The sequence below is a fragment of the Phalangium opilio genome, unplaced genomic scaffold (assembly GCF_054372755.1).
Source record: "Phalangium opilio isolate 3A_F unplaced genomic scaffold, DU_Popi_V2 ptg000073l_1, whole genome shotgun sequence".
Taxonomy (NCBI): Eukaryota; Metazoa; Arthropoda; class Arachnida; order Opiliones; family Phalangiidae; genus Phalangium; species Phalangium opilio.
The window spans coordinates 951,243-1,023,331 of NW_028324183.1; the positions used below are offsets into that span (position 1 = coordinate 951,243).

A 72,089-nucleotide genomic window follows, 5' to 3' on the forward strand; every position below is an offset into this window, starting at 1 on the left:
AACTGATTTATAATTTTTAAATGTAAAGAGAAGGGAATTACGGCCCCGCTTGCCGTAAAATCGCAGGTATAATCGCCCGCGGGTATTTTGATTTTTGTGACACTAGTCTTAGTAAATAGATACATTAGTGAGTCATGAACGCGATAATTTACAAATGTGTCATCAGTTGTTTTGAAATGCGTAAAATTACGCTCTAAGGGTTTAGTCGATAGAAACGTCCCACCAACGTATTCAGCTTCTAAATTTAATATATCACGCAATTCCTTTGGGAAGAGCATTTCAATTTTTGCCGGACAATAGACTCTAAAATAACGTTCTGCTCCTTGCTTAATAACGCTAAATTCGGCCTGATGTAATCTTAAAGGGTCAAAATTGCGCGCATTTATTTGGAGGTTTTCGGCAATATCATCATAAATCTTATAATCATCTGTCGATCTAAACTCGCCTGACACTTTAAAAAAGAAATAAAGCCAGGGTTCTTCCCAGGGGGTATAGCGCTTTATGGTTCTATTGACTCGATATTCTATGTATGCATTGTCTTTGTCTATAGTATATTCTTCTACCGTCATGCTCAAGGGCCCTAGTTGGTGTCTTCCGGAGTAATATCTATCGGGGTCAGCGCCAAGCAATTTAGCTACTTGGGGAGAAAATTTAATTTCCACCCATTCCGGTGTTTTGAAATTATACACGATAGCATACCCCCTATTATCTACTGTGTGGTATGTTACTTGAATTTTTTTAAATACTAATTTTTCTAAAGTGTTGGCTACGGCTCGATAAAGCCCTTCGGCGTTTTTCTCTGGCGTTTTACGGGCTTTAAAAGTTTGAGGTAAGAACAATACTGTGTAATTGTCATAATCTTCAGGGTTAATAGGCTTAGGCTCTTCGGGAATAATCGGTTCAGGCTTTTTTTTCGACGGATCAACCGGCTGCGGAAACAAGGGTTTTTCATCAACCGGTGGTGGGGAGGGGGTCGGTAATATGGGTAGCTCAAAAGTAGAGGATGTTGTAGAGTCTGGAGATTTTGAGAGGTCAGGCTTGGATGGGTCGGGTTTTGATAGGTCGGGTTTCGGTAAGTCGGGTTTCGGTAAGTCAGGTTTTGAGGGGTCTGGAAATATATATATTTCCTCAACCTCCGTTGGCGAGGGGGTCGGCGTCAGTGGTTCGAAGGTAGAGGGTTTCGGAGCCTCTGGTGCTGGAATTTTAGGGGGGTCCGGAGCTGGTATTTTGGGGGGATCCGGAGCTGGTATTTTGGGGGGATCCGCAGCTGGTATTTTGGGGGGATCCGGAGCTGGTATTTTGGGGGGGTCCGGAGCTGGTATTTTAGGGGGATCCGGAGCTGGAATTTTAGGGGGATCCGGAACTGGTATTTTGGGGGGGTCCGGAGCTGGTATTTTGGGGGGATCCGGAGCTGGTATTTTAGGGGGATCCGGAGCTGGTATTTTGGGGGATCCGGAGCTGGTATTTTAGGGGGGTCCGGAGCTGGTATTTTAGGGGGATCCGGAGCTGGTATTTTAGGGGGATCCGGAGCTGGAAGCTTCGGTAGTTCAGGCTTGGGTGGCTGCGGTTTGGGCTTTGGCTTTGGCTTTGGTAACTCGGGCTTAGGTGGTTTGGGCTTTGGATAGTAGGGTTTCGGTAAGTCAGGTTTAGGAGGGTTTTGTTTTGGAAAAGTTATTTTGGGTGGAGGGGTTATTTTAGCTGGCTGTGGTTGTACAAGTACTACGGGTTCAGTCGTAGCAACGGGTATCGGAAGAAAAGGCGTAGTTCGCGGTAAAATAGGTATAGATGGCGGTACAGGCCTATATTCCGGCTGAGGCTTTTTTCTTATTGGCGGAACTTCGTAGTTTGTTTTACGTTTAATGGCGGCCTTGGGAATGTACTTGTAATCAAATTTTTTTTTAAAACTATCTCCAACATTATCAATTTCGATTTCCACGTAATTATTAGTGTAATTTAAACTTATATTTTTAGCATGCTTTGATACAGGATATTTGGATATATAGGGAACATCTTCGTAATTATTCTCTTTAAATTAAAATAGCGTGGCCAAGGGGGAATCAGCTGGTATTTTGAACCGTATGTTTTCCTCTCCTAAAACTTGCAAGTAAACGGGAAAGTTTGTATCTAACTGTTTTCCTAGGGCCCCGTCTTTATATTTATTCACTAATTTAAAAGATAATTTGCCTTTTAAATACGGATGACTGTTTACATCATCATTTAACAGCTCGACAAAATTTTGGGGCAGTTCGTACTCTTTGGTCTTGGTATAACGATTGACTGGTATCTCTATTTTTTGATATTCAACAGGCTCTCGAATAGCCGCATATTTGTCACTATTTGGATCATTTACGACCTGAATTTCAAACTTGTTAAACTCTTCGCTTATATTCACCCAATGATTTGGAAATATGATTTCCGCCAACCCAACTTCATAATCACTAGTCAAGTTAAGGGGCTGATGCAAATAATTTTTAAAACTTGACTGAGTATTGTTTGGATATATATCTAGACACGTATTAGACGCTAGAGTTAAAAAAAGGCGTCATTCATGACTGACGCTTGTTTACCAACTAACACTGATCTCTTAGGCTAACGTTATTTTATACATAAAAAAGATTGCCAATGGCTCGATGGCTGACCCAGGATTTGAACCTGTCACCATTTTAGGTATCACCATAGTAAACCCTGCCTTAAACCATTGAGCCATTGGCAATCTTGAAAAACACTCAGTTTATTTTCATCAAAACAACAAAATTGTTAAGCCTTTAAAGTCGCTATCCTTGAAACATCTACGTGAATAGTTAATTAAACCGCATCCAATAAAATATTTTCCTCAAAACAAGGAAAGTTTTAAGCCGTCATCCTTGAACCATCTACGTCAATAGTTAATTAAACCGCATCCAATAAAATATTTTCCTCAAAACAAGGAAGGTTTTAAGTCGTCATCCTTGAACCATCTACGTCAATAGTTAATTAAACCGCATCCAATAAAATAGATTAAAGATTGGCGGTCGGTAAAAAATAAATTTATCGAAAGCATTGCCTAGAGAACTCTTCTAATATTAAATTTGACCCCGATATTTTAGTATATAAGAACCGTGTTTTAAAGAGAGAGTTATCAGTTGTTTAACTAGACGCTTATCCATAAAACTACTCAGTACCAGTACGAAGATGTCTTTACCCGCCGATCGTGGACTCACACAGCTTTTGCTGTGTGAGAAGAGACCAAATTCGATTGTTCCATCTGGCTCTTCTCAGGAATAGTCTGGGAAGAGACCAAATTCGATTCATTAGAACCCGACTTGTCGGGTTCTAAGTTGGCTATCAAGTAAGATTTTCGGAATCATTTATAACAAAAATTTAGTTTTTCATAATTAAATAAAACATTATCGATTATAGTATGGAAAAAGAAAGTAGCCCTGATCCAATTGATAGCCAAGAATCAACCTTCATTGCGGTGTCATATGCGTCCATACAACGGACTACCGCAATGAAGGAAAATCGAGTTTAAGTTAAATCCTGCTACTTCTTCCGCTGGATACATTTTGGACACAAGAAGTAACGAAAAAACAACTAAGCCTCGGTCCATGATCTTCGAGAACCAATGGAGGACTTTACTTAAAATATCTTTCTCTAACAATCCTCGATTACCCTGCCTGTCTTTCATCAAAATTCATCCGGCATCGTTTATCTTAAGCCACTTGACGTCAGCCATCAGAATGCATGAAGAAAGCTAGTGGCGCTAATTACGATTTAAAGAGCGGCTTTCAGTTAAGATTTCGACTAAAATATCAAGTTTTGAAAATCAAAATGTCACTTTGAACAAGATGCTTTTACACTAGAGATAAGAACAATTACCTTCAAAATTACGATTTAAAAAGTGGTTTCATTAGCGGTAAAAGTGGCGGTAAATATTTTTGTTTTTTTAATTTAGAATTTAGTATGTAACATGGGAACAAACCACAACTCAAAGAAAAGAAGTATTGACCTTCTTAATGACAAACAATGGCAATATCTTTGTTTATATTTATATTCTTGTTATTCTCTATTTTATTATATATATTATTTGGTATTTGTTATTAAAAAATCTTTATTTGTATATTAGTCTTTGTTTCTCAGACATGGGTTTATGGCGGGAAATTCAAACAGGGATCTGTCAAAATAACACAAGTCTGGGTTGGTTTAGACTTGTTTGGGGGCATAGCATGGTGGAAGGCAGGAATACCCATAGCACGGTGGAAGGTAGGGAATATCAGGTAAGATTTCTCCATAAAATAACACAATCTAGGGTTGGCAGTTTGGTTGGAGTTGGGTAGTGGCGGCCATCTTGGGGTGGCGGCCATCTTGGATCTCTGCATATCTGGGTGGTTATCACTACTACTACCACGAAATCAAGGAAATCGATTTCAAATCAACCAAATCTACCAAATCATTCAAATCTTCAAATCCGTTTCAAATCTTTAAATCCGTTTCAAATCATCAAAATCTTCAAATCCGTTTCAAATCATCAAAATCTTCAAATCCGTTTCCAATCATCTAAATCTTCAAATCCATTTCAAATCATCAAAATCTTCAAATCCGTTTCAAAGCATCTAAATCTTCAAATCCGTTTCAAATCATCTAAATCTTCAAATCCGTTTCAAATCATCTAAATCTTCAAATCCATTTCAAATAAACCAAATCTTCAAATCCGTTTCAAGTAAACCAAATCTTCAAACCCGTTTCAAATAAACGAATCTTTGTTTCAATCAACATGGTCACCCTTTTCCAATTATGACGACCCTTACCACCCCCGGGGTTAATGGGTTCGCGGCACGCAAAGATTCAGTGACGTGTCGTAAAAATAAATATATCTCTGTATTTTTAACTTGCATACTTACATTGCTTTAGTCTGTTGAATTCATTTCATATACCAGTTTTCTGGGGTTTCGCATTATATATATACATATATATGCGCCCGTATATTGTGAGCGTTGGTGAGAGACATAGAACATGTGGCGACATCTATGTAGGCGTCTTATGTTCTTTTCTGTTTTTTATGTTTTGGTTTTAGTTTGGATTATAGAATATCAGAGTAGCGTCAACTCGTACTTAAAACGATTGATTAATTAACAATAACAGTGTGATCATGTCAAATGAGCAAGAGGACAAAGACAATGACATGTTTCAGCAAAAATTTAAAGAATTGCCTTTTCAATTGCGGAAGTGTTTGGAATTAACTGGATGTTCGGACAAAAACGCCTTGAAATCCATAACCAACTTAAAAGAAATCGACTCTTTTCTTTAGGCTTGCTAAACATGATGCAGAAATAGCGTATGGTCTTTTCGCGTGTGAACCTGAAAGTTTCGAGTTTTTGCCTGGCCATAAGAGTATTTTGCAATCTTTCATAAATGATTCAAAACACCCACTACATGCGAAAAAGAAAATGCGACCAAGTGAAGATAATAGTAGTGAAACTCTCGTCATGGATATTACTACTGAAAGTCATCCTAAAAAGCGCAAAACAACCGAGGTAGTGCCTTTATTCAGTGAAAAAAGCAAGCAAGTGATTAAAAACATGAGTAATTTGTGTGCTCGAATCGCGAAAGAACCACACTTGAAGAACCCTAAGGTAAACGAACAATTTACGCTTTGTATGGGAAAAATTTCACCAAAGATGATATGTCTGCCGTGTGGGAAATCGATAACACTGTCAATGTGTAATGGAAGTGCAGTTTTATCAAACTATACGAGACACGCAATGATATGCCAAAAATTAAAAGGGATAGGCCGGAGCAGTCCAATTCAGCAAAGAGTGGAATCATTTTTCAATATCGCTGGTTCGCGCGCGCAAGAAATTCCAGAATCGGAAAAGGAAGTCAATTTTGCGATGGACAGGGTCACGGAGTCTTCGGCTGAAGACACCAGGCCCGCGCATAATGGAATGGATACGCACGAACCTATTGCAGAGTAATTACCTTAAACACTTATCTCGACAATTACAGTGTAACTAAATTTTAAAATTTACGGCAACCATGTGCTTCATATAGCATTTAAAAAATCTTAATTACCAAATAATACTTTGGTTTAATTACAAGTTTTGCCGTTTGTAAATTGTTCTCAATGTGTATAAGCAATAAATATTACCGAAAATACTTTTCAATTCGTTTACTAATACTTAGATTTTTACATTATCTCAGGCTTGATGAAATACCGTCTCGCGCATCTAGCTCAAAATTTTACCCCAATAAATTGTCAAGAACCGAAAGAAATAAGCGCAAGCTTCACGACCCTGCCAGGGATTGTAAAATAATTCTTTCTTATCTTACCTCAAGTGATCAAGACAAAGTATTAAAGCTACTTCGGGAAAACAACTCCTTGTGAGAAGAACTGGATCGGTTGGACCTCCATTTAGGAGACACTTTCAACAGAAACAGTTCACTTCAAAAAGACGAGAATAGTGGAATTCAACCAATGTTACGAAGTCTATACGAAAATAGTGTACAAAACTCCCAAAAAAAATCACCAAGGCACTCGGATTCGGTCAAAAATTTTGCAAAATTGGTTTTCATTTGGTCTGGAAAGTTGTCTTATGAATTCGTGTCGACAAATTTGGGTTTAGCCTTGCCAAGCGTAAGACAGGTGGAAAGATATGTAGCATCCACAGACAAAGCTGAGGAGGGAAAAATTCGCTTAGATGGTTTAGAAAAACACCTTGAAAGGTTCGGGAAAAAGCCCTTTTTGGTTAACTTGTGTGAAGACGCGACTAGGTGTACCGCTAAGGTCTCATATGATTCCACTACGAACCAGTGTGTAGGATTTGTACCACCCTTAGACCATAATGGACTTCCTCTTATTTTCCTTTCGAAAGCTTTGACAAAGCGGGGTCTTTCATGCGCTCTAAAAAGAAGTCAGAGTTAGTTCACACAATTATGGTACAGAGCCTTACTAGGGGTACTCCTCCATACGCTTTGCTTATATTTGGAACTGACAATAAATACACCAAGGGTACAATCCAAACTCGTTGGAAACATTTAATTGATTTGCTTAAACAAAGGGAAATATTTGTAATGGCCGTGGGCTCCGACGGTGACCCTAAGTATCTTCAAGCAATGAGCGATAGTTTAAAGGCTAACAAAATCTTCAAACAAGTCAACCATTTAATAAAGAATGCTTTTAACAATTCTGGACAACCTTTTAAAGAGGAGATGCTGTGTTTCCAGGATTCAATACATGTAGGCGATAAATTTCGAACGAGACTACTTCAACACAGTATCCTACTTCCAATGGGACGCTTGAAATGCAGTAGAGGCTACTTGTCAATTTTGCTTGAAACTGAATCAAAATTTGAACATAAGTTGAGAGCAAGTGATTTCGAATTGAAAGATCGGCAAAATTTTGCCGCTGGCCAGAGAATTTGTTCCAATGCTGTGTTGAAATTTTGAAAAAGAACGTTGAATGTCTTGGAACTGCAGTTCATTTGCAAATGATGCAGTACAGTGTTGAGCCCTTCCTGGACAAAGAAATGGATCCCTCTGAGAGAATTCGAAAAGTCTGGTGCGCAGTTTATTTCTTTTTAGGATGGAAGCTTTGGCTTTCACGACAAAAGGAGTATTCGGTTCAAGAAAACTTCATTTCTCGAAATCTTCTTATATGTCTTGAAATTAATGCTCATTGCCTTCTAATGATGTCAATTTACTTGAAAAATTCAAACAAAAAAGAAGCCTTTTTGCCCACATTAGTCGGAAGCCAACAATGCGAAGGATTTTTTCAAGCTTGTCGTAGCATGACGAGTGTTTTTTCAAACGTCATAAATTTTTCTGTTCAGGAGCTTGTGTATCGCCTGAGACGACTCGATATACAAATTGAACTCTCAACCAGCACGGAAAACGTCACATTTAAATTTATTCGACACAAAAAGAAGCTTTGCACTGAAGAAAATAACATCAAGGAACTGCCGGACTTCGTAGATTTGTCAATGATAATTTCCGAAAGTCAAGTTCAGACGTTAGAGTCTCTACACAGTGTTGGTATTAAGGTCACCCTAGACGAGGTTATCTATTCCGAATTCGAATCTAATTCAGCTTCAGTTGACTATAAATCTGGCGATCTTATAGCATATGACAAAAGCTTTCATACTCTTACCGAAATCGAATCAAACGAGCGAGTTAACGAACCAGAATCTGAAGACCTAATTTTAATAAATGGCGTAAGCTCTACTCAAAGTGCCAATTTTGATGGCGACCTGTCTTCCAAAAGTCCTTTTGTGAAATACACATGAACACCAGACTGGTACTTTTCTGGCTTCCAACACCACCATCTTCTGTTCTTTGTCAATCCCACATTGACACCAGTCTGCACTTACAAAGGCTTCTAACACCACCATCCACTGGTCTTCCGTTTATTCCACATAGACACCAATCTGTATCATTGGCTTCTACTCCAATATCATCGTTTGGTTTTAGGATATACGCGGCGATCAGCTAGGGTTACGAGAAACGTCTAGCCTCCCTAAGATGGGATTGGCCACCAAAGGTTTTCGCAATTGCGCTTTTTCCTTACTATTATAATGGAAACGAATCGTAAATATACCCCAAAATTTGAAGAAAGCGGGCAAGAGGGGTACCCTTCACTTTAAACGTCAATATTAGCAAAGTTTGAGATGATAATAGGTATAACTTTATTTTAAACGATTTAACTATTATTTATGTTAGTTATTGAAGATTAAAATAATTAAAAATAATTATATTTATTTAAATATTAAAGATAAACCTCTCGTGCAAAGAGAGAGATTATCATTGCCTCCTATATCTACCAAGGCCCGTGCATGCGAAATATTTCCTTCATTGACTCCTATATCTATCAAAGCCCGTGCATTGTGATATATTTCATTCATCGCCTCCTATATCTATCAAGGCCCTGCATTGTGATATATTTCATTCATTGCCTCCTATATCTATCAAGGCCAGTGCATTGCGATATATTTTTCAAAACAACAACAAAAATGTGAAGCTCCTCTCAGAAACATAATAATTTCTTTTCTCTGTATATGAAATGAAAATATGGATAATATTGCGCTCCTTCTTTAATGGTATGAATCCTTGCCTGTCTATTAATATTTTACGTCTGAGTAATACGTTTTTAGCGAAGTCTAGAGAGGATAAACATAAGCGAGATTGTTTCGGAAAAAAATACTGCTTCCACTAATGGGTTTATACTCCTTGTTACTGTTGTATAGAGTAATCATGATAAAAGGTTAAAAAATTACGAGAGGATAGACCTTTTTTATCCTCTTGTTTTATTCTTAATAAGAATATAAAACATTTATTTTGTATAAAAAAATATTTTTTGGTGCTGAGATTGCTTTAGAAAAATCCAAACGGTTAGGCATTGGTAAAAAAGTCATGTTTAAGCTATTTTCAGAGATGATAATTGTTTTACATGTTTTAAATAAAACTGAAGCTTCCACTCTTGTGTTTATGCTCCTTGTTTGTTTGACTGAAAACCATCTAGGTATAGATAACAGTCAGACCAAAAATTTCAAAAATATATTTTAAATCTAATCAGATACGCCCACCTAGTTGAAAATAGACCTTTTAAATTTGCGGGAGCCATTCTTGAGAAATTTTCTTTGCTTGTAGGTTGTCAATTTATCTACCAGTAAATATTTGTGTTTGGAAGTTGGATATTAAGCCAAATTAAATGGTTGTAAAGAGCCAGCAGATTTTTGCCGCTTCTTTTTGTGAGTATTTGATTTTTGTATGTAAAATGGAGGAAGATAATGTTGAGAGTAAGGATGAAATGCGGAAGCGCAAAGCGCGGGAAAGGATGAAGGCAAAAAGATCGACGTTTTCATTGGATACTTAAATTTATATAATCTTCTCGACACGGAGAGGTAATAATTTGGTTTTCCCAACTTGTTATTTAATCAGTTTATAATCAAGTCAGTTACTAGTACAAATCCCCGAGAATGCCGAAGTTCGATGCTGCAAGTATTTCATTGAAGAGTTTCGGAACCAGCCATATACTTATGATGTTAGACAACAAGATTTCAAAAACCAAAATAAGATAGACAATAGATGGACCACAATTGCTGAAATGTTCAGTTTATCTGTTAAACCTTGGTACCATTATTTGCATAGCGCGGCTCCTGTGGATCCCCTACAAGTTGACTTTCCTTAAGAACTCCATTTTTGGCTTGGCGAAGCGAGAGGCACTTGTGGGCGGGATTTATACGTGCATGTATGAATCCCGCCCACTAGCCTTTGCTAAGCCAAAACCGGCGCTCAGGAGGAAAGTCCCCATGTAGGGGATCCACAGGAGCCGCGCTATGCTTTAAAGTTTAAATCAATCGAAACCTTAATTACCGGTATAATAGCTATTTTTATAATATTGAACAATCATTACCGAAGCCATTGTTGCAACTATTCGCCTGTAAAATGAGATATTATTCCTGACTTTAAATTAAGGGCCATTTTCAATCAACGTTTTCCAAGAATTTGGCTTTCTTATTATTATTATTATTATTATTATTATTATTATTATTATTATTATTATTATTATTATTATTATTATTATTATTATTATTATTATTATTATTATTATTATTATTATTATTATTATTATTATTATTATTATTATTATTATTGGTAGCACTTTCGACTTGTTTTGCATGCATTATAAAGATATTCGATAAATAAATATAACATATGTTGATATCTATTATACAATTTTGAAATAACAAACTATTATGTAACAAAGTAAACTATTTTAACAAAGTATGTAGTTATGTCTCGGCACTATTGCCATTTTTTTCTTTTCATTGTACTGCACTGTATGTAACTTGTATAAGCCCTATGTGTATATTCTCGTGAACCCTCGCGGTTTTTTGTATACACAATAAACAATCTTTTCATTTCATTTCATTATTATTATATATGTTTTTCACTCGCGATGACATACATAGTTCTATTATGAAACTCCCTAACAAAAAGTCAACCGGTACTGATGGAATACCCGCCTTTATTTTAAAAGGTTGCGGTGACCTTTTACTAGAACCACTTATTCATATATTTAATTTATCTGTCACTAACCAGACATTCCCTACCATTTGGAAAGAAGCGGCGGTTACCCCTGTCTTTAAGTCTGGCGCAGCATGCGACGTTAAAAATTATCGTCCCATATCTCTATTGTCTACACTAGCCAAACTATTTGACATGTTAGTACATACCAAAGTACAAAAGTGGTTTAAAGCCTTTCCTAATGATTGTCAGCATGGTTTCGTTCCGGGGAGGAGTGTTGACACGAACCATGCGGCTTTCATGGACTACGTGGCACCGGAAGTCGAGAGTCGTGGACAAGTCGATGTTATTTATCTTGTCTTGGCCAAGGCCTTTGATCGTGTTTCCCATTCATACTTAATAGATAAACTGCGCATATTAGGTGTTGGTGATGAACTTATTGGTTGGTTTCGTTCCTACTTACATCAGAGAATAAACCGTATTAAGTGTAATGGTATACTTACCTCCGTTAAATACACGGTAAATTGCGGGGTTCCACAGGGTTCATCTCTTGGCCCATTGTTATTTAATTTATACGTATATGATTTGCAATATTTAATTAAACACTCAAAATTAATAGCGTTTGCGGATGACCATAAGGTCTGTAAAATAATTAATTCTTATGATGACTGCGCGAGACTCCAAGCTGATTTAAACGTAATATCGGCGTGGTGCGACAAGAACAATGTTGAATTAGAAACTTGTCCGAAAACCATCTACAATTTGCGTTTCCGCTTTTGACTGAACATTACTTTAGACGCAAAGACTTTTTTTCTTATCAAAAAAGTCTTGATTGAAAACGGGCCTTCATGGCGTCGTAACGCTGTCGAGTTTTAAAGTTTTCGAATCGCAAATGTGCGTGCGAAACAAAGCGGACTCTAAAATGGCATTAATAACACTCCGTGATTGCTTCTCGTATATGCCATCATTTCAAAAAGTAATTATTCCAACTTGGCGTCGAGGGGCCAGCCGCTTAGCGTAATCAGTGAACAAGTCTGCACCCTCGCTTGTGCAAAAATTATGACGCGTAATCTTTAAAAGCCTATTCTTGACAGAGCTAGAGTTATAGCGCGTAATTCGTAATAGGTGGACCGGGAATCTGAGGGTGATTGGCTCCTCGTTTGGCGCTGTTAATCCAAGTCTGTTTCCATGATTAGAAATGAACGTTTTAAGAAACATTATTAAGGCTCTGTTTTGATTGGATAATGATAACAGCTAAATGAACAGTTTTCATTGGACTCTTCGGTCGATTCCGGAGGTAAAACTCGATTTGACTTCTCATGGTGAGGACACGCTATAGAATCGATGATTTTGTGACTCTAAATCGGAGCATTAATTTGCTGTTTGACAAGGGGCTTCTATTTGCTTAAAATATGGAAGAAGAGGTCTATAACGTAAGCGTATTCAGTTTCTCTGAAAAGGTAAGTTATCAATATCTGAAAACGGTTTAGTTGTGAATATTGTACAGATAGTGTTCGTTGTGACGTTAACTTGACGCTCTAAGATTGTCGAAATAGTGCATCGGAGTTTTTTGAGTTTGAAGAAATTGCGCATTGAGATTCCGTGTTCCAGACTATAGTTGTGAACTTTATGATAGCATATTAAATTTAATCCTCTTATTTGAATGGAATTGAAATTTGTAATATAAAATTTAATTGCGTAATAAATTTTCATTTCTTAGCCGCTTTGGGATTTACCTAAATACTCTCTCCACAGAATGGTTTATTACATATTTGAAAATAATAAACGTCTCCGGTAAAGTATGCCAGGTAACCGTTAACCAAGAGCAAACGGAAGTGGCGTACAATTCTCAGCTGTTAATAATTGCCTCGAATACGCTTCTGAGCAAAAACAAATTTAATCTTGCCCGTACACTCTAAGAAATTATCGTAAAATTTACCCCAAGTAAAACGATACCTAAAAATGCTACTAACAGGAGTTAAATTCACTGCTTTAACAAATTTAAGTCTATGATTAAATGGTGTCCTCCCATTGGATCGAATCCCATTCGACCGCATTCCCAATCGACCGATTTTATCTGAAATATGATTTTAAATCCCGCCGTTTGTGCGGTTTCTGCCTATTGGGATTTTTTATTAGGAATATTATTATTATTATTACTATTATTATTATTATTTATTTCATTTCATTTCATTTCATTATTACTTATAAGGCTATATAAGTAAATTTAGCGATAGGAACTTTCGTCTCACCGTGGCGCAGTGGAAGAGTATCGGACTACCGTGCGACAGTCCTTGGATTGATTCCTCGAAAGAACAAGTAAACTACGTAATAATGGTTTCATGCAATTGATTATTAATTTCATTTGAACTTAATTGCAGTTACGTTAGACAATGTGGGAAACTATAATGTAATAAAAAATACTATTGCAATAATGGCCTTTGGGTATTTGAAATATTTTGCGTAAATTTTATTAAAATTACGCTAATATTTTAGAGGGTTAAGGTTAGGTCAGGGATAGGTTTATTTTATTAAGACGGAATGCACAACGTGCTTAGTGAATGGCCAGGAGTTTTGTGAGCTTAGTGTTTGGTTAAAACCTGTTCGTGTTATAATATCTATGAAGACTTTTACTCAATTTTAACTCACTTTTAATTTTCTTGGGTATTCCCCGTTTTTTTCCAGTTGCAAGCCCTATGTCTTGTGTAACTTCCATTCGGTCTAATGGGACATTCGGGCCAATGGGCCAGCAGCGATTAAATGATATTAATTATTATCGAATAATTGGCATTAAATTAACGGTTTGTTGCTTATGAAATTTAAGGTTACGTCTTCTCGAAAATATACAGTTATCACGCACTGATTATTTATAATTGTTATGTTTTCAACTATACTAATTTAAAACACATTATTATTTATTTATTATTATTTATTGATTTATTAACAAAAACAATAACTTTAATGTTCGCTTTAGGGAATGGGTTTATTTGCTGGTCACTACTAGTTCTAGCCTGTATTATTCGGCTTGGTAGTTTTAATAGGTGGCGTTACAAAATGATATGGTTTTATAGGTTTGGCGGGAAAGTTGAATGATATATAAAATGACATATAGGTAAAACACAACATCTCCCTTTTCTTTTGAAAAGGTTCGAAACTTATTTCTAGAGTTAGTTACATTTCGTCGATAAGGCGTTTCGGCGCGGTGTGATGTGGGCGAAGGTTGTATCGAGGTGTAGGGGGTATGTTGTCGACGATTGGAGTGTTTCGTGGTTGGGTGATCTCAGGATCATCGTCGGCCAGAATAAGTCCGTGAAGCGGTAGGGGTTTAAAGAAAGATGCGTGCCTTGTAACTGACTGGCCATTTCTTTCGGCCGTGATCATTGATCCATTCTGGGCGGTGATGGCATACGGTACGGGATCAAAGTAAGGTGCCATTTTGTGGGTGCGAATAGCTTTTAACAAAACGAGATCATCTACCTTGAATGAATGGGTTCGCACATGTTTCTGGTTATCGTGACGAATCTTCATTTTCGCTTTGGCTCTACTATCAGTTTCTTTTACCGTGTTCGCTGGTGGCGAAGGAATGGGACTGAGAGACGGTAGTTTGGTTTTTAGTTGACGACCGAACAAAAGGTCGGCAGGTGGTACTCCGGTCGTACTGTGGGGAGTATTAAGGTAATTTGATAGAAAACGGTGGAGTTCGTCTTGCCAATCTATTCCTGCGACATCCGCAGCACGTATGGTTTTATTAAGCGACGCCATAAATCTTTCTGCGGTACCATTGGCTTGCGGCCAATATGGCGTGATTTTACGATGGCGGGCTCCGATCGTTGATAGGTATTCCGCAAACTGATGAGAATTGAAGGGAGGTCCGTTATCGGTTTTGATGACATCGGGTATTCCGAAGATCGAGAAGACTCGAGTCATTATCTTGATGTTGGCGTCTGCTGATGTGGACGCTACAATTTCGGCTAAGGGGTAACGCGACTGTTCATCCATAAAGACTAGTAGGTACGTTCCTTTGAAAGGACCAAGATGATCGAGCGCGATGTGGGACCATTCTTTGTCTGGGAGGTTTGATGGAATCCATTGGGCATTGCCCGCGTGGGTTCGAATCCCATCTCCGTCGCCAATGTTATGTTTTCAACTATACTAAGTTAAAACACATGGTGATTTATTAACAAAAACAATAACTTTAATGTTCGCTTTAGGGAATGGGTTTATTTGCTGGTCACTACTAGTTCTAGCCTGTATTATTCGGCTTGGTAGTTTTAATAGGTGGCGTTACAAAATGATATGGTTTTATAGGTTTGGCGGGAAAGTTGAATGATATATAAAATGACATATAGGTAAAACACAACAATAATGGCTGTGTTGCTGTTATTTATTATAGTTGTCTTTGACCCTTAAATCGGTTGTTGTAATCGGTTTTTAGCTACGAGTGTGAAAGACATTTCAGATAATGATCCGCAAGTGTGTATGTTTGTGGATTGTGTGTGGAGACTGGATAGACGAAAAGACCTTTTTAGCTAGGCGTGGTAATAACTTAAAGTACCCTAACTGTTGGGTAATCTCGAATATTACCTTAGCGAAAGAAATAACGCGACTAATGTATTACATTAGCTCATCCGAAGCTAACACGCCCTCCCCACCCCAACCACGCGTAGCTAATACGGGAATTGTATTTGCGTGACTTGTCTTCATAACGGTTCCTATTTTACCCTCACTTGTAAAAACATCTCTACGTTATCTCTATGGGTAAATTTAGTGTTTCTCACCAAAAAGGTTTCATTTTATGGATTCTAAATTCACCCTTAGCAAAATTGATTTTCGATGAAATTTGGTCAAAGTTCGTAGTGGCGGTACTCCTGCTTGGTTTTGCTCTTGGTGTTGTAAAAAACGCTTTCCTAATTGAGTTTATATTTTAAGGTACATACCCGTGAATGATAGTTATACAGATTCCATGAAGGTTTGTCACTATAAATATAACATTTTAGCCCTAAGTTTGAAGTAAGTGCCCCACCCTCGGTTTCATTGTGTACTATTCAAGTTGCCAGGCAAGCCTAATCCAGAGGGCCATAAGGGCCAACACTATTTTACAAATTTATCAAGGGTGTCTACAAATGCCTACAGTAGTAAAACTACTATTGTAGTCGTTTTCTGTTTATTTTAAATACAGTCCCGTTTTCAACACTTTCCTGCCTTTTATTATAAATATATGTATGCTCTGAATATGCTCAAGATTGTCAGAAGGTCCAGAGGAAATTAATATTTAACTATCATTGATAATTTATCCCTCCTACGATATTATTGGGAATAGCCCCTATAGGGGTTGGAATTTTACCAAATATGTTTATTTCAGTTAATTATGGCTAAAATTAAATCTAATTTGGTACGTATAATTTAATTCGCCGATACTCAATTTTTTATTACAAATAATTCTTAATGGCGGCAAATTGAGTTGTGTCTACAAGATTTAATTATGAAATAAAATTTTACCAAAATGATCTTATTTAACTTAATTATCCAAGAAATTAAACATAATTGGGTACCTTATGTGGAATTAATGCGCTGTTCAATTTAAACGCAATTTAAAAGTTAATTACGAGTAGTAATCATACTTAAGCTGAGGAAGGCAACAAGACTTTCGTAATCTTGTCTGCCAGGGTAAGAATTTTACCAAAATGTGAATATTTAAATTAATTAAGTATTGGAGTATTATGCTATTTGATTCAAATTAAACACTATTGAAAATAAATTGCGGCCAATTAATCTTACGCTTAGGGTGCCTTCAAAATATTGCTAAAGGAAACCTCGCCCATATGGGTTTGAATGTTACCGAAATGCGATTATTTAGCATAACTATTAAAGTAATGAAATCGAATTTGATTATATGAATGTGGTGTTCTATTTAAACGCAGTTTAGTGTTAATTGCGAGCAATTATTCTCAAATGTAAGGTGCCTACAACTTTTGATTTTTATATAACCTGTGTGCCTAAAACATTTGAATTTTACATAACCTGGGTGTCTACAAATTTTGAATTTTACATAACCTGGTTGCCTTCAAGACACTGTTTTAACAAAACGCTTTCATTTAACTTAATTTTGGATGGAATTCAATCTTAGTTGGTACACATACATTTGAGATTGCGCTGTATAATATAAACGCGACTTAAAGATAATTCGGAGCAATTATTCTCAAATATATGGTACCTAAAACTTCTGAATTTTACATAACCTGGGTGCCAACAAGACACTCTTTTACCAAAACGCTTTCATTCAACTTAATTTACGTAATAATTTTTGTAAGTTTGTTAATAGTTTTGATGTTATTTTATCAATTTAAAACAACTGCACTCTTCCGTTTTGAACCATTAAATTATTAAATAACAAAAGAGTTTAAGATGGTTTAATGGGTTATATTGGAGAAATTTGATCACATTAAAATTTATTAAATATGACGCAAAACCATAGGACTAGGGCGCTAACTAAGGGTGTATTAGCAGGAGATTGGTTCAGAAAGAAAGGGCCACTTTGGGTACAAGATTGTTCAAGGTTCACTTGCCATTTTTAGCCACATCGTAGTTTACGATGAGGCTCTTAGTATGACCCGAGCTGTAGATGTGGCCGGAGTTGTCGCTTTCGTTATCGTTAGATTTTAGCTTAAAAGGAACTCGATAGTACCTCAACCCACCCATAGGGGTAACTGAGCTCGGTTAGAGATTTTATTTTAATTAAAAAATTTTTGGATGCAGCCGGGATTCGAACCCGGGTCACTCGCGCCGTAGCAAGGCACTGTACCATCAAGGCTTGAGATAACTAGCGAGTTTGCTTCCTTTAATTTATCTCTAAAGGGTCGGGAATGAGGGAGGGCCCTATTTATTTGTGGGGTCGGATATTTGTGTATTTTTATCGTTTAGTTTTATCTCTAAAATGTCGGGGTGATGTGGGGTGGGGTACCTCTTAATCTGTGGGGTCGGATACTTTTGAATTTTTATCTGTGGGGTCGGATACTTATGAATTTGTATGTTTGGGGTTTTTATATTTATTTTCTTTTTATTTATGTGCTAATTAAATAGATAACGATTTTCCCAGTTTCCTACCGCGCTCCTCATGTGTTTCGTTCTCGTTCGGTAGCTATCGCCATCTATGTTATGTTTGACTGGAACGTTTTGCGGTTAATTCAAATGTGGGTTTAGATAGAGCAAACATAGTGTTAAATTAGCGTTATGCGTTTGATCATTTAAGCATCGCTAAAGGTTATTCGAGGGGATAATCACTAAAATGGGTTATCACTATAGCAAAACTTTCTGGCCCTTCTGGGCATAAGTCCTTGTTAGAAAATTATAAGATGCGATAAGTGTGCATCGGCATAAGTCTATGTTGTAAACTTATCGAGGGGATTATCACAAAAACTATCTGTTCTTCAATTCGCCGGAATATTAGAATTACAGCATAAGTAAATTTTTACGGTTATAATTTTATCACTGTTTAGAGTAGGGAATCGAGGGGCTCTGATTTTATGCACGGTAAATAATTTAAGCATTGAAAGCATTGAAAGCGCTATTCACTCATTAGGGTAGGGTATAGAGGGGCTATTCACTCTTACGATGTGGCTACTATTACGAGCCCTTAGGCCGTCTTGTTACTCTTGGCGAGGAGAGTTAGTGTTTCGTTCTCGCCTTGGATTTTCCGTAATAAATAGCTCTTAAAAGAAGTAGGCCTAACTGTGATGTTCAGCCTTATGATCGGAGACTTTGTCTTGTGGATTTAAATAGCGAACTGCTATTTTACCACAAATATTAAGCAGTTGAAGCTAAATAATTGGTTTAATATTCTAAAGAAAGACACCCTTGGAGCTCGCTGCTTTTGCGTTGCTGCCATTTAAAGGGAATATCAATAAACTAAAACCTTGCGCAGTTTATATTTTCGTTTCTGGGGTTATTTTACACTGCACATTTTAAATGGCTAAGAGTTATTCGACAAATTCTAGTCAGCTTCCTAAAAATTTGCCCCCCGAGATACCCATATTATCGGGTGAATTGAAAAGTTCAAAATCTTTGGCATATAAAACTTGTGTGTGTAAAGTGACTACCAAAGATAAAGCCTTAGTTATCTTAACTTTGTAAAACTCAAAAGTTCTAGGCATCATTTATTTGAGAATAATTGCTCAGAATTAGCTTTAAATGTATATGTACCGACTTAGATTGAATTCAATCCAAAATTAAGTTAAATGAAAGCGTTTTGGTAAAATAGTGTCTTGTAGGCAACCAGGTTATGTAAAATTCAAAAGCTGTAGACACCCAGGTTATGTTAAATTCAAAAGTTGTAGGCACCTTATATTTGAGAATAATTGCTCGCAATTAACACTAAACTGCGTTTAAATAGAACACCACATTCATATAATCAAATTTGATTTCATTACTTTAATAGTTATGTTAAATATTCACAATTTCGAAAAATTCTTACCCTGGCAGACAACCCGTACGGAAATTCTCTATATGTTTTCTATAGAAGCGTATAGAACCCTATTGAACATTATAAAAGTTCTATAAGCTCAATTTTCTCTATAGGATTTTCCATAAAGTTTTTAAAGGGCAGGTTCTAAGTAGTTTTCGTGTTCTCGGTTAAATGGAAATTTTATGGGATTTTGAAAAAGTTTCAAAAGGGTAGTTTCTAAGTAGTTTTCGTGTTCTCGGTTATATGGAAATTTTATGGGATTTTGATAAAGGTTGTAAAGGGTAGTTTCTAAGTAGTTTTCGTGTTCTCGGTTATATGGAAATTTTATGATATTTTGATAAAGGTTGTAAAGGGTAGTTTCTAAGTAGTTTTCTTGTTCTCGGTTACATGGACATTTTATGGTATTTTGATAAAGGTTGTAAAGGGTAGTTTCTAAGTAGTTTTCGTGTTCTCGGTTATATGGAAATTTTATGGGATTTTGATAAAGGTTGTAAAGGGTAGTTTCTAAGTAGTTTTCGTGTTCTCGGTTATATGGAAATTTTATGGGATTTTGATAAAAGTTGTAAAGGGTAGTTTCTAAGTGGTTTACGTGTTCTCGATTATATGGAAATGCTATGGGATGTTGATAAAGGTTGTAAAGGGTAGTTTCAAAGTAGTTTCCGCGTTCTCGATTATATGGAAATGCTATGGCATGTTGATAAAAATTTATAAAGTGTAGGTTCCAAGTAGTCTTTTTGTTGTTGACTACATCGAAATTTTATTATATTATGATAACGTTTTCAGAATAATGCTGTGGGTTCATAATCGAACTAATATCCACTTTTGGAAACTACCGAATATAATTAAAAAATTAAGTTTCCTACTTTTCTGACTCAATATATATATAAGATGGAACTGATTTTTTAACCAATATGAAGTTATACAATAATTGAACTTTATTAAATTTCAATTTGAGTGCACTTTTACAACTGTGTTAAATAAACCACCACATATGCCTACCTAGTCACATTCTATCATATTTGGGAAATTAGCTACGTACATTTTCCCATTATAATCTAAAACAATTAGCTTTTCAACAATTAAATCCTTCACAGAATAGGCTATTATTTTCTTTGAAAGCTTAACCTTTTGACAAATTTTACCTAAAGTGCGTGATGCGTGGCCATTTTTCTTAAGTACTTTCTTAGCAAGAATGAAATGCTCTTTATCGCAGAAACATGTCTCTTTATCACTATCACAGCCACATTGTTTAATACTAACAAAACTATCAATGAAACCGTACTCTCCATCCTTAAATTGAATTCCACAATTGTTTCTGTTAGACGTACACTTTGTTGAAAAGGTTAGTCCACCTATTGTCATTTTATCATAACTAAATATTAACGCAGAGGATGAAATATCCCTATTTCTGTCAGACTCGATGGCTAGAATCTGCTTTTTATTTAATTTGCACCTCCTAGGAAGTGAATGGGCAAAAGTATTGCTTTCAATTTTAGTTATTTTCTTAAGATAGGGGTAACCTCTTAGAAGATCAAGTAAATAATCTTCTAAACATCGGCTGTTTGCGAATGCGTTTTCAGAGAGCTGCCTCATTCTTCTAAGAATTATATACTTTTCAGCTATTTGAATAGGAACTTTCTGGGTTCCATGAAAGAGTGCCATTAATTTCCCATTCATGTTTTCAAATTGGAAACATGAAACTAACCAGAGAGGTCCCCAATTTTTTTGCAGTGTCTGGTAAATGTAATAGCAGGTGTATATTGTACGTCATATGTTCTCGCCCATATAACTTCTCGAATTTCTTAACAAAAAGCTCTAAATAATAACTTGCTTCATCCACCATATCTAATGTTAATTCACTTGACAGTAAAATATTTACGGCTAGTACCAAGTTAAGCCAGTGATTATAAAATTTTTCCGGCAAATGGCCTCTCAAAACATGTGGGGAATAAAAGAGTAGCCAAGACCGCCACTCATTTGCCTTCCATTGTTTTCTTTCAGTAATAGATTTTGGCAATCGGCTGATTTCATTGGGTGGCTTTAGAGTTTGAAGTGTGTTATCTAAAGCTTCAATATTTCTACCAATATAGTAATGCTCCTTGTGACTGGAAGTATCAAACCATAAACTAGCAATAGCTTTCACAACTCCTTGGCATACACAGTGCATGTAATCAACCGAAAAACCCTTCACAATATCAAAATATGAAAGTAACATTAAAATTGAAAAACCCTTTACTCCGTTAACTCGCGTTTTATTTTGAATTGAGTCTTTGGCGTCTCTTGCCATTTGTTGAGCATCTCTACTTGCCACATTCCGTTTAAATTCGTAAATTCGGCTTTGGCCATTTCCTTTTTTAACGGATGTTCCTTCATGAAGGCACCAATTGCATCCATATTTACCATTGAATTGAGTTGTGTTTTGCAATGTACAACGTGCTACAGAATCACAACAACAAGCGCCTGGAAACACTTTCACCGTTATTCTTGTTTCATTGTGATTATAAATAAAACCAAACTTCGATAACCTATTCATTTCGTCTACAAATGGCTTAAGAAAACAGTTCATCTCTGGTTTTTCACAACCGAACCAAAGAGCAGCGAGTTGAACCGTATTATTGTCTAATTCGTTTACAGTGTATAGCAATGGCCAAATGGAGTAGCCTGATGAATGGAAAACTGGTACACCATCAGTGTTCCACGTGACTGACAAATCGTACTTCCCCATTGGTAAACTCTTATAAGCGCTTCCTAGGTTAAACGCTGGTTCTCTATTAGTTTTCATAGTTTCTGCACCTCTATCACGCTCTTGAAGTAGTGTTTGTATTTGATCCTCAATAGAAAAAACTAAAAAATAATTTCCGTTTTCCAAAGCTGATTCCACGCAGTTATAAATGTCACAGTGTTTGCAGAAGGCACTTGTTAGTCCAATATAGGAGTTACACTCTTTATTTTTGCAATATAAGTGGAACGTGTAGTTTGATTTTGCTGCCTCAAAATGTTTATAGAATAAGAAAAGGGTACGAGGAATCTTTGACTTTTCTGGCAAGAAAAATGAGAGCAGTTTCAGAAGGGAGGCAGTAGATTCTTTACAAAGCTTGAAACGAACTATGTGGGCCATAACTAATATCAGGAATTGTTTTAAATTAACTGCAGCATCGGGATATATTTCTTCATCCTTAAAGGAAAAAAATAAATTAATAAATAAATAAATTAATTAAAAAACAAATTAATAAATATATTAAATTAATTAAAATAACAAATTAATAAATATATTAAATTAAATAAAAAAACAAATTAATAAATATATTAAATTAATTAAAAAAACAAATTAATAAATATATTAAATTAATTAAAAAAACAAATTAATAAATATATTAAATTAATTAAAAAAACAAATTAATAAATATATTAAATTAATTAAAAAAACAAATTAATAAATATATTAAATTAATTAAAAAAACAAATTAATAAATATATTAAATTAATTAAAAAAACAAATTAATAAATATATTCAATTAATTAAAAGAACAAATTAATAAATATATTCAATTAATTAATAAACAAAATTACTTACCAGCTCTGTAGAAACAATGGATGCGTCGTTTTCTTCCAAATTTTCGAAAGACAAAATCTATTATGGATATGTTTTCATTAGCTTAAATCCATTCTTGATAATAAGGTATATAATACAAAAGTATATAACAACTCACGTCATCATTTGTTTCTGCGTTCGAGTTAACGCTTTGTTCTTCCCAAGACGAAGTTGAATTTGATCGCCCAGAATGAACTGATGATGTGCCAGAGGACATATTAGAACTAAAATCATCATCATTCGGTCTGTCCTTAATTGTTTGGCTTAACATTTCATTTTCACTACCCATTGACAAAAAGGTACCATCCGTATCGCTAATCCGTCTTTTTTTTGCTTCATTTTCCGTAAAAAACTTTGTTTCACTATCCTCATCAGAACTCGATAAAATATCTTCACCCGTGTTTGTTGGCCCTGTTGTTCCAGAAAGATTTAACACGGGTTCCACATCATTTTCAATAAAAGTGTTTTTTTGACGACGTATTCTATACTCTGTCCGCCTAGGAATTCCAGATTTCTCTTCACTGTTCCATAAATATCTTTTATAAGGCATGACTATATCTGATTTCTATGCCTTGGTTGACTAACTCAACTAGTAGAATAATAGATTAAAAAACAGACAAGGCCTAGTGGCACATTGCCTTTAGATATCAACTCGCAAATCTCGTATATAATCTTGAAGGATATAACTAACCAAGCTCTAGTAGCTTACCTGTACTGAACTGATAATAAATAAATAAATAAATAACCTGTTCCTGCCTGAGCTCGATTCACAAAACACCCCTGAACCGCATGGCTACCACATATTTAGCGTATTTCCCAAGAAAATATTTCCCAACTAAATCTCCAAATTTCCCGGATTTCGAAAAAAAGGGAGTTTTTCATCGAATCAACGGCTTAGTTCGCGGAGCAGACGGCTTAACTCGTTACCTCATGACTGGCACTGGCAGCCATGTTTACAGTACTTCCCCTAAAAAAAGGACTACATAGATAATGAGAAGTTTTGCGTCCAACATCGAATACGATACAGCCTCCATGCCACGTCTATAACGGCTTTCGGCGCGCGCAACCAAGTAGAACGAGAAAAAGTAGAACTACGATGTAAAGGGAAAAAGATGGGGGGAGGCGTAACCGGTGGGTTTTTTGGTATTTGAATACGTTCTTGAAAGGGAGAAAGGTGAACAAAGCGTACGACGACTACCATTCGGAGACTCTGAGTGGACGATTGGACGTTTAGCGGTTTAGTTTACTGTATTGTTTCTGGCGGCTCTGGCCCATTTAGCATTTGTGTTTCGTCTTTCTGATTTTGGATCTTAATTCAAGGTATGTTTTAATTTTTGTATTATTTTCGTTTACAGTATAGTTCATTATTGCAATAAGTAATCCTTTGTAAAAGCCGAAAGGGGTTAATATCTCTTGTCTTTGCAATTTTAAATTAATACGCGTTTAAGATTAGTTTTACATGCCTTATTTATTATTCTTAAGGCAAATTTTTATCAAGATATTGATCTCAGGCTTATTTCGATTATTTAATAAAATTAGTGTTCCTATCTCGGTTCCTATAGAGCTATATCAGAAACCTTAGTGTGACGTCACCCATACTATTTGCCCATAGAAGCAAAACGGTACCAAGTATGGCCACCCACTCTCAAAGCTAAGCCCGTGACGTTATACCTACGCACTGACGTCACAACTGAGATAGCTATATAGGTACGGTATTTCCCCCTTATAGCTTAATACACTCAAAGTGGGGAGCTGCCACTACTCTATATCGTCATCCCCTACCAACGGCCATGGAGAAAAAGGCGTGCTGTATTCTTTGTATAAAAAGCATTCCCCCCATGTAGGGGATACACAGTTCTATAGATATTCAAGCTAGGAGAGTTTTCTTAGCACGTGTTTCAAAAATTCCCCACAAAGTTGAAAATGAGAAACACGCGGGGGGGGGAGCCAGAAGGTGGCAGCTAGGGATTTTCGATATAAAGCTGCATTTTATCAAGGAGGATGTATTTAGAGGTTCGATTTCTGTTGTTTCAATATTACCATGGATAAAGAATGCGCGTGAGGTTGAAATTTGTTTTCACGCTATAGGATCGGCAACTCCCTATCTCGAACGACAGCTTATTCTGTATATACTCTGTTACAACATCGGTTGTCAGCACGCGCAAAGCTTGGTCTCAATTTAACGTAGCTTTGTACGTGCTGTTGTAACAGAGTATATAGAGAATAAGCTGTCGCTCTCGATAGGGAGTTGCCGATCCTATAGCGTGAAAACAAATTTCCGCACGCGCATTCTTTATCCATGATATTATTGCATATTCCTCTTCACCCTCCCTTTGAATTTTTTGTTGTTCCTAAATTGTTACTGAGGCGTTATTAAGGCTATGAGTAATTTTAGATAAACAATAAAAGTCAAAGAAAAACGACATAAGATATGAAATAATTATTGCCTATACCCTTTTAATTATCATATTTTTGAAATTAAAAACCTTACTCAAAGACAATTTTTGACAATACCTTGCTTAGAACCATGTCAAGAAATAAAAAAGCTCAACAATACGCGCTAGTGAAATGGGTGAATGAAGATATTTGGGATGTTTTGAACGGTGATTTGTGTTTTAAATCCAACAAATCCTTGCGAAAAGAAATAGCAGAAAACCCTACAAATTACATTGGCCGAACCTTTGACTTCTTTTGGGAAGAAGGGAAGCCAGTTTCTCCTGGCTTACTCCTTGGATATGGCAAGTCTTTTTATATACAATCAAAGAGTATACTTTCAAGTCTAACCTGCTAATAAATATTTGATGGATTTCTAGGTAATCAGGACGACATGGAGGCACAAAGGACCTGCATGTACGAGGACAACTGCCGGCGCAATGGGGGAGACATCCAAGCTGAAGATATGAACGTTGTAGATTCGATATCTGGCCCGTCAACGGTACTTAAAATTTTAAAATAGGACCTTTGCCAGATATATATTTAAAAATATTTGTTTCTAACATACAGGGTAATCCCAAAGCAAGCCAACAAAATGAACTAATGGAAATTGTAAGTGGAGCCTTGGAAAATAGTACTGCACTTGTAGCCACGAATACTGCATATGTAGCCATGGAGAAAGACACAGTTAAAGACTGTGATAAATGCCCCAGGTATAAAAGGAAATACGCACAATTAAAATTAGAGTTGAAGGAATTAAAGGAAGAATTTGAAAGAAAGGACCGAAAGCTAGCGAAGACTGTAAATAAATTAGAAAAATACAAGGGTATGTATTGCATATCTTTTTCCATGGTCTGTGATGTAAAAGTCGTGATTCTAACCTGTTAAAAATTTAAAATATTGTAGAAAAAGTTTTGGCCCAATCGAAAGTGAACGCAACCACAGTTCAAAACTTAATTGAAAATGATCTCGAATCTACAAAAATGGTAATATAAATGAATTCTAATTTTAAGTATATAGTGCGCTAGGTAATAACTTAGTTTCGTTAGTTTGTAGCTCTCAATCAAAAACTAAATTCAGGACAACTTTGTCTGTAAACCATCTTCTTTTTGAATTGATATTATATACGTAGATAAGAGAACGATGATGTCATAATATAACAATTATTTTATATAGAAAGCTGAGATAGCACCAAACATTTTTGTGGACAAGTCAGAACTTTCGTTGCTGCTACGAATGAGCAGGACTGGTACAATTTTTGCTAGGGGACTATTTCTAATGCTTTTTAAGCAAGATGAATACATAAATTCCTCCATTACTGGAAGATCCAGCAATGCCCATAAAGGCATTGCCCCGAAGAAGCAATTAGATTCTAATAGAATCTCTGCGATCATAGGTAAGCTGCTCTACAAAGTTAATGTCACTCTCGAAAATGGCTTCAACTAAACTAAACTAAAAACATTTTAAATATCAGGTTTAACCCTAAAAAAGTTTCAAACCGCAACTAGCCGCCAGATCAAGGAGTCTCTTGCTAATAAAATAAAGGAATTAAACGAAGAATATAATAAGCTAATCGTTTAGGTTTACAATGATTTTTAAACAATAAATTGGGTTTTAATAAAGTATTTTCTGTGCCTAATTGCGTAAGTCATTCTATAAAGAATCTTATAAAAATAACATACAGAGCCTATAAAAATAACATACAGAGCCCATAAAAGTAACATACACAACCCATAAAAATAACATACACAACCCATAAAAATAACATACACAACCCATAAAAATAATATCCACAACCCATAAAAATTACATACAAAACCCATAAAAATTACATACAAAACCCATAAAAATTACATACAAAACCCTTAAAAATAACATACAAAACCCTTAAAAATAACATACAAAACCCTTAAAAATAACATACAACACGCATAAAAAGTACATACAAAACCCATAAAAATTACATACAAAACCCATAAAAATAACATACAAAACCCTTAAAAATAACATACAAAACCCTTAAAAATAACATACAAAACCCATAAAAATAACATACCCAACCCATAAAAATAACATACCCAACCCATAAAAATAACATACCCAACCCATAAAAGTAACATACCCAACCCATTAAAATAACATACCCAACCCATAAAAATAACATACATAAAGACATAAGAACAACCTAAAAATCCTATATTAATAAAATAAAAACAAATCTATAAAACTACCCTAAATACTTCACAAAAATTCTATAAAATATTTCTATAGAAAATTGGCCCAAAACTATATAAAAAAGCTATAGGGACTCTATAAAGAATTTCAATAAAAACAACTTAAACGTGATATGGGGTAGCTCTACGAAAGTTCTTTAGAAAATTTCCGTACGGGAAGATTACAAAAGTCTTGTTGCCTTCCTCAGCTTAAGTATGATTACAACTCGTAACTAACTTTTAAATTGCATTTAAATTGAACACCGCAATCATTCCACATAAGGTACCCAATTATGTTTAATTTCTTGGATAATTAAGTTAAATAATATCATTTTGGTAAAATTTTATTTCATAATTAAATCTTGTAGACACAACTCAATTTGCCGCCATTAAGAATTATTTGTAATAAAAAATTGAGTATCGGCGAATTAAATTATACGTACCAAATTAGATTTAATTTTAGCCATAATTAACTGAAATAAACATATTTGGTAAAATTCCAACCCCTATAGGTGCTATTCCCAATAATATCGTAGGAGGGATAAATTATCAATGATAGTTAAATATTAATTTCCTCAGGACCTTCTGACAATCTTGAGCATATTCAGGCAGGAAAGTGTTGAAAACGGGACTGTATTTAAAATAAACAGAAAACGACTACAATAGTAGTTTTACTACTGTAGGCATTTGTAGACACCCTTGGTAAATTTGTAAAATAGCGTTGGCCCAGATAAGAGAGGAAAATTTGAAAATGTGCGCATCTCCCGCTGCGCAGGCTGTTTTTAACTTCTGGCAAATCTCGCTAGGAGAATATGTAACCAGAGCGCGCTATTGACGTCGAAATTGTAACAAGCAACGCCTTGACTAAAAAACTTAGCGCTCAAATATTGCACTTACGCGTGAATTGAAAAATAATATTCTCACTTCACTGATCGATTAAGCTTTAAAAAGGGCTTGAAGGGTTGAAGAGAGAACTTGAAAGCGATGTCCACCGACTGCACTAGAACACTCTAAGCGCACTCTGGGCCAGTTTTCGTCCGTCACTGGGAACACGAGTGAAACACTGGCCCAGAGTCGCGTCGCGTTTTCCACTTATCTCAAAAACTGCCAGAGAATGGTTCTTTCTTGCTCTGAAAAATTCGACCGAGTGACGGTGCTCAAATGTTTTTACGTTCTTTTATATTAGTTAGGTTTCTTTCACTCTAAACTAAATATAATGGCTGGTTCTTTCGAGTGTTTATTAAGAATGAGAAACAACAACCGCGTTGTTCGGGTGCCATATTTGTTCTACGGTTTATTGTAGCCCAGCGTTGCCAGATAAAAGTTGCCAAATTATCTTACCAAAGCCTAAAAATTATCGATTTTCAACCAAAATTATCGTGCGCTCTGAGCGCCTCCAAAATAGCGGTAAAACCTATGCGGGTCGCAGGGCCGGAAATATGAAAAATTTCTTATAGGACACGCGTCCAATGACGCCCTGTTTGACTTGAAAATTTATAGGACATTGTCCACTAGAGTGTGCAAAATAGTGTCGCATCACCATAGTCAAGCTATCAAAACATCCAAAAATTTATTGGTCAAACTGTCCAGTGAACCCCTTAGTTTTTAAAAAAATTATGGGACATTTCATATTTTTATTGGACAATGTCCAGTGTCCAGCGCTTATTTTCGGCCCGCAGCGGGTGTTCTGATTCACAAGATAGGGTAATAACGTCTCAACCTTTTTTTCATTTCACTGGATAATTTTAAAGCGAATGAGTTCAACTTGTTTCATGCTTCCAATAAGGGCCAGCTACAAACTGTTTTTCTCATATGCATTTCCAGAAAGCGGAGCTGACAGCATTGCCAATCAGTTACGAATTTTCAATGCGTGAAAATTGGTCCATAACATGGACAGTGCCATTCATGTACGCCCATCAAAGATTACTGTCTGCCAAACATGTGACGTTCAACGCTGCTCCAGTCGGAGCCTTCAACGATTTAAAAACTATTTCCATAGGTGTAAGTATAGAGTGTACGACGTAAATAACCGTAATTTTACAAATTTTTCCGTTAAATTACGTAAATTACCACGGTAATAAGCCTGTTATAATATAAAATACCATAAATTACGGTTATTTTTTTATTCCATAATTTTAATCGCTAACTTACAGGTAATTTTGCTAGGTGTGGTTATGTAACCCCACCTTGCTTTGCACTGATGTGTTTGTTTGTGTGTTTGTGGCCGGGGTACGCCAGGAACAAGTGTGGCTAGATACCGATTAAGCAAAGAATTTCGATAAAAAAATTACATTGGGGCATTTGTTTGCGTTTGCAGCAGTTTATCTGACTTCGGACGGACGTAAAACTAATTAGTCGGGACCCCTGCTCCAACTCTTGGGAGTATTGGTAAACAACATTGGTATCGCGGCAACCCTACAATTTGGTTTAATTTGATGTACAGCTGTAGCGACGCCCATTTGTTGAAATCGTTTCAAATTAAAAGGTTTTCTATTTACTACGGTTTCTGCCTTTCTGGGGTTAACGCGGGGAGAAGGATAGGGAATGCGGGCAAGGTAGCTAGAGTGAGAGATTCATTTTTAGGCGGAAAGGGCACTATGTGTGAAAGTTGGGTAGACGAAAAGACCTTTTCAGCTATGTGTGGTAAGACACATCATTTAGTTTGTGGGCTGCTATTGTGGTCCAAGACTTTTGGTGTAAAATGATTACACCGTGATTTTGAAATCGTTCCCTACATGTAAGCTATGACCAAACGTAACGTAACAATAAGAGTTACGAAATGTCAAACTACTCCAAGCAATCAGATTTAGTCGTCGAGGCACGAGTTTCAATTCGGGAAAACATTATCCTTCAGTTCCAAATTATTTGCTTCTGGAATGGAGTGTATATAAAATATGTAGAATTTGGTCTTCGTGTAAATCAGTAGAATCAGAAGTGGTATGATACTAGAAGTATTGAGCTAACCAAATTCTTCACTCGGCATTAGTGAAAAGACTTGATAAAACACAAATGGTTGGCCCTCTAGTGGCGGTTTCAGAATTTTTCCCTCCAAAACGTGAGACGCTCGCGGTGGTAGACGGCCGAACTAGATTCAAGGAGCCGGGTCCGTGTTCTGCGGCTTTAGGTTGAGGGGAAGGAGGTAGGAAATGTTTTTGGAACTCGACCAATTTTTCTCTCTCTAGTTTTAGCGCGTGGGAAGCGGCATAAAATCCTCAAATTTGTTCACTAGTGCCAGGATCTATTACCAATGCTAGAGCCCTTCACTTCTAGTCTCATACCACTTCTGGTAGAATGTATATCTTTAAGTATGTGAAGCGTATTCAAAAACTCTGTTGTTAGTGCCGGTGATGTTAAGGTTAAGCCCTTTGCTTCAGAGCCATCTATTTATTTACAAAGTAATTCTTAAACTTTGCTTCTCTGAAAACATTTTTTTCAGATTTGGAGCGGGTTGCTTTGCGTCATGGGAGTCTTATCGATGATTGATATGATTTACAAGAGAGTCAAGGGAATTCCAGGATCAATGATGTCCGTCGCTGCTCAAAAACTCTTTCTTTATTTCGGAGCCATTTTGGGAAAAGGTCGAGTCTGCAGAGTCGAACAATTTATCGGGCCTGGCCGGGCTTTTCAAATTTTGGAAATTAAGGGGCAGTTAGTTACAAAATTTTAGAGCGCTCCTTGATTCCTATGTCAAGCAGAGCCGCGGTGGTCTAGTGTGACGTCACACAAGCAAATTGTTGGAGAGAGAAAAAACTTCGAATCGAGCGTGAGCCCCCCTTGCCTGTTCGCTCCGTCGCACGCGTAAACACAAAACACAAAAGATGCCGTATAAATCTATAAATTTTCCACGCCATCTATGGGGGACGCGCAAAGTTAAAATTATATCCAACCAAAAGAGAAAAAAACAAGACGACCCAAGGGCTCGTAATAGTAGCCCAATCGTACGAGTGAATAGCCCCTCCATACCCTACCCTAATGAGTGAATAACCCCTCTATACCTTACCCTAATGAGTGAATAACCCCTCTATACCTTACCCTAATGAGTGAATAACCCCTCTATACCTTACCCTAATGAGTGAATAGCTCTATCTCTTACAATTCTTAAATGATTTACCGTGCATTAAATCACTGTGAATAGCCCCTCGATGCCCTACCCTATACAGTGATAAAATTATTACCAGTATAATTACTTATGTCGTAATTGTAGTATTCCGGCGAATCGAAGAACAGATAGTTTCATGATTATCCCCTCGTTGAGTTTACAACATAGACTTATGCCGATGCACACTTATCGCTTCTTAAAAATTTCTAACATTACGTACTTAACGCTCAATTAATACACGTACAGAAAGTTTTAGTTTATGACATAGACTTGTGCCGACACATAATTTTCGCATCTTATAAATTTCTAACATGAACTTATGGCCAGAAGCGTTTAAAAGAGAAATAATTCGGTAAAACACCCAATAATTGTAAAATCCCGGTGCCTTAAGAACATTCTAAAAAGAACGTCAGTAAATACTTGCTTTTTTGCTTTCAAAATTTCCCTCGATTTCTTTGAATGTTGAAAGAGGGGAGCTGTCAAACTCTAATTGTCGACGGGTGAGAGGAATTTTTAAGGGAAAGTATATGGCTTAACCAATCTATCATAATCGCCATCCTTTCAAATACACGAACGAAAATATTACCTCACCACAAATCTCTCCCATTCACTCTCCCTTCAATGACGATCGAAAAATTTTATACTGTCTAAGGCAGTTCTCTTTCACGACGCCGCCACTACCTTCACCGCCAACAAGAGGCCAGGTCAAACTAAGACCCACATCGTAGATGTTCATCATACGAAGTGGCTAAAAACCCTAGAGGTGGGCATTTTCTATCCATTTTCCACAAATTAGTGGTTAAACGTTTATTTATAAACAAAGTTGTGGATATAATAAGATTTAACAAGCAAGTTCTGAGAACAACTTTCGAGTATCGATAAAGATAAGATGACATTGACAATGGAGAGAGAATGCCGAGTTCTAAAAAAACCGTCTTTAATACTTTAAAGCCACTATTAAACGCGGAATATCTAAGGTAGTGAAATACAACTTTTTCGAATTTCCCTGAAGTATGAATGCGGACCAGAAATTGCAAACACGTTTACTTTGATTTGCAAACCGCGAACGCGCTGTCCTTCGATGTAACAATGCACACAGACACACCCACACGTCCAACAAAGTTAAGTAAATGAACGGTGCCTTCAACCACTAAATCTTGTTCCTTTGGTTTGTGTCGGTGCAGGCTTCGATATTCCTTCGTCACTGGCGATTCGCTTCAGCGTTGGAGTTTATCTCTTGATAATTGTGGTTTTCGTCAATTTGTTCAACGGAGTCTTGAAAGCCAATTTCTCGTCTCAGAAGAGACAAAACATTAACGGAATACCGGATTTATTGAAAGTACCCGACGTCAAAGCAGAGCTGTGCTAATTAATTAGTTAGCTAATTGAATTTCTAATTAATTAGCAACATTTACTAATTGAAAATGGTTATTGAAATTTAATTACCTTAGTGCTAATTGAGAAGTAATTCTAATTAATTAGTATGAATCGGAGAGGTAATTATCTAATTAAAATTTAATTAGATTTAGGATTAACTAATTAGCCAATTGGATTTTCAATTGATCTTTTACGCCAATTTGTTGTAAAAAATCGAGGAATTAACTGATGATTCATCTATTTGAATAAGAAAAAACCTTATTATATCAATGAGGAAACCTTAGTGCTACTCTAAATTTTTCAGCTCCTCAAATATGAGAGAATACTAGTACTAGTAGAAAATTTCGTAGTTCGCAACTGCCCCATTTCGAAATTTCGACTGTTTTACCTACTCGAATTAAAAGCAGTGCGCATGTATTTACTACTCAGGAGTCCATTATAGGAACTGTGGCAAGAAAATGAAGAAATAAGACAAATTTTAACATGACGGAAGGCTCGAGGCTTGTCTCATTTTACGAGAATAATTCTTGGCTTCCGTACCCGTTTTTCAATGGCATTGAAAGATTAAACTTTGCATTACCAAAGTACTAAATCCATGGGCACTTTTAAACTTTTATGTTTATTTATGGTTTCTTTTTTACCTTAATTAGAAAATAGTAATTCTAATTAATTAGTTTGATAAATAAATGTCTAATTTCTAATTTAATTGAATTAGTTTCTATGTCTAATTGCAAATTGGCTATTTAATTAGTTCATAAATATTTCCCTAATTGCTAATTGGCTAATTAATTAGTTCAAAAATATTTCCCTAATTGCTAATTCTAATTCAATTAGTTGTCAGCTAATTAGCACAGCTCTGCACGGTCAAAGTTATCATTTCTGAGTTAATAGAAGAACGTGTTAAACAATCGGTGGAGATTTTTGAACACTTTAATCTCATTCCTAAAGTCCATTATTAAAATTTCAATTCTAACAGACTGACGATGAAAGGAAAACTCTGTGGCATCAGCGAGCGAAAGACAATGAGCTTAAACCGAGGGATTTACAGTCAGGAAAGCAAATATGGTTTGCAGATTTACCAACTTTACAGATGGGCTTGTTAACGCGCTTCGATGAGCCAAAGCTGAACCTATTGCATTTTCATCTTGGTTCGGCCAAGTACTTGCAACAACCGCTAGTGCTCCCAGTTAACAATGCAACAATGAATCCTAAAGCTCTGAAGAACATCAACCAAAGGTTCGTTAACTTTCTTAATGCACGAATAGTCTGCGTTTTCGTGCTACTTGAGTCTTCTTCCATAATTCTATGCCTTAACTGGCGTTCACGCGCATTGACTTATAACGCAGGAAAAATGCTAATTATTATACAACTACTCTCGAGCACATAATGGCGAGTTCAAGAGCTCCGTATCGCGTTACGTTATTGCTCGTGGAACCGATGCGTAGTTGAATGGCAATTTTTAGCAGTTCCACTTCCAACTGCCGATTGATCCCATAGACTATTTTCATAACACCGCTAAACCAATCAATTGCTCATTTGGTAATCCGCTGTCAACAAAGTCCAAGTGAGAAGCGTGCAAATCGCGAAACACGCTTTAAATGAGGGTTTTTGTTAAATGTTCATATCGCTACGTGCCCGTGAAATCCACCCGAATTCTTTTAATAGCTCGCGTATTTTATTCGAAATCGGTATAATTATCGTCAACTCTTCATAGTGTCACTTGAAATCTTTGGGGAACATCATTTTTCAAGTCCCGGCCCAAAGTGTCGTGTGTACCTTGAAACTATCAAATAAAGTCAGCGTTAATCACGCGGACAAATTTTGCAACCTGATTTAAGTTACTGAATTGAAAAATTAAAGTATTTCACCATTTGGTGATTGCAGATTGCGGTCTTTCGTGGAAACCGGCCAAATCACAGCATTTCACCGCGTGTTCGAGAGAGACTGGCACTTCGAATTGGAACGTCAACATTCGACGGCTGAGAATGAAGTACACGTACTCGGGTTCAAGGACATTGAAGCCAAGTTCAGATTGTGGGCGGCAATGCTTGGAGTCGCTTCTTTCGTCTTCACCGTCGAGCTACTGACAAGATTCCAGTTTCGAGAACCACTGCACATCATTAGGATTAAACGAGGATTGTTAGGAGTGTAATCCCTCGCAACGGAACTTTAAACCGGAAACTGATTTAAAACGATTTTGATCCGAACAAAAACATGGCTAAGAGTCGGTTCAGACTAGTATTTATTTGCACAAAGCATAGGTATCTTCATCGCTAAATCACGCATCAAAATTGTACACCACCCGTCAGCGAAGATTACAAATTTTAAGACATGGAGCGAGGCCGCATTCGACCGAATTCAGTTTAGCATACACAATAGCAGACGACGGTAACCGCGAACTAGCACAAAGACTACTTTTAGGGAGTGAATAAGCCTAATAGAGCTACACCGATTGAACGGCCAATCATGGCGAAACTCTGATGCCTCGCGACTTCTGGCAACTTTCAAACTTTTCCCTCATCCACTTTTGGTGATACTAAGCTAGGGCCTACTTCATTTATTGTCGTTTGCGGATGAAACCAAGTTTATTTAAATAAGTGACACTTGGTAATGACCATAAGCTCGCGTAACTATAATGACGAGTAAATACCTAACGCAATCATCGACAAATACTCAACTGACCAAAGCTCAAAGCAGTACACTGCAAAAAATAATGGTGCATTCTTACACCATATATGCTGTTTTTTTCGGTGCCAAAATTGACACCATTTAAGGTGTACTTCTACACCATTTTTATGATAAATTCACGCCTTTTACAAATATTATTTGCAAGTATGAACGAAATATTAGGCATTTATGCACCATTTGTAGTGCTTTTTAACATCTTTTTCAGGAAATCTTTTGAACTCTAATATTACTACTTAGTTTAATGGTGTTAAATGTAGGCAAAGTTACGTCACGTATATCACATTACTACACCAAATGAAGTGAAGGTGTTAAATATTTTTTCTATATTTAGCACCACGTTTAAGGTGTAAAACAAAGCCATTTCAAGTCTCTGTTCACTCCATTTAAAAGCCCTATTTACTCCATTTCAGAGCCCTATTTACTCCATTTCAAAGTCCTAGCTATTTACTCCATTTCAAAGCCCTATTTACTCCATTTCAAAGCCCTATTTACTCCATTTCAAGGCCCAAGCTATTTACTCCATTTCAAAGCGACTATTTACTCCATTTCCAAGCCCTATTTACTCCATTTCAAACCCCTATATACTGCATTTCAAACCCCTATTTACTCCATTTCAAACTCTATCTACTCCATTTCATACCCCTATTTACTCCATTTCAAACCCCTATTTACTCCATTTCAAGGCCCTATTTACTCCATTTCAAGGCCCTATTTACTCCATTTCAAAGCCCTATTTATTCCATTTCAAAGCCCTATTTACTCCATTTAAAAGCCATATTTAGTCCATTTCACACCTCAATTTACTCCATTTCACACCTCAATTTTCTCCATTTCAAACCCCAATTTACTCCATTTCAAACCCCAATTTACTCCATATCAAACCCCAATTTACTCCATTTCAAACCCCAATTTACTCCATTTCAAACCCATATTTACTCCATTTCAAACCCATATTTACACCATTTCAAACCCATATTTACACCGTTTCAACCCCTTATTTACACCGTTTCAAACCCTTATTTACTCCATTTCAAGTCCCCTTTTAACAATTTCAAGCCCCTGTTCACCCCCATTCCAAGTTGATTTTACTACGGCAATTAACAGATTGTCTTCCATTCGGCAATTTGACCGGTTTTGGCTTCGGTATATTATGATTAAAAGATCCCAATTCTCGGGAACACGAAGACTCTATAGCCGAGATAATCTTATTATCTAATGAAGATTGAGTGGTTAGGTAAAATGACCAATAATTCCATGTATTTTTTTAAATATTAAGCAAAATTTAGAGTTTAGAAGAACGAAATATTTTCAAATCGAAGAAATGTACCTTGATAAAGCGATTAGCAAATTGTTATATTTAAGTCATATGCATTATGTAACACTGTAATGAAGTTTGAACATAGAATGAGTACCCAAAATCTATTTTCTAACGTAACAGTTCCTCTAAAAACAACATTTCATTTTTAAAGGCTGTCACCGATAAAATGTTTATTATCATTGAAATGGTTCTTCAATTTTTAGCATTTATAGGATATGAATATATGCATACGCTTATTATCACGAGGTCAAATGCTTAATTTAGGAACCGTAGCTCTCAAAGACGCCTAAGCAAAACTAACCTATGCCTTTCCTAACCCTAATCTGATCTATAAAACAAGCAATATTTTGGAAAAGGAAGATGCTTATTCTTCAAAATCCTTAATAAATATAGCGTTATTGTTCAAGGACCTAAAGAAATGGAGCATTTTTTCGTATAGGCCCGCTTGTATGAAGCTAGATTCCCACTCCACGGAAAAGACGACGGAAACCCGGCAGAAAGGGCGTAAGTTGTGTTCTATTTTTTCGGTCGTGTTCGGCGTTACGCCGGTGTCTCAGCCAATGAAATTATCCCACTGACAACGTCATAAATTTCAACAGCGCACGCACTTGCGAGATCGATTGATAGCCGCCATTTTTTGTGGTTGACCAAGTCTTATCGAAAACATACCACCAAGAAATAAAAATTAAATTAACGGAAGTAAAAAGAGATAAGATGTTAATAAGGAAAAGTTTACTGAGGAAGCTAGAAAATATCCCTTCTAGTACGATCCAAGCGACAAGGGGACAAAGAGTGTGAAATAGATGTTGAGGAAACAACTCAAATCTGTCACGTGACCCAAAAATATCTACCGCCAAACTGAAAATTCAGTCGTAGTTTGAACGGTCTACCGCCGGACGCCAGCGTAAGTTAAAATTTTTACCGTTGGCTGTTTGATTTCCGCCGGTTTTTTTCGGTCGAGTGGGAATCTAGTTTAATGCCTAAGAAAGAAAGGTGTTGCTTTAAAAAGTAACATGTGCTCTTTATTAACACCGATCTGACTCCATTAGTTGTTACCCAAGAGAGATCATTTGGATAATTTTAACGGCATTAACTTATAGTCGTGTTAATTCGAGCTTGATATAATCATGAGTTAATAATATGTTAGCCCCCTATAAGTTACTCAGGCAATTCATTTTTATACTCCAGCGTTTTCTCCCGCGCCGCCGGCTTCCCAATTATATGCGACGCTCTGCGGCCGCCACGGGAACGAAAATCTTATTTACTCTTATTTACTCTACTTTCCGGTTTTTCCCCGGAAGTGCGTGTAGTGGAAGCTAGCCAATGATATCGGAGCTATTTAAGCAGCCGAATATTTCGCTCACTAGCCTCGGTTAAGAAAACAGTTAAGAGATCAGTGAATTGGATTTAGCTGTTGTATAATTTTCTCGTTTCAAGTCACAATAACAACTCTTATCTTTAGCATTCTTTATCAATATCGGCAATTGCATTGAGTTCGTGCATTTTTTTGTCTCAGTACTGACATAAACGCCATGATTTAATGTTAAATTGTTAAAACAAACATTCACGACTAAAAAACTCCCTTGGTGAAAAAGCAGCCGACGACTCGAGGTCGAGGAGCTATACGAGCGTGATTTTTTTTTTCGACAAGAGAGAGCGCAACATTCGGATGTTTTTCCCGCGCGGGCGAAATGAGAAGAAATTGCTGGATACATTACCCCTATGGAGCCTGAGTAACTTATAGGGAGCTAACATATTATTAACTCATGGTAGAAGTCAATATTGCTTGCTGTGAAACGGGAATGCTACGATTTGCCAACTGGGAACACCGTGACAAACGCACACAGACAGACACGTCCAGTGTAATACCTCTCCGTGACGTCGTCGTCACTCGGAGAGGAGAAATTCGTCTAAGAAAGAATTTGTAAATGTTTAAAAAATTGTAGTACACTTTTAAAGCTAAAATTTATTTATTATATTAAAAAGCAGAAATGGGCACAAATTGTAACCAAATAAATAGATAACAGACTCTTTTCGATAAAGTTTAAAAAACATTTCTTGTTAAAATTAGTCAGGTTTTCTTACATTTAAAGATACACACATAAAAATTCTTTTAAATTCTATATTCCTTTCCGTTTATTTGAAGATTAACCATAGTTCATTTGTCAATGATAAATAAATGTAGTGCATTCTTCAACTATAGCGACTATTAAGAAATGAACCAATTGCAAGGTTTAATATCTTAGCTAATTTAGATATGATTTAATGGATAAAGAAAATTTAATATAAAGTTCTCGAAAACGAGTGTTATGCCGTCGTAGGAGAAAACATCCAGATATTCAATAATAATTAACAGTACCTCTTCTAAATATAATTTTATCAAGAATTCATTCACGCTACTAAGAGTATAAGAATTTACATTTAGACGGTGATAATGACCTCTAGCATACTTTGTAAGGAAAAATCCACTACATAATTTATTCTGAGGTGACATTTTAATGTTAAATACTCGTAGAATTCTTTAGATTATTCAAAAAAATACCTAACATTCTCACATTGCATATACATCATGAAAATGAGCAGCTGAGTGTATTTACTAAGTGCGATGGCCGAAAACTTAGTTTCTTCGCATTAAATTCGGAAATTAAAAAAAACAGTTGGTATTACATCAGACTCACGAATTCTTTCGTCATTAACGAGCATAAACTTCCTTTATAAGCGGTGGCACCAAAAAAAGTGCTATCACGGAGATAATACGAGCATTACAATATTAAATAATGGGTCAAATTATATCTTATAGCGGTTTAAAATGAATAAATAAGTAAATTGACATTTCACGGTTTTTTTAATTATAAAGATATGCCCTTCGTTTTGCTAGTTGCGGCCCGAAATTTAGGCTCTACCTTATATGAACGAAAATACAAAGAGGCTAGCGTAACCATAAACGCAGGAGCCTAATTTTCGACAATTGAACGCAATTTAAACAAGTTGGGAAAACCAAAATATTACCTCTCCGAGTCAAGAGGAGGACTACTTACAAACTTATTTACCCCGATATAGAAATGTTTCTTTTTTTATGAACAAATACTGCTGTTAAAATTTATGAAATATTAAAGCAGTATACAAAGCATAGCAAATATACTGTAAATCAGACGACATTTTACATCCAATCAGGATATACTTGTACACATTAAAGTCATCTGATGGGGGAAAAACGGGAAATGAAGAGATAAAACTTTTTAGGGATATTACCTTTACGTGTTTGTAAAGGCCCAATTTTCTACTCCTCAACTGCATACCCTCTATGTTCAAAGCCATATTCATAACAGGGTTGCCATGTAAACACTATCCTCTCGTTTTACCTCAACGATTTTCTTAGTTTGTCAACATGACTGTTAACGTTTCTTAACACCAAAGCTTATTTGTGGCTACACACACTGAAAGTAAATGCGCATCATAAAAAGCATGAAAACACGAAGCTATAATCCGATTACGATCAGACCTTTCACTGATCTGGGCTGTGTTCAGCAGAGCTCACCAAAAAAGACAGCGGATTTTGGAAAAGGGTTTACCGGTGAGCTCTGTCGTTATAGCTTTTCTCCGGTCATCGGTGTTTTAAAAATGACGCTAGCGTAATAAAGCGTGCAAGGTACCAAGGCTTAACAAAAATTGTATGATAACATATTTATAGAGATAGCTAAGAACAACTTTTATTATTAAAAATAGAAACTAATTACAATTCTCGCGTGATCAACTGGTTTCACGCCAATCACATAGCTATAGTCCCATCAGAATCAGCAAGAGCTATTTGTATTAATTCCTCCATGTTTTTTTCGCCAAGCTGAGAACTACGTGTTTTACGTCACGTTGTCTAAAAACCCGACTATTTTCTTTGGTGACCGCGCTGGCTCAGTGCTGAGCACCGTGACGTCAAAAATCGAAACAAAATCCCGTTCTGTAGGACACTGCTAACAGCGCTGAGCTCTGCTGAACGCGGCAAAGATTTCCACCATGATTATAAAATCTAAGCCTGATTATTCAAAAGAGTATTTAACTTTCGGCTCACTCTGAACTGTTAAAGTCTCTGCATTACAGAAACGAAAACCAATTCCAAGCGTTTACTTTTTGGTTCACTAGGCCTATGGGCAAATCAAAGTTCATCTGACCAACATAGTAGCGTTCTTCTTGTTATCACTATAGAAAGGATTATGCTATAAACAGATGTAGTATAGCTTAAATAATATATAAACATCCATTTCAAATAATAATATAAAAAATATTCTTGGAATATAAAAATGAAACAGAGCTTTTTAGCTACAAAACCACTAAAGGCATCGAAATTACGAAAAATACTTCCACACATTCACTTTATATTATGAAAAAAGGGAATATTAAGGTTCTGTATGATTTCTTAACACATTAACACAAGGCTAACTGCTAACGCTGTGCACAAGTGTAACAACGGACGGACACACACAGACTAAAACATAGACTGCTTTTTAACTCTTTCCGTTTTAATTTTGAGTTGAGAAACAAGATTATCTTAAATATTAAAATAAATATAACTAATATTAAATATTTTCTTCGTTAGTTGTTCGCCTTATTGAGCGTTACATCGTGTTAATAAAGAACAATTAAACATTCTTGAGAGACTTGACTAATATTGGCGTTTCAAATGATGCATACGCCGGTTGCTTCGCCTTACTCAAATAGGTAGTATAGAAGGGTTTCGAATAGCAGCTATGGATAAGAACAGCGCAATTGCGTGAACCTTTGGTGGAAACCCCGCCATTGGGAGGCCGGACGTTTCTCGTAACTCTGGCCGATCGCCGCGTAATAACCTTAAGGATGATGATGGAGTAGAAACCAGGTGTGCAGACTGGTGTCCATGTGGGATGGACAAAAACAAAGACCAGAAGATGGTGGTGTAGAAGGCAGGTGTACAGACAGACTGGTGTCCATGTGGGATGGACAAAATAAGACTAGAAGATGGTGGTGTTAGAAGCCAGTAAGTGCAGACTGGTGTCTATGTGGGAAAGACAAAAACAAAGACCAGAAGATGGTGGTGTTAGAAGCCAGTAAGTACAGACTGTTGTCTATGTGGGATAGACAAAAACAACGCCCAGAAGATGGTGGTGTTAGAAGCCAATGAATACAAATTGGTGTTCATGTGGAATGGACAATTGACTTGTCAGATGGAGTAATTGTGGCCAGTTGAATTGTGGATAGCCTCAAGTTTTGAATTTTCCGGGAACTGTGAATGCGGTCCGGAAATAGCAAATACATTTGCGTTCGGTGCGCGCGTGATTGTCGACAATGCCCCCTCATGGGTGGGGGAGGCTGGAAACCAAGGCGGGACTTAATATTTTATCTTACTCTATGTTTTCAACTATCTCTTTTACCTTTTCGTTAAGCCTTGGTTTGGTTTTTGGAACTCACGAAATCATAAGTATAATACACTTGATTCGATTTAGAAACAATTATAGAACGAACGATTTTCACGAAGAGACAAGTATTCAAAATCCATTAAGTTAGGTTCAAAACCTTTAACTAACTTGTTAATGGCAATTAAAAACCATTCGCGAACCGTTTCAGCACCGCTGGCAGCCTCCATTTTCTGTTTACTTTGCTCGAGGTTTCTTTTCTCTATTCGGAATACGTCAATCGCGTCTGTATGACCTATCCCCACGGGATCCAATAGGAAAGAGCAGAGCAATGACGGGCATGAAAAGGGTGGGGCTAACTTGTCCACTAACACCGGCGTAAGAGTAGAAGCGTAAAATCTAGTGACTTAGGCATTCTTATAGTCAATTAATTCTTGGCGTAAGTCAATAACAACAGCCTGACACACACACACACATAGACATGGCGGTCGATTTTAGAACCTCTCCGTGACATACGTCACTCGGAGAGGTAAAAAATGTGAGTCCATCCTGACGTCACTCGGAGAGGTAAAAAATGTGAGTCCATCCTGAAACACTTTCAAAGCTTTACGTGGATGATTTTACGTCAAACTTCTTTCGCAATTTAAGAACCTGTAGTAGAAAAAGAAATTCATGTATTTAGTCCTGTTTACAACTATAAATTTAATCAAAACTTAAATAGTTATGTACCTATTTTTCATCAATCGTGCAAAGTCTCACTACATACAGTACCACTTCAAAGATGAAAACCAATGCTGCCAAAGTGTTTCCAACAACAAAGACTCGAAACACAGAACAGAGAAAGAGCAAGTCCATGGGTTCGTCCAATATTAAACTGTCCGACTCGAGCAGGTAATTTTCAGCTTTAAAATTATCATTAAAGAAATGTGTGGAGAGAAGACTAGTTTCAAAGATTCTTTCGATACTGTGGGCAAAAAAGGATTAAGTAATGAAAATATCGACGCTTAAATAGAGAATTGGCTACGCCAAATTACTATACGAGGAATACTATAACCGTCGTTGCTTCAATGCGTAACGTGTATTTGTAGGATACTCCAAAAATTAAAATTATTCACCTCGAACTATTGACTTCAAATAATTAAAATCTAAAATTATCGTGCTACTTAGGCTCACTATTTTGAGTCGTAAAAGTAACGTCGTAGAGATCCATGATTAAGTAACTCTTGAATACATGCGCAAGCCAATAACGAGCAATTATACGGTAAATTATACTACTTTAACCTAAGATGCCCTTTTGTATTTTTACGCGATAATATTAATGTTGCGAATACATTAAACACTGAGCCTCAGTAAGTTAGAACATTGAGACGTTGACTAAGACATGATGGGAGGTGGAGTAATTTTCGGAAATAGGTTCCGTAATGTAAAGCGCTAAAAGTAATTAATTATGAACTTAAATACACTACTATGAAGTAAAGTCTCATCGAAATCTCATTATTTCTATAAGGATAAAGATACTAGGGCTGTGCGAGCCTTCATTTTTGGTTTCGAGCCGAGCCTCGAGCCTCGCATTTTTCGGTTATCGAGCTTCGAGCCTTAAGCTGCATGTTAAAAATTTGGTTTCGAGCTTTTATCGGGCTTCGAATTTCTTTGGCAAGCTTTAAAGAGTATCAATTTTAGCTCTTAATTTGCAATGCTATTCTTTTATACTTTCAATGACTGTCCTTAGTAAAGAAACAAACCTTATTAATTCGTAATTATAAGAGATAGGCTTTTATTTGACTGTAATAACACTTAAATCCTAATACCACTGATCGAAAGTTCTTACGTCCAACTATCGCATTGATAGAACAAACCAAGCGTATTTTTCCTTACCCAAAAGTGGGAGTACAACTTCAAACAACTTTAAGAGCCAATCAAATGTGGGCTTACCAAAAGGATACGAATATTAAAAAACCAGAATTATTTGCTTTTTCGAGTGCAACTGAAGAATCTCAACATTGAGCATATTGTGTTGATGTTAATTCATGACCTTTAACCTAATCTGGAATCTCACCACCCGCAGATTTAAGCGCTATAATCTTAAGACTTGGTCTCGAACTGTTATCGAGCTTTTTCCCGAGGCTCGAACACTTTTCGACCTTTTGAAAACTTGCTTATCGAGTACTCGTACAGGTTTAAGAGATACACTTACGTGTAATCGATATTTTCCAAGATTTTTCGAGGAATATTTTTGTTGAAAAACATATGGGCAAATATAGGCTCGTAGGTTTTCTTTCCCACATAAATCCGTCTTTGTTGATCATCCAGTTCTTTCTTTAGTTGAAGCAAATGTCCATGTCCTGAGTCCCAAAACAATTGTGTTTGTCCAATAATAGCAGCTCTGCCATACGCCAATCGTTTTATGACATTCGGATCATTGAGGGATTTAAATGATTCCCCTCCTTTTTTCGACAAAGCTGAATACGCAGAAACGTTTATCTAAAATTTAAAATTCCGACTATTAATTACTTCTGCAGAGATAATGATGTCTGTAATCGATTTCTAGTTATACCAGAGTCAATCACTTTACTGGATAAAAATAAAGCGCGACTTGGAGCATTTTCCTTTTTTAAGAATTCTAACTTTGGGCGTGCTTCGAAAGATTTTATTATTAGCCTCGCTCAAATCTTTTCTTATTTTGAAGTGTTTGATTGAGATCAGACTATTACTCTAAAGGTACCTTCGCAAACGAGCGGAATCCGATGTGCATTTTTTTCTTGTATTAATGTTTTGGCCGATATCATGGCAGAAAAATGCTTGTGTCCCATTCGACCGAACGCGTTTCCCATTTAACCGAAAACAGCCCAAATGTGCGATTTTGGGAAAATATATATCAAAATTTAAAAAGCAAACGTTTTCACTTTTTTTAAGGAATTTTTTTTATCCTACAGTTTTCTTTGTATATATATATTGATGTTTGAAATTTAATTTTAAGAGTGATTGATAATTGAGAGAATTGCATTGTTTTGGAAAAGGTGGCAGCTAACTATTAGGAGAATATTTTGGAAAAGGTGGCAGCTAATTAGTAGGAGAATGTTTTGGAAAAGGTGGCAGCTAATTAATAGGTGAATATTTAGGAAAAGGTGGCTACTAATTAATAGGAGAGTATTTTGGAAAAGGTGGCAACGAATTATTGGAACCATTGTTTGGAAAAGGTGGCAGTTAACTATTAGGTGAATATTTTGGAAAAGGTGGCAACTAATTAATTGGATAATATTTTGGAAAAGGTGGCAACGAATTATTTGAACCATTGTTTTGGGAAAGGTGGCAGCTAACTACAAGGAGAATATTTCGGAAAAGGTAGCAGCTAATTAGTAGGAGAATGTTTTGGAAAAGGTGGCAGCTAATTAATAGGATAATAACCTAACCGAACCTGACCTAACCTAACCAAACCTAACATACAACAGAGCTGTGCTAATTAATTAGTTAGCTAATTGAATTTCTAATTAATTAGCAACATTTACTAATTGAAAATGGTAATTGAATTTTAATTACCTTAGTGCTAATTGAGAAGTAATTCTAATTAATTAGTATGAATCGGAGAGGTAATTATCTAATTAAAATTTAATTAGATTTAGGATTAACTAATTAGCCAATTGGATTTTCAATTGATCTTTTACGCCAATTTGTTGTAAAAAATCGAGGAATTAACTGATGATTCATCTATTTGAATAAGAAAAAACCTTATTATATCAATGAGGAAACCTTAGTGCTACTCTAAATTTTTCAGCTCCTCAAATATGAGAGAATACTAGTACTAGTAGAAAATTTCGTAGTTCGCAACTGCCCCATTTCGAAATTTCGACTGTTTTACCTACTCGAATTAAAAGCAGTGCGCATGTATTTACTACTCAGGAGTCCATTATAGGAACTGTGGCAAGAAAATGAAGAAATAAGACAAATTTTAACATGACGGAAGGCTCGAGGCTTGTCTCATTTTACGAGAATAATTCTTGGCTTCCGTACCCGTTTTTCAATGGCATTGAAAGATTAAACTTTGCATTACCAAAGTACTAAATCCATGGGCACTTTTAAACTTTTATGTTTATTTATGGTTTCTTTTTTACCTTAATTAGAAAATAGTAATTCTAATTAATTAGTTTGATAAATAAATGTCTAATTTCTAATTTAATTGAATTAGTTTCTATGTCTAATTGCTAATTGGCTATTTAATTAGTTCATAAATATTTCCCTAATTGCTAATTGGCTAATTAATTAGTTCAAAAATATTTCCCTAATTGCTAATTCTAACTCAATTAGTTGTCAGCTAATTAGCACAGCTCTGACATACAATTTCTTCTCTGGGTTTGAACCCGAGCCTCTGAATTAAAAGCCTGATATTCTACCATGCTGCTGCGGTAATTCGAAATGCTCACAGTTATTTAATTAACTTATTCTTTCAAATAAATTCCCATTCAGCAGAAACCCACCTTTGGGCTGGAAATTTAAATATATTCTCCATAAAAAACCAAAGAGTGGTTTCGGTCCAATGGGATTCTGTCCAATGGGACTATACCAGAAAGCTAGCTCTACTAACTAAATTGAAGAATAACAGGACGACAAGATAAAAAAATGATGTAAATCGAAAGTGTTTTCCCTAAATTAACTCTTAATTGGTCAAAATATATTACAAGGTCCCAAGAGGAAACTGGAAAATCTAATTGAAACAGATATTAGCTGAAAATGGGATTCAGCGCCTGCTTGCACAACCGCTTAAACAAATCCGCGTTAGTCTAGTATGCGAAAGGCCACGCTGAAACTGAATTCTTCAATCTGCTTCAGATACCGCTTTCAGTTTTCACTTTACGCTCGTTTGCGAAGGTACCTTTAACTTTCAAACGGATTAGAGACTAAAAATTAAATTATTATCAGCCCCATCCCTTGGTCATGTCTTTGATTTATGAAAGACTAAGCTGTTCAACGAATAGACTTAACTTACGCTCATCAACAGAAAAATTTTGCTTGCCGCATCCATCGTAGGGAAAACGTTAGAAACTGAAATTAAATCTTCAATGGTATCAATTTTTGATGAATGGCCAGTCAAAAGTGTTCCAGTCAAATTGCCCGACCACGCCCAGGTCAGAACCAACGTCCCAAAAATCCAAACAGAAGGCAGAAATCTCTTCACTCTACGTTTTTCCAAAGATGTTACCGCTAAATAGCATATAATGTATAAGAAAGGTGGGCTTCCGATAAAAGAAGAAAATGATATCTCGAAGAAAATGTGTTGGCCTAATGTATCCAAAGAAATTGTGATTTCATATGAAACCTTTGATAACTGACACTAATGGTTTAACATTTGGTTCTGCGTATTTTTGTTTCTCTAAACCTTTATAGGGACATTTGGCCCACCATCGTGGGAATATTGTCACATCATAGGGCGGTCTTGTCTCAGCACCAAGTGGATTTTGTCTGAAGGTGGGAAGATTGTCAAACATACTAATTATACGCATCCATGGTGACGTCTTTTTCAACTATTTCCCTCAAATTATGATCGCCAGCTCAACGGTTGTCTAAGAAGCATTACCGCTAGTAAGGTTAGAAATACACCGAGGCATTTGAATAAAGTTTGTATCTTTGAATTTGAATTTCATTATTTCATTTTATTCTATGAGAGCGGTAGCTCTCTTAGATAAGACTTCATACTGACTTAAATGTATAAGGGTGGTTTTTTAATTCATGTAACATTTTTCGTATTAGCTACTGTTTTGAAAAAAATTCCACGGATCTACAATCCAGGCCCTGAATATGTGGTTAAAATTTCAAAGAGATAAACTAATTAGTTTTTTATTTTATAAAAAATAAATTTGCTAAGTGTGGTTTTCTTTTCCTTAAAATTATTCACAGATTTTGACGAAAAACTGGAAATGTTTCCATAGGAATAACATGGGAAAAATTTGCAGTGACAGCCAAAGTTTCTCGACCATTTTTGAAGACTATTTGTTCGATAGATCTGAAAACTGTTTTAAGTTAAAGGCTGAACATTAAACTGATGCCTTTTGTACCTTCATTAAAAACAATTAAGTTTAAGTATTGTTTTTCATAGTTTTAATTACATACTCTGAATTGCGTTGAAAACCCTGAAACTGTGGAACATACGACTTTTTAGTTGTACGGGTTAGGTAGTCGTTTTACCGCGACTATAGCGAATTTATAGACAATTACACTCGGTAAGCGATCAAAGGTAATTAAGCTAGGTAGCGATTAAAGATAAACATACTAGGTTAGCGATCAAGGGTAATTGAACTAGGAAAGCGATCAGGGGTAATTAAACTTGGTTAGCGATCAAGGGTAATTGGAATAGGTTAGCGATCAAGGGTAATTGGAATAGGTTAGCGATCGGGGGTAATTGAAGTAGGTTAGCGATCAAGGGTAATTGAAATAGGTTAGTGATCAGGGGTAATTGAAATAGGTTAGCGATCAGGGGTAATTGAAATAGGTTAGCGATCAGGGGTAATTGAAATAGGTTAGCGATCAGGGGTAATTGAAATAGGTTAGCGATCAGGGGTAATTGAAATAGGTTAGCGATCAGGGGTAATTGAAATAGGTTAGCGATTGAGACTTTAAATATAGGATTTGAAAAGCCCTTAGACCGGAGCCTCCGAAATGAATTAGGCCCATGCGTGTAGCGAAGCGAGAATATTTTTTTAACTAATTTAGTTCGCCGTATTTTCCCGCTTGGTGGCGCTTTTAGTACCGTAAAATAAATATAAGTTCAGCCTCATGACCCCGTCGAGTGCTACAATATTAGGGCAAGGTATAGACGCAGAGTGGTGAAGCCGAGGTCGCGGATAGTTAAAAAATGTTTTAGATAATTTCCGAAGACCTTTATTAAACAATCAAAGAAGAAGTAAAGGATAAAAATGTTAAGGTTAAAATAATGAAAGCTTATGAAGGGTAAAAAAATCCTCTAATGGTATATGAAAACTGTGAATTAGCAACTTCATGAAGTTTTGTTTTACTAAAAAAACAACGATGTTTAAATCTCATAATTAATTTTTTTGTCCAAAGAACCTAACCAATAGATTCCATAAAAAGTGAATAGCCCCTAAAAATTACGTTAATTTAAAGGTGAAACCTTTCTCTTTCATAAAAGTTTTATAGTTGGCCCCTAAAATATGAACGATAATTAATGGAAGACCCCGGTCGCAACGATCATAAAAGCGCCACCTCGTACACACAAAGCGTAAAAATATTTCCTCTTTGAAACTGGATATTTTCCCACGTAAAAATCGACACGCATTGGCCTAATTCATTTCGGAGGCTCCGCTTAGACTTAAAAGGAGCGCCTGCTTTTCTCTCTTAAGGTTTAAAACGCTAGTTTCTGAACAACTTTAATTAATATTAAGATTGAAGTACCAGATATTAATAAAGACTGTCTTTGCAGGCAAAGGCGAGAAAAAGTAAGAGATAAGTTTTATAAATTAATTGCCTGAAGTACAGATATTCAAATTTTAACTTTTGAAGACATGATTATGAAACATTAAATATTTTAAAAAAATTCTTATCTTAGTTTTTTTCACCAAAATTTAATTTGCCGAAAATATTTTTCAACATTATTTAAACAAGTATTTTGCTCTTAATAATAGTTCTAGAAAAAATGGCATTTCCAAGAATATTTTAAGGGATACTAACTTGAACCAGTGTTTTTTAAACTAACAAGTGCATTTAAGAAGTTCAAATATTGCGATATCTGAAAAATTTAACTTGATGAATTTCAATTTTGATATTTTAATATTGAAAATAATGCGAAGCGGAAAAGTACATAGGCCGTTTGACTGTGATATAGTTATTAGAGTCGAAAAGATCTGTACTTTGATCGTGATCTTTTGAGAGCTATAAAACACGTTCATGTTTGAAACTTCGAAAACTTAAAATTATCTAACACGTTTTGTGAGGTCTCAATACTGAAACTTCGAAAACTTAAAATTATCTAACATGTCTTGTTAGGTCTCAATACTAATTTTATTTATCAGCTATCAACGATTTTCAGTATATTTTCTTCTCCTTATAGAGTCGAATACTCAAACCTGTATATTTTTAATAGAAAGTAAAATGCACATGCGTATTGTTTTTAAAACATAACAGATATTTCATAATAAAATATTTTTACTAAAGGTATTTAGATGAAAAAAACTAAGATAAGATTTTTCTTTCAAATATTTAATGTTTTATAATCATGTCTTCAAAAGTCAAAATTTGAATATCTGGACTTCAGGCAATTAATTTATAATCTTATCTCTTACTTTTTCTCGCCTATGCCTGCAAAGACAGTTTTTATTAATAAGTAAAAAGCTATAATATCCGTCATTTACCGGCAATAAGTCGAAACCTTGATTGAAATTAAAATTAAAAGCGATTTTACTCGCCATACTCGCAGAGAACCTCGTATCGATTAGTCAACACATTTAGCTGGTTTTCTAGTTTATGTGTTTATTCGATGAAGCAAGTTAGCATTTGCCATTTCCCACTTCATTTAAAGGTATATTTTAAGAGACAAGTCTAAAAGATTAGCTATTTAGACCACGTTTTCGTTGAAGCATCGAAATGATTTGTACATCAAACTTTTTACTTCCCTTTTAAATTGGACTTGTGCCTTAATTAAATCGGTATTTGATACGCACGATTCCGCAGAAAATCCGATATATAAATCCAGATGAATTTCGTGAAGATTCCCGAATTGGACTCCCTGAATCTTATTCTTTTTCTCGCAGCCACAAGAGATACAAGCGAAACTACTATCAGTGACAAAAGGTTGCAGATCCATACTGTGTTCTCGAGTCCCTTGATGGAGAGCATCTTTTGCGAACGCCCATTTCTAATGGGCTCGCTTGAAAATATTGAGTAGGAATCGAAGTAAGTAATTGCAGCTACATGAACTGCCAACGCATCACTCTCAAATGCCATATATTGTTGTATAACGGTGTCTAGAATCTTAAAGAAAATTTAATTGATTTTATTAAAAAAATATTCGGCCATTGTTTTTGATAGCGGCTATTACAAACAAGTGAATTTTTCGTAAAAGCATACAAGATGTTTTGTATCAGGTACTACTTCTCTCATGTTCATGAAATTTAATGCATATTTTTAAAAATGTTAAAAAAAGAAAGAAAATTTGTCGGACTATTAACATTAAATTTACACATTTGTAGTAAGACGCTTTCTCTATTAAAACACGACAATATCCATTCTTGTACTTACACCCTTCTCAATAGCTGCACTATGTTTCTCGTGACTTGTTATCCATTTAGTAACATTGATCTCCTTTAAGCGTCCTTCGACCCATTTATTACTCACAAATATAAGTCTGAAATATTATTTCCAAATTTTTTCATATGATGTTTCTTGCAAAGCTAAAATATCATAAATGCAGGCATACTTCACATTTTTGAGGCTCAAAAGCACGTAACGACCAAATGCAACTACAATATTGTAGTACGGAGATTAAGGCGCCATCAAGAAGTCCTTGTCCCAACTATCCAGCACCTATTTAATGTATTTATTCACTTTAAATTATCGGCCCTGTTATGTTTTCCGATGACCCATAAAAATAGTTAATTGCAGCGTCATATGTTTTACTGCGTCAACATTCACTCGTAAGATTTTATCATTGCTGTAAATCTATCTTTCACAGTAAATATACTTAAAATAAATATACTAATTTTATAGCTTTGAAATTTTTCCTGACACGAAGCTTTTATAAAAAAAATTTACGATATTTAAAACTTTCTTGTTCTTTCTTCTCCCTTTAATAAGTCTAGTCAGAATTAATGATTTTTTCAATTTAAGTAACATACTCAAAGCAGTCAAATTATGAAAGGGATTTAGTTTACTGTTTTCAAACAAGTGTCCTTCGACATAAAAAGGTTGATGAATATGCTTTTTGAGTCATCTTTAAACTGAATCACGTGTCAATTTTATTTGCAGACTCAAAATTCCTTAAAGGACGTAGTAGACTAGTGCGACGAATAAAGATTTAATTGTGATTACTTAAATATAAGAAACAGTGAGATGAAATAAATTGGTAATCAAAGATAGAGAAAAAATAATTAATAAACAAATAATTTTATAGCTTTGAAATTTTTCCTGACACGAAGCTTTTATAAAAATATTAACGATATTTTAAACTTTCTTGTTCTTTCTTCTCCCTTTAATAAGTCTAGTTAGAATGATTTTCCAAATTGATGTGCGAAGAATAAAAGTTTAATCTTGGTTACTTAATTATAAGAAATAGTGATATTAAACTAAAGTCTCGAAAATATTGGTGAAAATATTCTGGGTAAAATAAACGTAATCAAAAAATATAATTGTGTAATTTCGTAATAAATGCTACGCTTAATTTTTAGGTAAAGTGCTTAAATTTTACCTCATCCGAAAATGCCAAAGTTAAATTGTAGCGATTGGTTGAGTTAAATATTTCTTCCATTCGGTTTTTTAGGGAAAATTTAATTTTTTTCTTTAGAAGTTTTTCCTGAAGGGACCAAAAAGAAAACGAAAATCGGAAAATTTAAAATTTTCGCGTCCCCTCTATGGGATAAACTCAAGTCGGGTCTCAAGAATTTCGCCGCTTCAGAACTAAAATCGACTTGTAGCTTCTAATCAGGCAACTCTTCGCAACTATTACTACAAGGAATAACATTTCTATTATATGGAAAGTCATTTCATGGTTTATACTTTATGCCAATGAAACGATAAACAAAAGAAGATGATATATAAAATTTCTCTGCAGAGACAAAAGTAGTTGCTAGAACAAGAGGCGGCTGATTGGAGTCCTCAGCATTCCGGCCAATCTCCCACTCACACATTTGACCCTGCCAACAGCAGGAACCAAATAAATTGTTGGAGGAGGGTGGAGCTAAAACGGATGCCTTACAGAGATAGGCAGAAGAAAAGCAATCACCAAGGGACGCCACTAGTTTCGCCCTTGCCTTTAAATATTGTTATATCTCTCCTTTCGTGACCATTACGATAGAAAGGAACGGGGTAGTAAACTATCTGTAGGGTGCGTTCAAGGCAGGTCGACATAATATACATCTCGCAAGATGCAAATACTGGAAGTACTCAGAATTCACAAACGTTTTATTCGCTGAATACATAGTAGACTAATTTAACAAGTTACTTTAAGTCGCGAAGAACTGCTAGAAATAAATAAATGGGTAACGAGAACGTTTGTCGTTAAAACCTTCAGATTAATCAAATTGAAAAATTTACAATAGTTATGGAGCGAGATGGATTATGTCCATGTTCTGGTGAACATGGATATCAGATTCAAGCATGTTTAACCATATTCATGCGTGTGGATATCACTTTATCCAATCCTAAAATATATTTCGAAACAAATATAGCTTAGCTTAGCAGAAGGAATTATTAAAACAAAAACATCAAACAAAAGATAATGGACTTTTAGAAACTATTGCCAAGCTTCATTACTTGGTTTGTTTTGTTCTGACATCTTACTTGTATTTTCATATTTTAAATGAGTTTTTTTAATACTTATTCCTATCATTATGAGAAACAATTTCAAGTCGTAAAAGCTGTATAAATATTTTAGAAACTATAACCATTCTTCATTACTTGGTTTGTTTTATTTTGACATCCTACTTGTGTTTTCATATTTTAAATGAGTGTTTCAATATTTATTCGCATCATTAAAAGAAACAATATCAAGTTGTACAACATGTATAAATATTTTCAGAAACTGTTAAACACTTTTAACCATAAGTTTGATAATTTTAGGATTATCCTTTTGTTTATGAGACAATTCCGGATGTAACGAATGAACAAACTTTAATGAAATTTTACGAAATCTATCTACAAATTGTTATTGTTTTGTTATAATGCTCCATTAGTGAGCCGAAATATTTTTAATATAATGCTCCATTATTGAGCCGAACTAATACTCTTTTAGAGAGTCTACTTATATTTTTTTTCTTACGCTCCGTTAGGGAGCCTACTTTTTGACTCCTCTCCGATACCGTCCGATTTTAGGAGTGAACTTGATTTTAAAGGTGAGAGAGAATCTCTTAAAATTGTCTCCTTACTCTTCCAATACTACAGAAAAACCCAGCTTTTCATATTTTTGGGGTTTTACAACTGTCTATTTTGATTTATTTTGATGTTTACCAGTTCATGCGTTTTTACCTTTAGATTTCTATCTTTCCAAGCTATTTTCAGAGGAATTTCGTGGCTTTATTATATTTTATATTTTCATTTTAATATTCGTTATTGGTTTTATCTTTTAATCGTATTTTACTAATTTTAAATTTAACAAAGTTTACGAATACTGTTTGGTATAAGTGAGACACATAGACAATGTGACCAGTTCTTAGCCACATAGTATCATGCAAATGCTACGATGATGCTAATACCTTTTAACTACCTTCGCCGGATGGGTTTGAAACTTTAGTCATGTAATTTTGACACCTAAACGCATTTGGCACAATACATTTTAAGATGAAAAAACCTTCATGTAAAATTTAGGGTGGCTTCTTGCGGATCATGACGTCCTTCACATCAGGCTTTGCCTTCAATATTTTTAATTTCCTCCTTAAATTGCAATGCATAATTATCCCCACTTCTGAAATTGTTGATGTGACTCCAGGATATGGTAGGTTTTTTAACGTACAAATGACATTGATACAACCAAATGGACCAAAATAGCCAATTATATCCTGCAGTCCATGTCTGTTTAAAACCCAGGGTGGCAAATATACTTCAGTGCTGCCAAAAATGTACTTGCAATCTTGTAGCATTTGGAATTGCTAATCGGTACAGATATGTATTTTGCCTTGCCACGAATTTGTTTTGGGACCGTCCATAAACTACGTCACGCGAAAAAAAGCATTTTCTGACCCCCCCGTCCCCCCAGATCACGCTTCGTCACGCTTTTCTCAGACCCCTCCCCTAAAAACCACGTCACATTTCTTTAACCCCCCCCCCTCTGCACTATGATTTGTCTTAATTTACAAATTTAATTTGATTAATTTCTTAAGTGATATGCCGCTCTCGCAGAAATATTTTGCTCGGCTGAAAATTCAAGTTCTCTTCTGTTTTAAGCTTTTTCCCTCTGATTGACCTTGAGAATTTTAATGTCTGGATGTGCTTTTTATAAGCTTCAAAAAAGTTCCATAAAGCTTAGTTAAAGGGGCACACTTTTTAGGTTTCGACACTGTCACCGAAAACAGACTAATCGAGCTTGAGATTTAGAAAATTTGCCAAAGAAACTAAACCATTTCAATCTGCATTGGGATTTGATTCATCCTCAAAAATAATAGAGGCGAATAAACAGAGAGTTTACGCTGTTTATTTTAAATGCGCTATTTAAATTGGCTATAAAAAGGTGTAAATAGTAGAAAATTGCTTAAATTTTCTACTATTTAAGCGATGATGGAATAACAATTTTAGTAAATTATTGTAACGGTGGACTATGGAATGTTGTCTTTCCCTCTTCTATAACATAAGAGAGCCAATCGGCCTCTTACTGACTTCGTAACAAAATAAATGCTAAATGTGACGTCACGCATAGAAGAACCCCTCCCTCCCCCTTGTCACGGACCGTCACAAATTTAGAAACCCCCTCCCCCCATAAGAGTGTGACGTAGTTTATGGACGGTCCCTTTCCGATGCCCTTTGTAATCGTTAAGTTTGATTTATATTTAATCTCTGAACGGCGAGGCAAATAAAAAGGTTCAAGAAAAGTTCATCAATGTTGCTTTTATGTGATTCCCAACGAATGATGTTCGCATAAAACTTTCCCATACAGTAATTACTTCAAATAATCTGATTCATTGTAGAGTTAAACATCAGAAATTCAGAATGCAAGAATTCGGAATTCTCTGGAGAGAAGTTCAAAAGCGTTTGGGTGCAAGAGCTTGTTATTGTTCAGACCTTCGTCTTGTCGAAAGTGAAATTCTCTTCTATCCTGATGGTATTTTGTAACTCCCTCTCGGGCTAAACTTTCATTATCTCCGCAAGCCAATCGATTCCCACTCCAAAGCAAGCTTAATTTGCAAACGTTGAATGATGTTGAACATTTTTCCAGCATTGAATTATGATTCTCCCCCATTTCCCCCAAAACAGTTTCCCTGATTCCCCTTTATCAAAACAATCAATATTTTGGAACAGGTATATATTTATTGTTCAAGAACCTTAATAAATGTAGCGTTTATTTTCCAGAATCTTAAAAAAGGCCCGCTTTTATTATGCAACACAGAAAAAGGGTGTTTATGTTTTCAACATCTAAATATGTTTTGAAGTTAAACATGGTATGAGGTAATGTTTATTGCTTCAATATTGATGTCTAATTACATCTCTGTTTCTCTAAGGATCCTTAAAATGTGTTCCAAATAGGAACACTTCTTATTTTATCTCGTTTAAGAGGTAAACGCAGAATAATCTTAACATAAGCTAAACATCAACGCGTACCAGGTGTTATTTAATGTAACATGTTTTTAATACGTTGGTATATAGCTTAAATTTTTTAAATCTTTATTTTATGAAGAGTTATAATATTTTTGAAAAACAATTAAAAAGTGGAGGTATATTTTACCAAAAGGTGAATAATCTAACACCTTGTGGCTATATTCATAATGTAAGCCACAATGGCTTTCATTTTATATTGCGAAAAGGATTTCCTTGACTCTTGAGCAAAATATACGTTTATAGTGATGGTTCGACATGAAGAATAAATAAGCTTTCTTGGCTTTCATAATAGAACAACACTTCCAACAGGTCGGCTAGATTTGTTTAAATAGGTATATTCCCATTAATAATGTTCAAAAAATATTCTTGTACACTTTTAAAACTGAAATTTATTTTATAAATAGCTACATGTTCTTTATAATATTATTAAGTAGAAATGGGCACAATTTATAACCAGATAACTATTACGATTAAAGAACTATCTGCCCCAAAAATCCTCTTGAATTGACACTTTTCGATTAAGTTTAAAAAAAGTTTCTTGTTAAAATATGGACGTTTTCTTGGGTGCAAAATGAAGTTATACGTGAGATTATATTTAAAGATACATATATAATAAGTTATTTTAAATTCGATATTCCATTCCGTCTATTTATAAGTATTGTATTCTTCAACTTTACCGACTAATAAGAAATAATACCAATTGCAACGGTTTAATATCTTAGCTAATTTAGAAGTGATTTAACTGATGAAGAAAATTGAATAAAAATTCGTCAAAATGAGTGAGCATTATGCCAATGTAGGTGAACACATCTAGATAGATATGCAAAAATAATTAACACAACCTCATCTAATTTTATCATGAATTCATTCGCGTTACTTAGAGTATAGGAATTTGGATTTCGACCGTCATTATGACCTATATCATACTTTGTAAAAAAAAATCCGCTGCAAAATTTATTCTAACGTGACAATTTAATGTTAAAATTTTACTAGTAGAAATGTTTAGATTTTTCGAAAAATATCTTACATTCATCTATTACAAATACATCACAAAATTTAGAAACTAGACTGTGTAGTAAGGGTGATGGCCGAAAACTTAGTATCTTCGTACGCTAATTTAGGTAAGACAATTTTTCAATCGTTAATAGAAAAAAAAATTCTGAAAAGACATTGTAATTTGGTTTTACTCAATAGAAAATTTACATTCTTATTGGAAAGAACTTCGTGTGTTATTCAAGGGAATTAAAAAAACAATATTACACCAGGCTCACGTATTCGTTCGTCATTAACAAGTATAAAACTCCTTTTCGCGGTGGCAGTAAAAAAGTGGTCAAGCAGTTATACAATATTACATAATGGGCAAATTATATTTATAGTGGTTTATAATGAATGAATTAGTAAACTAACATTTTACGGTTTAATTAATTGGAAAAAAATCCTTGGTTGCACTAGTTGCAGCCCGAAATTTAGGAGCGGCATTATGTTGTCGAAAATTAATGGGCTTTGGTTACCATTAATACAAGAGCATAATTTTCGATAGCTGAACGCAATTTCTTTAATTCTATCAAAGCTGAATATCATTTAAATAAATGTGAGTCGATCTTGAAGATCATAAAAATCTTTCAAAGATTGATAAGGACGATTTTACGTAAAATTTCTTATAACCCTGTAGTTGAAAAAGAAATGGCTGTATTTATTCCCATTCTAAATTTAAATAAGACTTAAATAGCTATGTACCTATTTTAGAACGGTTGTGCAAAATTTTACTACATAGAGTACCACTTCAAAGATGAACACCAACGCAGCCAAAGTGTTTCCAACAACAAATACTCGAAACACGGAACAGAGAAAGATCAAGTCCATGGGTTCGTCCAATATCAAACTGTCAGACTCGAGCAGATAATTCTGAGCTTTAAATTTAGCGTTAAAGAAATGTGTGGAAAGTAGACTAGTTTCAAAGATTCTTTCGACACTGTGGGCAAAACAAAGATTAAATAATGAAAATATCGACGCTTGATTATGGGAATGGGGATACGCCATATTACTATACAAGAAATACTAGCTAAGCTAACCGTCACTGCTTTAAAGCGTAACGTGTAATAGTATATAGGATACTCCAAAAATTTGGAAGTATTTACCTCAAATTGAAAACTTAAAATCTAAAATTCTCGTTACATTATATTTCTGTGCTACAAGCTCACTAGTGCGTCTTAAAAGTAACATCTTAGAGATCCATAATTTAGTAACTCTTCAATGGAATGCGCAAGCCAATAACGGGCAAATACACGGTGAATTGGTACCATTTTAACCTCAGCTGATACCCGTTTTTAGCCACATCGTAGTATACGATGAGGCTCTTATTTTGTCCCGAGCCGTCGTAGTAGTTGTGGCCGGGGTTGTCGCTTCGTTATCGTTAGCTTTTAGCTTAAAACGAATTCGATAGTACCTCATAGGGGTAACTGAGATTGGTTAGAGATTTTATTTTAAATACCTTCTTTTGGTCGCAGCCGGGATTCGAACCCAGGTCGTTCACGCAGTAGTAAGACATTCTACCACCGAGCCATAGAGGCTTGATAGACACCCCAAGGTTTTATCGTTTAGTTTTATTTCTAAAATGTCGGGGTGATGTGGGGTCGGATGCTTTTGAATTTTTATAGGTGGGGTCGGATACTTATGAATTTTTGTGTTTGGGGTTTTTATATTTATTTTCTTTTTATTAATGTGCTAATTAAATAGATAACGATTTTCCCCGTTTCCAACCGCGCTCCTCGTGTGTTTCGTTCTCGTTCGGTAGCTATCGTCATGTTTGACTGGAACGTTTTGGTGGTTAATCCAAATGTGGGTTTAGATAGAGCTAACATAGTGTTAAATGAGCGTTATGCGTTTGATGATTTTAGCATTGCTAAGGGTAATTCGAGGGGATAATCACTAAAATGGCTAATCACTATAACTAAACTTTCTCTTTCAAAAGTTTCTGGGCATAAGTCCTTGTTAGAAATTTATAAGATGCGATAAGTGTGCAACGGCATAGGTCTATGTTGTAAACGCATCGAGGGGACTATCACCAAAACTATCTGTTCTTCGATTCGCCGGAATATTAGAGTTACAGCATAAGTAAATTTATACGGTTATAATTTTATCACTGTTTAGAGTAGGGCATCGAGCGGCTATTAACTCTGATTTTATGCACGGTAAATCATTTAAGCATTGTAAAAGATAGCGCTATTCACTCATTAGGGTAGGGTATAGAGGGGCTATTCACTCGTACGATGTGGCTACTATTACGAGCCCTTTGGCCGTCTTGTTTTTTATCGCGATGTTATTACTGTTGCGGCTAAATTAAATACTGAGCCTCAGTAAGTTAAAACATTGAGACGTTGATTAAGACATGATGGAAGTTAAGTAAGAGAATATGCAGCCAGTATGGAGTAATTCAAGATGGCGGCCACTCAAGGGGGAGGAGTCGGGTTTTCCCGATCTCCACTCTTTACCTGTCAATATTTGATTGATTGATTGTATATGCTTATAACAAGGGATGGTTTTGTAGGAATAAATTTATAAAGACCATAATATAGAGTAAAAAAATAATGGCAATTTTTATTTTAATTACTAATCACAATTAATAATAAAAAAGTCTGCAGACAAAATCCCAAATTAATTAAAATACAAAATTTATATATACAAATTAATTTTACAAATTTACTTATTATACCCGTAAGGGGTCGTGGTGTAATCGGGGAAACTCTGACTTTGTCGACGACTACCTGATATGTTTTAGTTTGATCAATAGTAATTAAAGTGTGATTAGGTAATCGTCGAATTTGGGGGCCAATTGGTACTTGTACGGAGTTCATTTCTGGTTTACCATCGTTGTTTACACCTAATAGTTTCTTCATAATATCAAAATTTACGTGGTTTTCTGTTGATGAATTTAAATAGAAACCTTTAACTTTAATTATGTTAGTGGTTTTTTCTGTTGCGGGATCATAAATGTTCATGGAGTAATTTTATGCCCCCGCGCTTCCAAACTCACAAATGTAAGCGTCTTTGCCGTATGGCTCTAGCTCATTCTTTAGCTCACCAAGATAATCTCCTGTGGGTAGTATAGGGACTCCATCTGGCGAGAGGTAGATAAGGCTGTCCGTATCCATATAAAAACATAGGTCTCCCACCATCTCGAGATGTTTTAAGAGGTGAAGGCGTGCCATAGTTGTAGTATAGCATGCTATAACTACATTTGTATGCTTGTGAGCTATCTCGTTTTCCGAAATATCTTCTGATTTGACTAGAATAGTGTTGTCATTTAATGTCAATAGAGTCTTTTATTATATCTGTTGAGACGTGCCTTGTGTTTTGTCGAAACTTCCCCCAAAAAGAGTTAAGCATGAGCTTACTAAGGCATCGCAACCCTTCATTTTTTTCTATTTTATCGATGTCTATGTCGATCCCCTCGACTTTTTTGTAATTTTTGATGTAGTTTTCTTTGTCTTCCTGAGAGACACATTCGGCAGGGAACCCGCTAGCTAGCGTTTTATACTCAAGGAAGGCGTTTACATAATCTTTAAAAGCCCGCCTTGTTTAGTATTGGGATCGTATTGTGTTACCTGGTACGACCAAGCTTCATACATCTGAGTGATTTTGTATCCTCGCTCCACGGCGTACCTCAACTCATCGGTTACCCAAGTACCCCGCAGCTCTCTTTGATCAGGTGTGTGGGTGCAGTCCCCCTGGAATTGAGTTTTGCAACAGGTGTAACACAAGGGGAATGTGAGCTTACCGTTATACGAGCTGGCGAAACAGGATGTATTAGATTTCGAGCCGGGAGTACATCGCATTTGAGGAGTCCATCAAAAGAGAAGATGTCGAAGAAATTGTCTAGAATAATTTGAGGATGGCCAATAGGAATTTTTCCCGTTTTGTTGACGAATGGGTATAGGCTAGTGAAGTCAACGTAGTGCATTTTTTCTGTACCCGTTGTTTTATGGTAGAGCTTGTTAGCGCAACACCTGCCTCCAAAGAAGTCGTCGCGAGGGTTTAACCTTTTGGATGTTTTAACGCGGATGTAGTTCCGCTTCAAAAAGTCGTTTATTTCGGTGTTATTTATTTTGTCTTGTTGCCACTCGCATTCCCATTTGACATTGACTTTATATTTTAGTGACTCTAGTTTGCTAATTTTCTTCTCAGTTTTTGTGTATCTTGTGTTTAACGTTTCAGTAGGGTCACCATGTAACATCTTGTTTCTATTGTGGGGGAAGTGAATTTTACATCCCTGATAATAGCAGCCCATGTATTCAGACACATCTTGGTTGACTGGACAATAACCGTCTACCTTTAGGGTCTGGATTTTAACTTCCTAACCCCTAAAAGAGGATTGAATGGGGATATTTCTGTCATGCGAAGTCCATTCAAGCCATTCAATGGCGCCTAAAGATTGGTTCTCACCAAGTCTGTAATAGTTTGATGGGATGATGCTAATGGTGTTCGATTTGAGATAATTTTTTTGATACACATAGGAACAGACCCCTGGGAGGGTAACAGAGCCGCAATTAAAAGGATCTACGTTAGTAACTTTAAGTAGAAGGGACCGAAAGGTTAAACAACCTAAAAATAGGAGTAGAGTGTCGTTTTCGCAATAATAATAAAGCTCATTTAAGAAATTAAAGCCTTTACCCTTACAGACTTCTGAAGTGTGCCATTTCATGAAGGTGTCCAAGTTTTTCCTAGTGAAATACTGGCACCCGTAAGCCTCTGTGGGGGGTAAAGTATTTTCTAACACGTAGTTTGTCTCTTCCTGTCTATCAATATCGAACTCGAGTTCGACTACGTTGAAAAGGAAATGTGGAAAGTACCCTTTAGCAGCATTAGGGAGGCCAAAAGTGGCGGGGAACTTAGATAAAGCTACGGGGATAAAATTGTACGAAAGAGGAAGGGATAACCGACTTCTACTTGAAGTCGGACTTGACCTTGCGCACCATTTTTTCCTCACGAAAATACTTCAAAAATTTCAAAAATCTCCACAGAAATGTTCGAAAAGTATTATGTTAAAAAAAAATTTAAAAAAAAGTTTAAATTTAGTTAAGAAAAAAAATGTTGAAATACTAAAAATTTAAATTAAATTTTTTTTAAAAAAGCTTAAAAATATTTTAGTATTTTATTATAACTAAAATTCATTTTATAAATGACTATATGTTTCTTATTATATTACATAGTATTTGTGGGATGGGGGCAAGCCCTATTCTAACATCTCTTGCATTTATTTCGGTTTATGAGTCAATAAACTGAATATCAAGACAATTACTCTATTCTGTCTTTTACCACATGCATTAAACACAGTGTTGCTATCTTATAGATAAAATGTAAGGAAGTGTCTTCGACACCTAAAAATATTTTGTGTTGTCATTCTACCGTACTACCGATTGATCTATGGTTAGATACATTTAACAACTGTAATTAACTTCTTTATCCTAAATATCCCCCTCCCTCCTTCCCCCGCTGATTATATCTCCCCAGGCTTCTTCACCCTTTAGTCCCTCTTTTTAGGAAGCTTTACCTCTACCCAGTGACCTATGGATAGCTAGATTGAACAACTATATAATTATCTTGTTTATCCAATACATACCTGCCCCCGGCTTACACCGCTTTTTTAAAAAATAGTCAATATTTGATTGAGGAATTATCTATTACTCCTAATATTCCTTCAATAGACCTGTCAATATTTGATTGATTGAAGAAATTTTTTCTTAATAATGCATCTTCAGAGACCAAAGTTTACTGTCGTAAAACCCACTAATGGAATGACGCATCAACTCCTTTGTTATAATTAATCCTTTTGTTGAATTGTATGGTTTGATTGTATTCGAATTTTTATGTCAGTTTTTGAAACCTTAGCTAAATCTAGTATACACAATTGTAATAAAATACACAATACAATAAGAAACGTTGAAATGCCTATTTTTTCTCACTGCTGAATGGTTTGACTGCTTGACCTATATATCTATTAATAGAGACATCTCTAACCTGTCAATATTTGATTGATTGAAGAATCACTTTCTTAACAATAGATCTTCATGTAATGTCGTAAAAACCCCGCTAATGGAATGACGCATCATCTCTTTTGTTAAAATCCTTATGTTGAATTATAAAATCTATTGATGACTCATCCTTTTGTTACCATTTGACACCTTTTAAAATCAATCGGATGTCAATCTTATGTCACCTATTGTTGATTGACAAACAATAGTAGACGTGTTTAAACACGTTCGAAAGGTCAACGTACCTTTGGTCAATAGAAGCTTAGGTAACCCTCCTCCCCCCTCCTCCCCTGCTAATAAGCCTAGAGAAATTTAGTATAAAATAACGAGAGAGAACAACAGAATATCACATTCGAATTTTAGACCTCTTAACATCAAGATGGATCCTGAATCACTTCGATGGAATTTGCTGTAAATAGGCCTTGGCCCCAAACTTCACTATACAAGTTTTATTTTTTCCTATGTGCCTATTTACACATCAACCCTGCTAATGTACCATCAACTTTACCCACTTTTATTATGAATGGAGGTTTAAATATAATCGAAACTTTCCTGGATATTATCACGTACATGAGATCCGTCCCTAGAACACCGGAAGACTGCCATACAATAGACGAACTAAACCACCTAAGTAATTTAATTCCTAGACCTATAAATATTTCCTACGCCGATCGCATAGAAAGACGTCGGTATAAATTACTACCCACTAACCATGAAGAAACATTAATCGCCGAATTCAAAAATCCACAATACGATATAGAGATGGCGGCATTTTTGAATCAGGAATGTCAACAAAACGATCCTTTTGAGTACCTATCTCTAAACTTCTCCGACTACCTACCCAGTGAACAAGAATCTCTAGTGGACTCAGAAGAAGCCGCGGCCGATGCGTACGATCAATGGGGTGGCGGGTGCCCACCTTCACCTATTCAGGATGTCCCTTACTGCGAAATCTTGGAACAGAGCGAAAAATTCTATAAACAATTTAATATGTACGGTAGAGAATTAGTTCTAAACATTTCTGACGACCCCGTAGATAGTATAAGTACTATTACGGATCACGTATTAAGTGAATATCGACCCTCTGATTATGTCCAAATAACATTGAGAAGTCTAGGTATAAATTGCAGGCCGAATTAGAGTTGTCATTTAAAAGACTAGACCAAGTAGATCTCTCTATTCTCTTTGACCAACTAGCCGATCTACTTTATGACGATGAAATTGAGCATTTTTTTAAATGTCCCGTAAAAATTAATTTCCATATAGTTAGAATTCCCGAAGGATACGGTCGATCTAATCGTCGTCAGCTTAAACCCTTCAATATTTTCTCTAAAGATAGGCGTGGAATACGTCGGATTACGAGTACCGATAATCTGTGCCTAACTCGAGGTCTCTGTGTAGCTATTTCTCATCGTGACTACATGAACAACAAAAACAACGAAGAGTTAAAAGCTCATTACAAGAGCATATCCAGAATAGGCCCCCACAACAAAATGCAAAAAACAGCCGCTTTAGAGCTATGTCGTAAGGCAGGAGTCGCCCTAGACGAATGCGGGACCCCCGATTCGTTCCAGAAATTTAAACTATATTTATCGGCTTACTCCATCTTTGTCTATAAATTCGAAAATAGGGTACCCATTTTAATATTAGGCGAAAACGACCCTAGTGATACCAGACCCCGACTCTTTCTACTTAACGAAAATAATCACTACAACGTTATTACCAATTTAAAGCCTCTTTTTAGTCACGAGTACTTTTGCGAGAAGTGTCTTACTCCCTACTGGCGTATTCAATCTCATAAATGCAACGACTTTTGTTTCAAATGTATGCGTCCAACAGTTTGTCACGGTAGCGAAAAACATGCGGGTCATGTTTGCGAAAATTCTGGGGCGAAGACTGTTATAACAGTCACTTGGTTCCAACTGGTAACAAAAAACCTCTTTGTGAGAGGCTCTATCTTTGTAAAAATTGTTTTAAAACAATTGATTTCGGAAACCGCAAGACTAACCACACTTGTGGGGAGATGTTTTGTCAAGTATGTGGAAAACATCAACCCAGCGATCATTTATGTTACATTCAAGTGATTAAGGATAAAAAGTTTAAAAACCTCAGCGTTATCCCCTCGAAAAAACCTCGTCGTAATATACCGGAAGTAATGTATGTTTTCTTTGATGTAGAATGCATACAGACAAAAATATGTCAGGAAAAGTTGGGCGCTTACGAACATCAAGCCATCTTATGCGTCAGTATCTCAGTTTGCGAAGATTGTATAGACGAAAAATCCCCATATTTTAATTGTATCAAATGCAACCAATTTGGACCTCGCAAACAACGTTTCACTGGTGGAAAACCCATAGCTGCGTTCCTAGACTACTTAGTCAACTTATTCGACGTAAAGAAGGTTATTGTATTATCTCATTTTGGCAGCAACTATGACAATCAATTATTAATTAGGGAAATTATCAATCGGGACGAGAAATTTGTCCCCGAAACTCTGAAAATTAACGGTACGCGAATTTTAGAAATGAAACTCTCTAATCTATTATTCCTCGATTCGTACAATTTTATCCCCGTAGCTTTATCTAAGAATGAGCTAGAGCCATACGGCAAAGACGCTTACATTTGTGAGTTTGGAAGCGCGGGGGCAAAAAATTACTCCATGAACATTTATGATCCCGCAACAGAAAAAACCACTAACATAATTAAAGTTAAAGGTTTCTATTTAAATTCATCAACAGAAAACCACGTAAATTTTGATATTATGAAGAAACTATTAGGTGTAAACAACGATGGTAAACCAGAAATGAACTCCGTACAAGTAACAATTGGCCCCCAAATTCGACGATTACCTAATCACACTTTAATTACTATTGATCAAACTAAAACATATCAGGTAGTCGTCGACAAAGTCAGAGTTTTCCCCGATTACACCACGACCCCTTACGGATATCTTAAGTAAATTTGTAAAATTAATTTGTATATATAATTTTTGTATTTTAATTAATTTGGGATTTTGTCTGCAGACTTTTTTATTATTAATTGTGATTAGTAATTAAAATAAAAATTATTCTATATTATGGTCTTTATAAATTTATTCCTACAAAACCATCCCTTGTTATAAGCATATACAATCAATCAATCAAATATTGACAGGTAAAGAGTGGAGATCGGGAAAACCCGACTCCTCCCCCTTGAGTGGCCGCCATCTTGAATTACTCCATACTGGCTGCATATTCTCTTAAGTAATATTCGGAACAAGGAGTTTATCCATGTTAAATAACTATGAACTTAAATCTCATTATTTCTATAAGTATTTACGTGTAGTCGATATTTTCCAAGATTTTTCGAGGAATATTTTTGTTGAAAAACATGTGGGCGAATGCAGGCTCGTAGGTTTTCATTCCCACATAAATCCGTCTTTGTTGATCATCCAGTTCTTTCTTTAGTTGAAACAAATGTCCTTGACCCGAGTCCCAAAACATTTGTGTTTGTTCAATAATAGCAGCTCTGCCATACGCCAATCGTTTTATAACATTGGGATCATTAAGGAATTGAAATGTTTCCCCTCCTTTTTTCGACAAAGCTGAATACGCAGAATCATTTTTCTAAAATTTAAAATGCAGACCATTAATAACTTCGGCAGAGATAAGGATGTCTATAATCAATTTCTTTTCATGCCATCGATTTCTAGTTATACCAGAATTAATCACTTTACTGGATAAAAATAAAGCGCGAATTGGAGCATTTTCCTTATTTAAGAGTTCTAACTTTGGGCGTGCTTTGAAAGAAATTGTTGGAAATAACCAAGGCTTAACGAAGATCCTTTGGATTATCCCTGATTAAGTGTAATGAATGTTTTCAATTTCAATATTTTTAAAATATCTTGGGATTCTGGTTTCTTTTGAACCTCGTTACCCACCACCTCACAAATTTTCAGTTGAACCAGGGAGGAGTGACTTGAGAGGGAGTGTTAAAGTGAATAGGCGCGTTCGTTCGCTATCCTGGCTAAACTCGTCTCTCTCTGGCGCTGACTCGGGGACTCATCGCGGTGTCCGCGCACATGCTTCAAATTTAAAAACCGGCTTTGAACTAGAAGGGGAAGGTCGTGTTTGAATTTCTGCCATGGTTAACTATAAGAAGTGTTGTTTTTTAATTGTTCAAGTAACCCTAAGTATTTAAAAAGACCCGACATGGTAAATATCGTTTTCAAACCATTTCCCAAACCAAAAACAAAGCTTGAAATTTATTGCAAGTGAATAGAAGCTAGTGGAAATCGGTCTTCCACAAGCTAATATCCATCTTTTACATTTTTCTATCTGGGATTTTGGCTTTGGAAACTCGTGGAAGGATATTTCTTTCATATATTTTTAAGCGCATACCTTGAATCCTTCCTACAACCGTTACAAAAACATTTTGGCATTTTTATTAAGCCTCGGTTTCCTCCCAACAGACGTTGATTGTTGGTTGAACAGAGTGAGTGGGGCAACAGTCGATAGAAGTGGAAGCTGGCGGCAAAGAGAATTTTTAAATTCTCTCTGCTGGAGGTAGTAAACGACGTCACTCGCGCCTGCGCGTTAGCTAAAATTGAGGAACGGAGATAAAAATTCCTACGCTCCACTTTCTTTCCCATTTGCCCCTGTATGACGGTTTTTTTAGCATTAGATCAACACTCCCTCTAACGTGCCTTACTCCCTGGTTGAACTATTTTGAACTGCCCCGCCTTGCATCAAATAAACATTTCATAATCTGTTGCTTTAGAAAAATTATTTGGCTCGCTCAAATCTTTTCTTAATTTTAAGCGTTTGATTGAGATCAATCTTTTTTCCAACTTTCAAACGGATTTGAAACTTATTTAAACTCTAATATAAATTAGAGACTAAAAATTTAAAAATTATCAGCTTCATGCCTGGGTCATGTCTTTGTTTTATGAAAGACAAAGCTAATCAGCCAATAGACTTAACTTACGCTCATTAACAGGTAGATTTTACAATCCGGTTTCATCATAGCGAGAACGTTAGACGTTGAAATCAAATCTTCAATGGTATCAATTTTTGATGAATGACCAGTCAAAAGAGTGCCAGTCAAATTGCCCGACCACGCCCAGGTCAGAACCAACGCTCCAAAAATCCAAACTGAACGCAAAAATCTCTTCATTCCACGTTTTTCCCAAGATGTTACCGCTAAATAGCATTGAATGTATAAGATAAAAGAATAAAATGATATCACGCAGAAAATGTGTTGGCCAAATGTATCGAAAGAAATTGTGATCTCTATACAAAACCTTTGATAACTGACACTTGTTTAATCATTTGGTTCTGCAGATTTTTGTTTCGCTAATATGATATGGGGAGATTTGGCCCACCATCGTGGCGATATTGTCCCATTATAGGGCGGTTTTGCTCCAATATCCGTGAATTACCAAAAAGAAATCGAAACCTTGATTGAAATTAAATTTACTTCGACATTTCTCGATTAGTCAATACATTTAGCAGGTTTTCTAGTTATTGTATTTTTACGATGAGGAAGTTTTTGCCTCTTCCCACTTCATTTAAAAGTATAGTTTGACAAAACGTCTAAAATATTAGCTATTGTCACGCTTTTCAGTAGTAATTAGTAGTAATCCGGGTATCTCGCATCACTTTCACTATTGGGGCGAGCGATTGGTACGTAAATAATATGTCTAGGGGTATATTAACTTTGACGCAGGTATTGAGGTTGTCAAATAATGTGATTTTACTTTTAGACTATTATTCATGACACTAATTAATAATACACTCTTAACCTACTTAAAACAATAAACTTCCATGGAAGGCAACTAAACATTAGTTAGTTGAACTATACGGGTATAAACCGTTAAAGGCATGCAATTCACGAACAAGCATGTAAAGAATAATACACTTGATAAAATATAAATAATTAATTAATAGTAATTAAACATTGGGTAAGATACTGTTTTGCAGTTCAGGAGGTACGGTCGTGGTTAACGCTCCATGAGGAGGGAGTCCTGGCGTCCAGAGAAAGGTAACGCCGGTGGTTTGGTTTTCGGGATTAAACGTACGCGCATAGTTTCGCGGTCATTCCGTAGTTAGGGATAAGGTCGACGCTTATGTCCCATAACTTAATTACGTAATTACGTCCCGACACTAGTTAACGGGCCTGGTCTCCATAGCTGCTGGTCTCCCAAAAAGGTGGCTTCGCAGACTTAAACGTTTCGCGTGCGTTTCTTTGTCCGCTCCGCCGTTACTACGCGTACATTCTCAAAACTAAGTCCAGTTGCGGACCCGAAGTCTTTTGCGTCTTCGCTGGTTTCTAACTCAGACCATCTGATGGTTCCCTCCTTTTCTTTTTTACAACTCTCCTTGCTTTTTATAAAGTTCATGGAAAGTTTTTAGAGCGTTCATCACAAGTTCAACTCTTTCTACGCGATGGGTAAAATATATTTTCCCCGCGCTTTCTCGGTGGTCTTTTACAACCACTTTATATGTATCCAAGATTATATCCAAGATACATTTACAAAAGAAATACAAGATACACTTATAATAGAATTGGTAAACCTAAAACTAACTCTACATCTTTGACAACCTCAAAGTTTTCTCAATTTGAATAGGGGATACAGGTGTGGGGTCAATCGTTCAGCCCATATGGTGTATTAGCGATGCCTAGATGTTACTTATAGAGGCAAAGGGAAACCGGTAAACCCCAAGCCTTCTAACATGTCACAGGCCCAACCCTTCAATAACGTTTAACGACCAGCGTTTCAATGAATAGGTTGACCCCGCGCATGATTAAGCGCAACACTATTTAAACCACGTTTTCGTTGAAACACCAAAATGATTTGCATATCAAACTTTTTACTTCCCTTTTTACTTGGACTCGTGCTTTAATTAAACCGGTATTTGGGACTTACGATTCCGCAGAAAATCCGAAATGTAAATCCAGATGAATTTCGTGAAGATTCCCGAATTGGACTCCCTGAATTTCATTCTTTTTCTGGCAGCCACAAGAGATACAAGCGAAACTAATATCAGCGACAAGAGGTTGCAGATCCAAACTGTATTCTCTAGTCCCTTGATGTAGAGCATCTTTTGTGAACGCCCGTTTCTAATGGGCTCACTTGAAAATATTGAGAAGGAATCGAAGTAACTAATTGGAGCTACATGAACTGTCAACGCATCCCTCTCATATGCGCCATATTGGAGTACAACGGTGTCTAGAATCTTAAGGAAAATGTGATTATTTTTATTCAGAGAATAGACGGCCATCATTTTTTCAAAGCGGCTATTACAAACAAGAATTGAATTTTTTGTAAAACATACAAGACTACTTTTTGTACCAGGTAGTAACTACTTCTCTCGTGTTCGTGATATTTAAAGCTTATTTTTAAAAGTATTAAAAAAACCTTTGAAGGACTAAAAATATAAAATCTTACATTTGTTGTGAGACGCTTTTTCTTATTCTATATTCTTGTACTTACATTATTTTCAATAGCGGAACCATGTTTCGCGTGACTTGTTATCCATTTAGTAACATTGATCTCCCTCAAACGTCCTTCGATCCATTTATTACTCATAAAGATAAGTCTGAAATATTATTTCCAAATTTCGTCATATGATGTTTTTTGTTTAGCTAAAATATCATAAATGCAGGCATACTTCACATTTTTGAGGCTCAAAAGCACGTAACGACCAAATGCAAATGCCATATCGTAGTACGGAGAATAAGGATCCGTCAAGAAGTCCTTGTGCCATTTATCGAGCCACTATATAACGTATTTATTCACTTTAAATTCTGGGTCTTAATAAGTTTTCCGATGACCCAAAAAATTAATAGTTAAGTGGAGCGTCATATGTTTTACTGCGTCAACATTCACGCGTAAGATTTTATCATTGCTGTAATTCTATCTTTCCCAGTAAATATACTTAAAATAAATATACTAATTTTATAGCTTTGAAATTTTTCCTGACACGAAGCTTTTATAAAAAAATTAACGATATTTTAATTTTCTTGTTTTTCTTCTCCCTTTAATAAG

General features: G+C 35.7%; 2 protein-coding genes and 1 long non-coding RNA gene across 3 annotated transcripts; 2 read left to right on the forward strand and 1 right to left on the reverse strand.

The window, feature by feature from the left end:
* Window positions 1–21,143: 21,143 nt before the first annotated feature.
* LOC149659247 (uncharacterized) lies at window positions 21,144–23,604 on the reverse strand. Its single transcript, XM_089844028.1, has 3 exons — window positions 23,173–23,604; window positions 23,037–23,093; window positions 21,144–22,637 (listed from the first exon to the last, which is right to left on the reverse strand). Exons 1-3 carry the CDS (start codon window positions 23,602–23,604, stop codon window positions 21,144–21,146), a joined length of 1,983 nt encoding a protein of 660 aa, XP_089700154.1.
* A 516-nt stretch (window positions 23,605–24,120) lies between these two features.
* On the forward strand, window positions 24,121–25,986 carry LOC149659248 (uncharacterized). The gene is made up of 3 exons (XR_016369826.1): window positions 24,121–24,374; window positions 25,578–25,792; window positions 25,868–25,986. It is a non-coding gene; the product is annotated as an uncharacterized LOC149659248 (long non-coding RNA).
* Window positions 25,987–26,090: 104 nt separating this feature from the next.
* Window positions 26,091–27,126, forward strand: LOC149659249 (uncharacterized). Its single transcript, XM_089844029.1, has 4 exons — window positions 26,091–26,313; window positions 26,394–26,473; window positions 26,664–26,883; window positions 26,962–27,126. Exons 1-4 carry the CDS (start codon window positions 26,091–26,093, stop codon window positions 27,066–27,068), a joined length of 630 nt encoding a protein of 209 aa, XP_089700155.1. The 3' UTR covers window positions 27,069–27,126.
* Window positions 27,127–72,089: the final 44,963 nt, after the last annotated feature.

Excerpts from the sequence above, each read along its gene's own strand:
- LOC149659247 (XM_089844028.1), bottom strand. The coding sequence starts at position 23,604 with ATGCCTTATAAAAGATATTTATGGAACAGTGAAGAGAAATCTGGAATT. Across the intron at positions 23,094-23,172 it reads ACGCAGAAACAAATGATGAC|ATTTTGTCTTTCGAAAATTT; the intron begins GTGAGTTGTTAT and ends TATCCATAATAG. Across the intron at positions 22,638-23,036 it reads CCATTGTTTCTACAGAGCTG|GATGAAGAAATATATCCCGA; the intron begins GTAAGTAATTTT and ends TTTTCCTTTAAG.
- LOC149659249 (XM_089844029.1), top strand. The coding sequence starts at position 26,091 with ATGGAAATTGTAAGTGGAGCCTTGGAAAATAGTACTGCACTTGTAGCC. Across the intron at positions 26,314-26,393 it reads TAAATTAGAAAAATACAAGG|AAAAAGTTTTGGCCCAATCG; the intron begins GTATGTATTGCA and ends AAAATATTGTAG. Across the intron at positions 26,474-26,663 it reads ATCTCGAATCTACAAAAATG|AAAGCTGAGATAGCACCAAA; the intron begins GTAATATAAATG and ends TATTTTATATAG.